Here is a 71,239-nt window from a genome sequence, read left to right as displayed (position 1 = left end):
CTGTCCTCAGCAACTAGCTCTGGACAAAATCTGGCCAATCTGTCAAACTCTGCATTATACTCAGTCACTGTCAGATTATTCTGTCGCAAACTCAGGAAATCCTGCCGACGAGCCATCTGATAAACTCGTGGAAAGAAACGGCCCTCAAAAGCCTCTCTGAATCTGGCCCAAGTGATGTTCTGCTCACCGATGATGGAACGCTGGGTAAGCCACCAAGTGTCGGCCACGTCTTGTAAGTGAAAAGCAGCCAACTCTGCTTTCTCCCACTCGGAGCAAGCAATATAAAAGAAAGTCCGCTCCATAGTCTCAATCCAAGACAAGGCCACACTCGGATCTCTGTCTCCTCGGAAGAGTGTGAATCGACTCTTCATCGATTCTGCCAACACTGGAATCCTAGCTCGTGCCGCGGCAAAGTCAGTGAGGTGTGTCGGAACGGCTGTCGGAACTGGCGGAACCACTGGAGCTGGGGCTACAGGTGGTACTGGTGCATAAACCGGAGGAGATACTCCCGGTGCTGCTGGGTAAACTGGATCATATGCCGTCGGTGGCACTGTAGGGTGAACATAAGTGGCCGCGGCTGGATGTACGGTAAGTAATGGTACCGAATGTGGAGCAGCCGGTATCCCTAATGCAGGTGCTGCTGGGTACACTGTATGTACTGGGGGCACAGGGGCTGCTGGTGTCGGATACATGGTGGGTCCAGGTGGTGGTGGTGCCGGATACACCGTAGGCTGCACTGGAGCAGGTGTCGAGTATGCCAATGGTACCCCTGGTGGTACGGGAAATACAGGAGGAGTAGATACTGTCGGTGCAGCTGAGGTAGGTACCTCTAAAGGAGCCATCGGGGTCTGAGAACCCGACGCACCCACAGTAGGCTGAGTCTGTCCCTGACTGACAGGCTCATCAACAGAAGGCATCTCTGGCATATCCAGAGATCCAGCGGTCCTCGTACGTGGTCGTCCAGCACCACGTCTCACATCAATACGCGTAGATCGCCTCATATCTGTTAAATTATATTACAGATATTACTACCAGTATAACCAACTACCAAAATGACATCATACCTAATTGCTGTCTGGAGATGTTCCGTCGCTGTCCAATCCCCAATTTGACCTCAAAATTCCGAACGAGAAAATCATCGGAAATCCATAATAAAATCCGAAACGAAAGTCCAAAACATATACGTAATGGAAAATCCGTACAACAAAAAATAACTACCCAATTTGACTCGCAAACTTGGGCTAGCACAATATATCCAGAATACTAAAAGCAGGTATCACACCCTGCTCTGATACCAAATAAATTGGTATCAGATAAATCTCAAAAATCCAACACACGGAAACCCAACAAGTATCGCCAAACTTTGGCGCTCTGATACCATATAAATTGGTATCAGGTTATCCAAAATATCCAAAATACGAAAACAACGATCGCAAAACCTGGCTCTGATACCAAATAAATTATACGAAGTGTGTACCACTGGAAGATGTATCAGATAGAAGGTACACAAATCAGATAGGGCATCAAATAAACCCTAGATCCAGAAGATAACATAGCATGTGGTTGGGTCACTACATAAAGCATATATGATCAGGTAAGTAATATGCAGTGCAGAATAAATAAACAAGCAACCATGTAACTATCATGTAGTGACCAACCGAAACAAAATGATTACACAATCACTGCTATATGTTAAACATATTATTATGCATATCAAAGACATAAGTCAAAGTACCCACCTCCAATAGGAAAATAAGATCGGTCTGATCCAACTCGGACGTCGAGATGCTCGTCTCGAATCAAAGTCCTCAATTCACAGTCAAAGCTGATTGCTACAGGATGAGGTAGCTGCTGGAAACCTAAGTAACGCTCTTCGATCACAGCTAGGGCACGGTAACAACATAGACAGCACAACCGTGAAGAGTAAAACTAGGGCACAGATGAAACTCAGTCGCCGGCGCTAGGGCACAGGCGACAGCGGCGCTGGTTCGGGTCGAGAGACGGCAACGACACCGAATACAAACTAGGGCAGAGGAGTTTGGCCGGCGCTATCAGACCAGTGGCCGGCGGAGGTGGATCAGCGTCGGCGACGTCTGTTGTCGCTAGGGCAGATAACAGGTGGCGCCGTGAGATGGGAGTCGCGGGCTGAGCACAGAAGAAAAGACCGGCAAATCGGCTAGCTTCGTGTAGAAGAAAACTCGACCGGCGGTGGATCTAGGGCACAGCCAAGTGGAGGCTCGGATGAAGCTTCGGCGCTAGGGCAGCGGCAAGGGACTGGCGGTGTCGCGCGGGCACAAGCACAGAGAGGAGAAGGCGTCGGCTTCTCCCTTGGTCCGGGGCTTATGCACGCGTGGGAGAGGAGGAGGGAATCGGCCTCGGAGAAGAGGAGGAGGCGGCTAGTGTCGGCGCAGAGGAGGTTAGGGCAAGGAGAGGGCGCGGGGAAAAAGAAAATAAATGAAAAAGAAAAGGAATAAAAAATTTATAAAAGAAACAATTCCTCGCTTAAATGGGTCGCCTAAACAGACTTTTTCCCAGCCCCGTTCTTGTCCCCGTTTACTCGTCCATACGAGCTCCGAAAAATTCCCGAAAAATTTCCAAAAAATTCTGGAAAATTCCCTTATTAATATTCGTATATTTTCGGTATTTTACAAATATTAATAAAATCTTATTTACACTTAACAATATCTTTAAAAAATTAAATAATTAAGTCATATTATCAATTAAAAATATATATTATCAGTATAAAAATTTCATTAGTAATTTTGCATTAAAAAGTCAAAACTTAAATTTTATATAAAAAATTATCTTTTAAAAATTAGTATTTAATTTTTTGAAAAAATTAAGGTCTTAAATATTGTTTCTGCATAGGACCTCAAAGATGATTAAAATATTGTTTCTCACCAAAGTACGCGTGTTTACCTAGATTTAAGACACCCAAGTGGTGTGCCTAATAGCTTTGGATTTCTAAAAGCTATAAACTCTCCGTGGGGTCCTAATAGGGCAGGAAGTAATTTACCATGCTTTATAAGGGCAACTTCAATGCAAGATATTTGGATAGATTTATAAAAGTAGTGAAACAAAAAAGTTTTAAAAAAAATTTTAAAAAAAAACTCTATCTCAAAATGCAGTAGTAGTTAACCACTTGATACAGTAGTAATTAATGATGTATTTTTATTTTTTACTTTTCTATTTTTTTAAAAAAATAATTATTGAATGTTTTGTGCAACCGTCAAAATGATTTTTATTTTTATTTACTAATGTATGTCTTTGGCTATTTTATAAAAAAATTAAAATAAAAAATATATATGAATATGACTTTGCATAGCAACAGTAAAAATGGCAAATTTCTTTGAAATCATAAATAAATATATTTATTTTTTTTTATTTTAAATTTCACTACAAATAGATGATGAATTTCTTTTTTGTTTTCTTATTCAAACTATAACTATCTATCTCTTGTTAATTCACAACTTACAATTACTTCAACAATTTTATTATATTTCTATTATCTACTCATTTTCATCCTATAATTCTAATTTTTATCTGAAATGATGAAAATTCTAGTGGATTTTTTTAGCATTTTTTTGAATTCGTGAAATCTCGAAGAAAATGCAATGCCTCAAAATAGTTGCACTGATCCTAATTCCAAATTTTCTCAACTTTGCTCTTCTTTATAACGTCCACCAAATTTTTAAAATCTTCCTTATGAAATACAATACCCTCCAAATTTTAAAAATTTTCATTATTATCAAGAATATCCTACTTATGTGTATATATCCTCCGTCACAACCATCGGTTGTTATCTCGGATGAATCAAGAAGAACTAGTTAGGAGCATCCGGAGTTGAGAAAGAACCCACAACACCATCTTCTCCTCTTGTGTCTTAGTTTCCACCACATTTCATACAAGTTGAGGTGGAAAAGATTGATTCCAATGTTGATAAGAGATGGGCAACAAACAGATATTTTGAAGAGCAACATCTTACAAAATCATATATCAATATTAGCACCGACTTGGCAATCAATAATTCCTATCTAGAAGAATAAAGTTTTTTAGAAACATATCAAAGATTACTAGAACGAGACTCGACCACACGGAACTAATAAGATAGACTTCATGATGCTAAAGTCACATTTAGTGGCTATTATTAGTTGGTGAACGAATTTTGTGCAATGCACAATAATTTATAGGAGAATAAAGCAATGAGAGTAACGAGGATATACTTGCAAAAATACATATGAAGTGGAAGGACAAGCGTAAGAACAAGCCTTTTAAGGATAAACATGTGTGAAGGATTTTGAAAGAGCAAGCAAAATTGGCTCCATAACTAGAGGGTCTTCATGTTAGAAAGAAAGTGAGAAAATCTGAATCAAGGACACACAATCCAACCCAAATATTAATGCTGATGTGGACGGCTGTGAAACCTACAATCATTCAATTAGGCAAAAGGCAAAAGGCAAAAGACAAAAAAGAGGATGGACATCCAATTGGTAGAAATAATGGAACAAAGAATCAACATGTGGACGGCAAAATTGGGAAGATAGATGAATACCATAATAGTGAGAAAGTTACAGAATCTAAAGCATTCGCACATGATTATGATATCCTTATGAAGGATAGTTCGGGAATGATAAAGAAACAAGAGGATATACATAAAAAAAAGCATGTGAAATAATATCTGAAAGATGGGAATACCTTATTAGATGGGTTTTCCTTTTTTTTTTCCATTTTTTTTAGATCGAAGTCTTAGATGTATTTTAGTTTACCTTATTGTTGTTTGTACTTTCTATCTTAAATGTTTTTCATTGTAGTACTTCATGGATCCTACTTAACAATTATTAATGTCATTTTTTTGTAACTAACCATTGCAAGATATCCATTAGAAACTAGCTATTAGAAATCAGTCGTTGGAAACTAGCCTTTGAAAACTAATCTATTGTTAGAAATGTGAACGACCTTATGGAAGTTTCATGGCCTTAGTGTTGGTTGATATTGTTGAATATGCATGATGATGTGAATAAATGCATAGGGAGAGACTCTCTCTTTCACGCGTGGATACTCAAGGGGTGCAAATCCAAGGCCAAGATTACACTAAACCAAGTTGACTAATATGCGAGCATGACCTGCAAGCGTCAAATGCTAGACTGGTAGGGCAACATTTACTCAAATAGAATAACTAACATTTTGGCAGAATGCAAATGAGAGATGATGCTCCTATTATAAGGAGACAATGAACTTGAGCAGGAGAGAAGATGCAGAAGCGAAAGCTATAACAAAGAAGAGAATCTCCATCAACCTTCATCCTCCAAATCTTCTCTTTGTCGTACATTTTTGTTCCGTGGTTTGTCCTAAATAGCAATCGACCACTTTCTCAATTTTTCATGAATAGCTAGTATTTAGTTGTGTACGTGGTTCTGTCATTGTATCCTATGAAACAGACATCCATCATAAACTCAAAGTACAACTAAAGGTGGACGAATCTATTTTAAGGAAACTTCTTAAAAGCAAACCTCAACATTTTCTTTCCTGCATTCAAACTCCGGAGTTTACACTCAAAGTTGGGAGTTGGAAGTCAAGAGTCGACACTCGGCAATCGGGAATCTACACTCAGGAGTCGAGAGTTTGCACTTAAACTTGACAGTCGGAAGTTTACACTTGGGAGTCGGGAGTCTGCACTAGGACTCGACAATCAAGAATCTGCACTCGGGCATACAAGGCGGCCCAATTGTCTAGCCAACTCAGCCATCCCAAGCAGCTCTTCCTTCCCTGCTTGGCAACCTGAGATTATCAGCTTAGCTCCACTTAATAAATAAGTCGGAATTTAGTTTTTGAAAATTCAGATATTTTCCCTCTATCTCCAGTACAAGATTGTCCAACATCTATATATACAAGTAGTGTAGATAAAATCCTTAAATTATCAACAAAGCAATAATCATCCATTATACAATCCTCCCAATGTTAGACGACAATAATCTAGTTAGAATTAACAAGATCCGTCAATTCTTGTGTAATGAATTGACAGATGATATTGATGAAAGATTCATGCTAATGCTTATGCAACAATACTAAATGTTGCTTGAAGTAGGTATGAGTTATTTAGAAAGTAGAACACATACGAGAATGTATTTGGATCGAGAGTGTATGAAGTCGAACACACTCATCTTTTTAATGATAACTTTTTTTTATCAGTGTCTAGTGTGAAGTAGAACACATACTAATGAATTGTTTTAGCGAAGAGTGTCTAGTGTGAAGTAGAACACATACTAATGAAATGTTTCAGCGAAGATTATTTCAAATGTGAAGAGAGTTATTCCTTAGCAATGTCAAAAAATTACAAAAATATTCAAAGTATTTTTAATGGATAATCGATGCAACGGGAAGAATAGGCTTGTCTCCTTTTCAAAAATACATGATGGCTCTCCATTGATTGGCATTTGGAGCCCTTGCCAACCAATCGGATGAGTATATAAGGCTTGCTGAAATAACTATCATCGACTATTTGATCAACTTCTAGCAAATGTGTGTATAAAGTATTTGGGGGCCAATACTAGAGAAGACCAACTCTAGCTGACCCCTAAAGTTTATTTGAATGCCTGAGTGAAGGCATGACTTTCCACATATTGGGTAGCCTTGATTATATGTATTGGAAATGGAAAAATTACTCCGTTACTTAGAGAGATCACTTTACTCGAGATGATCATGGGAACCCAACAATTGTGCTTGAAACAATCATTTCATTTGTTGACTTATGAATATGACATGCTTTTTGGGGGCTACATGATTATGTAATTATATAAATGTGATTTGCGAATCACCTCTATTCAACAATGTTTTGGAAGGAGATTCATCGGAGGTTTATTTCACAATAAACGACACAACATATACTAAAGAATATTATCTAACAGATGAGATATACCCAACTTAATTGGGCTATGTTCGTCAAGAGTTTCTCTTGCCCCAAGGACCCTAAAAGAAAGAAATTTACATAAAGACAAGATGTTGCAACAAGATGTCGAGTGGGCATTTGTAGTGCTCCAAGCTCGTTGGACAATAGTCAGAGGTCTAGGGTGATATTAGTCCAAGGATATATTGAGGGATATCATGTATACAATATGATTATTGAAGATGAGGGGAAAGCAGTATCCAATTAGACAGGAGATGAAGAAAATCATCCGACACTAGTAAGACAAAAAATTCACAAGGGTAAGATAGTGCTCCACACCTGAATTCAAAGAATACTTCTGGAGAAACCACTAGCTACATGATAGTCAAACACATCATCAACTTTAAGTCGACTTAGTTGAACACATATGGCTACTCAACGAAAGCAATTAATGAAAGATAAAGTTAATTTTACAAAGCATTTAATTATGTTATATTTTATTTCATGAATTGTTAGTAAAGATCACTCCTTTCTTTTATATAAATATAATTTTTTAATAAAATTATAATCAAATTATTATTTTTGAAAATAAATGCACCCAATAAGTTTAAAATATATAAATGGCTATTATTAAATTAAAGATCATAAGTTGATTAAATATTAAAAGAAAATTATAAATTAAATTAAATTAGAAATCAAAAGTATATAGTAAATTAAAAGTATAAATACATTACATTAAAGATCATAATTAATTAAAATATTAAATAAAAATTATACATAGAGATATTAAATGAAAAATAATAAATAAAAATATGTGATTTAATAGCACTGGCCCAATAAAAAAAGTTATAGGAAGATTTTTTGATAATGAATAAAGCAATAGATTTTATATTTTTGATGTAACATATTATGGACTATAAAAAAACTTATTTAGTGCTCTAACTACGACCAAAGATCTCTAATTGTCTATAACCAATGAGATAATGGGAGAGTGTTATAGCACTAAAATAGCAATAACAAATGGTGGTTGCCATGATTCAAAGATAATAATGAGAAGACCCAACACAGATAAACAAGGGTAATTATAATGCAAGGTTTTTGGAGAAATTTGTGAAACCAAAAAATTAAGCAAAAAAGTTTGAACCATTGTTGGTGTGAGCTAGGCTCAAGATTTTATTTTAAGAATAGTATTGAAATTTCAAAGCTATTTTTTTCTCTCAAAATTAAAAATATGGGTGGGGCACTTGATATAATAGTAATTAATGATGTGTGATTTAATAGTGTAGGACCCATAAAAAAGTTGTTAAGAGAGAATAGTGATATGAAGATGGTTCAGTGGCAGAGAAGAGATTAGAAGAGAAAGACAGGGGCATTTAGGTCTTTGCACAAGTTAGGGATTGAGGGGAGAAGGAGCATTGTTCATAAGAGAGAGGGAGTTCGTGTTTGCCAGGGGGAGCTGGGCCGCCACCACAGGGAAGCAGAAAATAAGCTCCCTCTTGGTCCCTCGTCGGGGCCACCACTGCTCTTCTCCCTCTCCTCCTCGCGACATTGGCGACGACCACCCCTCCTCTCCTTCAGCATCTCGCGTCGCAGCCACCTCGAGCAGAGGGAAGGGACAGCTCCCTTCCTCTTCACGGCGTCGCCCCCGAGCGGACTCGATGCCTCTCTCGCTCACGCACCTTGTCGTTGTGTCCAACAACCTTTGCCGTCGCCGAGTCCAGTGGCCACCACTACCGAGCCTAGCAGTCACCGCCGGCCACTCCTCTTCTCCTCCCCCTCCCTCCGGCGCTGACGCCGCTGGTGAGCCCCGTTGCTGCCACCTTTAGCGGCCATCACAACTGCCCTCAGCGGATACCGCTTCGCCGCCGCTGCTCTCGTCGATCCTCCTCGTATGTCGTGGCCTCTTCTCGCCATCGACACCGCTGACAGCGTGCCATAGCCCCTGGGCTAGCCACTTCCACGCGCCGCAGCAGCCTCCGCGTGCAGCAACCAGCGGGCTTTGCCGCCAGCGCGTGCCGCCGCCCCCTCCAACGGGCATCGACACCACCTCCAGCAGCGGGCGCCTCCTCTCGCAGTCGGCGCCGCTCGTCCTATTTGCCTACGCCGACCTTCGAGCCGAGATGATGTTCAGCCGACGAGCCGATGTAGTTCCGGCCATCGAGCCGTTATGATTGCGCTATTCACACTGTTATTATGTTTGTTAGTGGTATTATCCGGTCTGCGTGTCGCTACTGTATTCTGGCCTACGAGCCTCTCTAGACTGACCGTGCGTCGTCTTGCGAATACATATCGCCTCCGTCTTCGAGCCGCTTGAGCCAGCTCCTCAGCTGACCACTCTCGTCTACTCTTCACGATCGCAACGACTCGATCAGCATCGCGATCAGCTCACCGATCCATCCGAGGGCGCTCTCGGGGCCAGGGTACGTCACTGTACTTGTCTTGTATTTATTTAGTTGTTCTACTATTATTCGACTGCTTATACATTATTGGGATCCACCTCGAGCATCGGGGTACCAGAGACCGAGGCGACCCGGTCGCTGGCTATAGGTACTGTTGACCGGAGGACTTTGGACGATTTGGTCAACGTAGAAGACAGCTCGCCACCGGGTCATGGGGATGCGGTCAACCTTCCAGACACGACATACCGACAGGTCTGTTTTCTCAGCTTCCTGACAGGATCAAATTGGCACCGTCTGTGGGAACGCACTTGATCTGGAACGTGAAGATGGACGACGTTGGAAAATTCTACCATCCTCATGACCTCGGTCAGTTTTTGCGTTATCTTTTCTATTTCAGTTATATGATCTGCCCTAATTCCTCGATCGAGGACCCCCGTGTCGATCGGCCGGGCGTATATTATCCGAGCCACGGGCTCGATGTCGAAGGCCCCGTGCCGATCGGCCGGGCGTATATTATCCGAGCCACGGGCTCGAAGTCGAAGACCCCGCGCTGATCGGCCGGGCGTATATTATCCGAGCCACGGGCTCGATATCGAAGACCCCGTGCCGATCGGCCGGGCATATACTATCCGAGTCACGGGCTTGATGTCGAAGGCCCCGTTCCGATCGGTCGGGCGTATATTCGATGTTGAAGACCCCGTGCCGATCGGCCGGGCGTATATTATCCGAGCCACGGGCTCGATGTCGAAGGCCCCGCGCCGATCGGCCGGGCGTATATTATCCGAGTCACGGGCTCGATGTCGAAGACCCCATGCCGATCGACCGGGCGTATATTATCCGAGCCACGGGCTCGATGTCGAAGACCCCGTACCGATCGACCGGGCGTATATTATCCGATCCACGGGCTCGATGTCGAAGGCCTCTCACCGATCGACCGGCCGTATATTATCCGAGCCACGGGCTCGATGTCGAAGACACTGTGCCGATCGGCCGGGAGTATACTATCCGAGTCACGGGCATGATGTCGAAGGCCCCGCGCCGATCGGTCGGGCGTATATTATCCGAGCCACGGACTCGATGTCGAAGACCCCGTGCCGATCGGCCGGGCGTATATTATTCGAGCCACGGGCTCGATGTCGAAGACCCCGTGTCGATCGGCCGGATTTGAGTTATGCTAGAAGACGGTCGAGCGACGACCTTAAATCCTCAGGTCATCGGTGGTAGAGCGGCGACCTTAAACCCTCGTGTCATCGGCGGTCGAGCGGCGACCTTAAACCCTCGCGTCATCGGCAGTTGAGCGGCGACCTTAAACCCTCGCGTCATCGACGGTCGAGCGACAACCTTAAACCCTCGCGTCATCGGTGGTCGAGCGGCGACCTTAAACCCTCGCGTCATCGGCGGTCGAGTGGCGACCTTAAACCCTCGCGTCATCGGCGACCAGCTTATCAGAGCATCAGATGTTACATCTCCCCCGTTCAGGGTTGAGTGATCGTCACTGATCTCGGGCCAGTTTCGGGTATTTTATCTCCCCCATTCGGGGTCAAACAGTCTTCACGAGCGTCTATCTCCCCCGTTCGGGGTCGAGCTATCTCCGAGGGTCGCAGACAAGAGTATCTCCACTGGTTTTGGACCAGAATGTCTCATAGGTTACGCACCCGTGTGACTCACGACTTTCGTTTCCACGTGCCTTTGACTCACAGGTTACACTTCAGTTCAGTTCACATGCGATGCGCCCATTCGGCTCACGACTTTCATCTCCGTTTGCACTCGATTTCACGGGCTAAGTTCTCGTTCAGTTTTCAGGCTCCACGCCTGCCCAGCGCTGCTTTGGCTCTCGCTCGGTCTCCCGATCGCATTTTACGGCAATTCGATCGGTAGCTTATGATCGCCCGGTCGACATTCTCTGGGCTGCTCATTCAGTACTCTCATAGTCATCCGATCGGTATCGCTCAGCCGTCTGTACGATCACACGCTTGAACTAGGTCGCACGCACGACATCACCCGCTCATTCGCCCGATCGGTATTTTATGGACACCTAGTCATCTTTTTCAGGTCGCCCGATCACATTTTATGGCCCTCCGACCAGTATTTTTTGGTCGCCCGGTTGGCGCTTACCGCTCATTCGTCATTCTGCCTGGCACTCATCGTTCGCAACTCGCTTATTCGTCGCTCTACTCCGCACTCATCATTAGCGCTTTACTCAGCGTTGTTGCTCGGTCGGCACTCATCCCACACATCGCATTGCTTGACACTCGCATCTTACTCATTGCTCGGCTCAGAGGCTCTGCTCCTGTTCACCTTTGATTCTCACGAACTCCACACCCACTTCGTCTACAGGACTTGCTCCCACCCAACATTATTTCTATTACCCGATCGACCACTTAGCCACATGCTTGTTTCACTCGACATCCTGGTGATCGTCAAGTCGACATTTTACGGTCATCAGGCTGACATTTTCTCGGTCACCCGTTCGGCATCGCCCGCTCGGTCATCAGGTCGGCATCTTCGCGATGGTGAGCTCGACATCCCATGTGGCGCTCGGTCGACTATCATTTCACTTGCCTCTCGCTTGATGTTCTGCCGCCCGCTCGACATCGCGTTCTGTCACCCTCTTGGCATCGTGCTTGCTTCCGACTTAGCATTATTTCTCGTAGTTCGCTCGACATCGCTACCATCTTCGGCACGATGCTCTCTCGGTTACTCGGTTCGCATCGGCATCTTCTTGATCGCGTACTCGGCTCGATCGCCCATCTTTCTACCTGATCAGCATTATCTTCATTGTCTGAACCACATTATTTCTCGTTGCTCGCTCGATGCTACTTGAGTCACTTACTCGACATCGCCACAACTACTTGTTCGACGTGATAAGACGAGCCCAGTGGTCTGATTTCGCGTTCGGTAGTGATTTTGTTTTGGGCTTAGTCCAGTCAGTCGGACTCGCGCCTCCTTCGACTAGACTTGAAGGGGAGGCTTGTGATATGGAGATGGTTCAGTGGCAGAGAAGAGATTAGGAGAGAAAGGCAGGGACATTGAGGTCTTTGCACAAGTTAGGGCTTGAGGGGAGAAGGAGCATTGTTCATAAGAGAGAGGGGGTTCGTGTTTGCCAGGGGGGAGCTGGGCCGCCACCATAGGGAAGCAGAAAACAAGCTCCCTCTTGGTCCTCGTCGGGGCCACCACTGCTCTTCTCCCTCTCCTCCTCGCGATATCGGCGACGACCGCCCCTCCTCTCCTTCACCATCTCGCGTCGCAACCACCTCGAGAAGAGGGAAGGTAAAGCTCCCTTCCTCTTCGCGGCGCCGCCCCCGGGCGGACTCGATGCCTCTCTCGCTCATGCACCTCGTCGATGCGTCCAACGACCTTTGCCGTCGTCGAGTCCAGTGGCCACCGCTGCCATGTCCATCAGCCCCTGCCGCTGCCGTTGCTGAGCCTAGCAGTCACCGCCGGCCACTCCTCTTCTCCTCCCCCTCCCTCCGGCGCTGACGCCGCTGGTGAGCCCCGTCGCCGCCACCTTTAGCGGCCATCACAACTGCCCTCGGCGGATACTGCTTCGCCGCCTCCGGCGGCCATCGCCGCCGCTGCTCTCGTGGATCCTCCTCATATGTCGTGGTCTCTTCTCGCCATCGACACCGCTGACAGCGTGCCACAGCCCCTGGGCTAGCCACCTCCACGCGCCGCAGCAGCCTCCACGTGTCGCAGCTAGCGGGCTTTGCCGCCAGCGCGCGCCGCCGCCCCCTCCAACGGGCGTCGACACCACCTCCAGCAGTGGGCGCCTCCTCTCGCAGTCGGCGCCGCTCGTCCTATTTGCCTACATCGACCTTCGAGCCGAGATGATGTTCGGCCGGCGAGCCGATGTAGTTCTTGTTGGTTGCTACTCGGAAAGCCTAGAGGTTCCACTGTACAAAAATTTTGTACAAAGGTCTGAACCTTTTCCTAGCTACCATGTGTTCTTTTAAATTAAATTTTGGATCGCCTGCGGAACTTAACACGTTTGATCCAAAACTTAATCTATTCGTTCTTTTAGGTTTTGACTTGGGTCTCCTGCGGAACTTAACACGTTCGACCCAAATCCCCTTAAGTTATTAATTCCATTAAATATTAATTTCCATAATTGGTTCCCAGTACTGACGTGGCGAGGCACATGGCCTTCTTGGATATGGGAGCAACCACCACCGACTAGACAAAACCTTTTATGGAAAGCTAATATTTAATTTCCTAAAATAACTTTAGGTTAACCGAAAAAAACAATCAAATCACAAGGAAAAAGAAAACAAAAGAACACAACATCGAAAAACATATTCGAAATACTAGAATCGCATGCCTCTTGTATTTGGTATTATTTCCAAAAATAACTAGTATGATGCGGAAATAAAAATTACTAGTTATACCTTTTAGAAAGACCTCTTGATCTTCTACCGTATTCCTCTTCTAACCTCGGACGTTGTGTGGGCAACGATCTTCCGAGATGAGAAACCACCAAAGCACCTTCTTCTCCTTTCTTCAAGTTTCGGCCAAGCACTATGCTTCCAAGAGATGAAGATCTTTTTCCACCAATCAAGCTCCAAGGGATGTAAACTTTCTCTCCTTCTTCTCCAAGCTAAAATCCGGCCACCACTTGATCTTCAAGGAGGAAGAGAGGTCCGGCCACAAGATGGAGAGAAGAGAAAGGAAGGAGGTCGGCCACACCAAGGAAGAAAAGAGGGAGAAAATAATAGAGGTTGTTCCCCCATGAAGGCTCCTCTACCTCCTCTTTTATAATCCTTGGTCTTGGCAAATAAGGAAATTTTAATAAAAAACTTCCTTAATTCTTTTGCCATGAAAAGGAAAAATTTATTTTAATTAAAATAATTTTTCTTCTCACTAAAACATGGCCGGCCACTTATTTCCTCAAATCAAGGAGAGTTTTAATTAAACAAGAATTAAAACTTCCTAATTTGTTTCCGGAAATTTATAAAATTTCTCCAATAATTTTATCCCTTCATGATTGGTTTATAAAAAAGGAAATTTAATAAATTAAAATCTTTCTTTTAAACATGTGGATAAAAAGAAAGTTATCTCTAAAAATTAAAATCTCTTTCAATCTACAAATAAGGAAAGATATCAAATCTTTTCTTAATCTTTTGTAGAAACTTATAAAAGAGAATATTTAATTTTTAAACTCTCTTTTAAATCATGAACATGTTTAAAAGGAAAGTTTTCTTAAAATTTAAAATCCTCCTTTAATCAACAAATAAGGAAAGATTTCAAATTTTAAACTCTCTTTAATCATGTAGATGATTTACAAATAAGGAAAGTTTTACCAAAATTAAAACCATCCTTTTAAACTACAAATAAGGAAAGAGATTAATCTCTTCTCTTAATCTTTGTAGAAAGTTATAAAAGGAAATTTTAATTTTTTAACTCTCTTTAAAATCATGATATCCACATAAGAAATAATTTTAATAAAATCCTTTTAATATTCTAGTGGTCGGCCACCTAAGCTTGGGACCCAAGCTTTGGCCGACCACCTTCATGGCTCATCCACTTGGTCTTGGCGGCCCTAGCTTGGGTTCCAAGCTAGCTTGGCCGGCCCCATTGGATGGGTAAGATGGGTATCATGTGGGCATAAATCCCTATATACTAGAGGCTACGATAGGGACCGAGAGGAGGAATTGGTTTTGGTCTCCCGATAAAATTAAGCATCCCGTGTTCGCCCCGAACACACAACTTAATTTTATCAATAATAATTCATTCTACTAGAGAACTATTATTGAACTACCGCACCAATCCCAAATTACATTTTGGGCTCCTTCTCATTATGAGTGTGTTAGTCTCCCTGTGTTTAAGATAACAAATGTCCACTAATTAAGTAAGTTACTGACAACTCACTTAATTAATATCTAGCTCCAAAAGTAGTACCACTCAACTTCATCGTCATGTCGGACTAAGTCCACCTGCAGGGTTTAACATGACAATCCTTATGAGCTCCTCTTGGGGACATTCTCAACCTAGATCACTAGGACACAGTTTCCTTCTATAATCAACAACACACACTATAAGTGATATCATTTCCCAACTTATCGGGCTTATTGATTCATCGAACTAAATCTCACCCATTGATAAATTAAAGAAATAAATATCAAATATATGTGCTTGTTATTATATTAGGATTAAGAGCACACACTTCCATAATAACTGAGGTCTTTGTTTCTTTATAAAGTCAGTATAAAAGAAACGACCTCTAATGGTCCTACTCAATACACTCTAAGTGTACTAGTGTAATTATATAGTTAAGATAAACTAATACCTAATTACACTACGACCTTTCAATGGTTTGTTCCTTTCCATTATGGTCGTGAGCTACTGTTTATAATTTATAAGGTACTGATAACATGATCCTCTGTGTGTGACACCACACACCATGTTATCTACAATATAAATTAATTGAACAACTACATTTATCATAAATGTAGACATTTGACCAATGTGATTCTTATTTCTAGATAAATATTTATACCAAAAGCTAGGCTTTTAGTATACACTCTAACAGTTCTGGCCATCGAGCCGTTATGATTGCGCTATTCGCATCGTTATTATGTTTGTTACTGGTATTATCCGGCCTACGTGTCGCTACTGTATTCCAGCCTACGAGCCGCTCTAGACTAACCGCGCGCCGTCTTGCGGATACATATCGCCTCCGGCTTCGAACCGCCTGAGCCAGCTCCTCAGCTGACCACTCTCGTCTACTCTTCACGACCGCGACGACTCGATCAACACCGCGATCAGCTCACCGATCCATCCGAGGGCACCCTCCAGGGCCAGGGTACGCCACTGTACTTGTCTTGTATTTATTTAGTTGTTCTACTTATATATTATTGGGATCTGCCTCGAGCATCGGGGTACTAGAGACCGGGGCGACCCGGTCGTTGGCTACAGGTACTGTTGACCGGAGGATTTCAAACAACTTGATCAACGTAGAAGACAGCTCGCCACCGGGTCATGGAGATGCGGTCAACCTTCCAGACATGACACATCGACAGATCCATTTTCTCAGCTTCCTGACAGGATCAAATAGTAAGTTTTTATATTTTTTTACGTGGCACATTAATGAGGATTATAAAAAAAATTCATCTAGAACTCTATAAAATGCCCCAAAAAATATTATTTCATGAGGGCATTTTTTTCTTTTTAATTAACTCTCAAAGAACCACATAATATATTCCTCCTGACGAAGTTAGCAATAGAATTTAGCAAACTAAATGCTCTTGACGAAGTTCTCGATCAATCGATGGAATCTCTATCTTAGGAGCCACTGATACAGATTATGGTGAAGACAGTGGAAAAGGTTTCACGAAACATGTGATCCCAATATTGTCACCAACTAGGGCGTTGGATGCATGGCCGCAAGTTGAATCCTCAAGGAGGGCTATGACTCTAGATCCTTAGAAAGCCCTCAACGACCAAATTTACATAGATATCGATCAATACAACTAGCCTTTGAAGGGGAAAGGGGCATAGTATGCCCCCGAAAGTAATTCCTTTTCACAAGAAATATTGGCAGAGGAACTACCACACAATTTCCAATTGCCGCATGAGGAGAATGCAATGGCCCTTCGATCCTTTTTGTCATTTTGAGAATGCGGTACTTCTAACCCTACTACACAATTTTCAATTGTCACATGTAGAAGAATACAATGGCTCTTTGATCCCGAGAATCCTTTTTTGTCATTTTGAGAATGTGATACTTCTTTGTTAATTAGTATCCATACATACAGGTGAGTTCGGTTAAACAGCATAAATCGATCTAAAAGAATTAAAAAATTCAATTCAATTTTTTCAAAATTTTATTTTTTTAAACAAATCCATTAATTCAGTTAATTTGGTCCGGGTTTGATTTTAAAATTCCTTATTTGATTAAATTGAATAGACCGAATAAATCAAATTTTTAGACCAAATTAAATTTTTAGATCCTAATTAGAAAATTTTGGTTAATTCAGTTTTTTGACCAAATTAAATTGATATTTTATCGGTTCGATTTATTCGATTTTTATTAAAAATTCAATCAGTTCTATAGGATTGAATAAGCACAAGAGGAGATGAATAACATGTGCCACTTTTTCACGATTTTTGAAAAGTACATAGCGAAAATGAAATAAACACGAGCGCAATGCTAATACCAATTCTATTTACTTGGTTCACAACATATGCTACTAGTTTAAGGTCTGCGATCGTTAATCGCTTTCGTTAGAAAAATCACTAAGTATTCGTCAAGTATAAAAATCTAAATATGAAAACAAAATACAAATATTAATAATATTGACAATAAGAATGAAATGGAGACTTGATTGTAGTTGTTGGAGGAGCACTTCGGTGTTGTAGTAGAATTTCAAAGCAACACGAAGATCATTTGAGTGTAGATAATTGTTGTATTGAACTATTGGTCGAACACTGTATTTATAGTGCATTTGGACCACCTCGAATAACGTAGGTGCCTCTAGAATAAGTCTTATCTGATGCATCATATGTTATCCTCTTCAAGATAAAAATTCTGATCCAGGGCACCTTGGTGCCTTGGATGTTCTAGGGCACCTGGAACCTTTCAAGGTGCCTTGAATTGTTCCAGGGCACTTGGAACCTTTCGGGGTGCCCTGGATTATTCCAGGGCGCCTAGAATCTTCTAGCGCCCAAAAACTCCTCCAGGCATTTGGAACTTCATCCAGGCTATTTAATTCGGCTCCTTGCATCACAGAATTAACACACAAGCATAATAACAAAGCAGACATAAACTAATTTGACAGTGTTATGACTGTTTCATCCTAGCTTTTGGATTTCCAATGAAATCTTAGGTCAAACTGACGCCTACTGTTCCATTTAAGAAGGTTTACCTGACTTGCCAAACATCCGGTACTCCAGACCTATTTAGACTTTGTGCTTGACATCCAATCCTCTGACCCCTAAGGCTTTCTCTCGATGTCTGGTCCTCCAAACCTATCGAGCTATTGGACATCCGGTCTTCCAGAGTCCAGACCCATCTAGTCTTCTTGCCTAGTCTCACCGGGCAAGACTTCTTTGTCTAACCTCAACTAGGACTTCCACTTGCCTAGTCATAATAGGATTTTTTTTCTTTGCCTAGTCTCCACTAAGACTTTTGTCTTGCCTAATATCCATTCAACTGGACCTACTAGGATTTTCTGGTTGAGCTACCTGTATATTTAGTTAAATGATTAGATAGCTAACTTTGAACCTTTTACCATATCAAAACTCAAGTTTGATTATCTGATGCTCCTTGTACCAACAACTTCAATTGGTTAAAAAAAAGTCAATTTAGTTTGATTAATTCGGTTTAATTCGACTTAGTATTAACCAAATACTCACAATTGTCCATATGGTGTGAAGTATAGAGTATTTCTTACTAAAGTTGTCAAATGGGCCAACTCATAGCGGCTGGACCAACTTGTAGTGGAGTGAGCCAACCCATAGCAGGCGGTCGCCCATTTGGCGAGGCAGGGGTGGGAGGAGGGGGAGGGGGTGATCCGCCATCTTGGCGGATTGAAAAATCCTCAACCCAACTCAAGACGGGTTACAGGTGCAGGTCAACCCATGAGCCCATAAAATCCACGGAGTCCTTTCACCGTTGCATTGCTCTCCTTGTGCTTATGGTGTTATTCACAGGCCACTGTAAGCAATGTTATCAAAATCGTGAGTGAACTCGTGAAATCGTACAAAATCGCGAGTTTACTCATGAAAATCGAGTGAAATCATGATAAAATCATGTATTAAAGTAAAATCGGATCAAAATTCTAAATTCGAATCAAAATCGTAAAATCGCATTTAAACTTATAAAAACATGATTTTTGAGATAATTTTATCGATTTTGTGTTGTAAATAAAAGGGAACTATTTTGGATAAAATGATATCATTTTGGGACGATTTTAGATTTGCATTTGTCTATGAATGATTTATATTAATTTGTTATCTTGTGTTTTATTTATCTTTATATTTAAATTTAGACTTGAATTTATGTTTATGTTGTATTTTTTTTTAGTTGTTTAAAAGTTTAAATATGAGTATTTTATGATTATATGAATTAAAATATTCTATATGTAGTTTTACGTTATAATTTGGATTAAAATATTTAATGATCAATTAAAAAGAATATATAATTTCTTTTAAAATTGATTTAAATTATGATGTAAAATCTTACGATTTTACGATTCGATTTTACAATCCGATTTTATGACTGTTTTAACGATTTTATCTAAACTCTCGATTTTGACAAGACTGATTGTAAGACTTAGTCATCAGGTTCATCTACAGTTGATGCAAGATCGTTAGATACTCTCCATTAGGACTATGCTTACCATGTCGTTGTTCATCACCGCACTGAATTTGTATATGATGGCTCTGTCCCTTCTAATCTCATCGGTATTAGACTTGCAGCAATAAGGCTTAGAAGTGGGAGTTTGAGAAGGAGAGGAGTTGATAGCTGCAAGGAATTTGACATTGTTGTTCAACCTTATGTAAAAAGGTTGATTCTGATTTACCAGAATTTGGGCAACTCGTCTTCAATCTACTACCATCTTTCTAGTCATACCTACTTGACTCATGTGCTTGGTCTCCTTGCCTATGATGCCACAAATCTCTCTTCTACCAACTTGCATAAATTAAATTTACTGCTACAAGCTTACCCATATCTATTAATTTCTCAAATGTTCTTGTGCCTGTGCCTAGTGGTGTAGTTTCTAAATGTATGTGGTTTGGTCTAAATGGCTCACCATATTTCATAGATTTGGAATCAGGAAGTATATGCACCGTGTTCTGCCAAGGTCACTTCTCTATTATGGTCAATTTTAGTGAGATTGTTCTTCCTCTACACCAAGTGAAGATCTAGGGTTGTCTTTGAATCCAGGGTTGTTTCTTGTCAGATCTCAATTAATCTGAACTTCCTTCTGTCATATTTTAACCAATTTGAACTTTATGTCAGCTATCAATCTTCTTAGACTTCAGCCAGATATTTCCTCTAAACCCATCAAGTCTTGCACACTTGGTAAAATTGTTAGACAAACAATACATCTAACTTTAATCTATTTGTCATACATTAAAACTTGTTTATCAGTGCAACTTGCACCAACACGTTGGACCTGATATGCAATCATATCAGACCCAACTTATAATTGTAGCAACTATGATTTTATAAATGTAGATCCGCTACATTAATGACCCCTAGTGCTGGCCTCACGGATATGGAGGGAGGTACATGCAGGTACATAGTCGTCAGACGTATGATGAGGTAAATCCCATGTCGTCAATTCTTGAGAATCAACCCTTGACCATTACGCCAGAGATGTCATACGCTCACCGTCTGTACTACGTTCTGAGGGCAGCAGCTATGATTTTATAGCTCCTAAAACATGTTGATAAAGGCCAATAATAACATTGTTATTGACTTAAATTTTAAGAGACTATAACTTTTAATTGAGATTAAATCATAAGATACACAATATATTAAATAAAATACTTCCAAATGAACTTCGATATGATACATTTTGCATCCCATGATTTAATCTCAATCAAAAGTTATGGTCTTTTGAATATCAATAGGAAAAACATCAATGTGCTGTTGATTTTTTTAGCAACATAATACATTATGTTGTTGATTTTTTATAACAAAATTTTATTATTTATTTTTGAAATCACTAATATAGTAAAAAAAATGGTTCAAATTTTTTTTTTAATAAATAGTAAAAATAAAAAGAGATACGTAAAAATGAAGTGAGAAATAAAAAGGAAGAGAGACTATATCGAACAGAAAAAATGCATAATCATTGATCGTTGTTTAGTAAATTGTCAATCGTCATACCATAAAATTACAATAATAATAGTAATAATAATTTTATTGAGTTTTACAATAAGAATATCATATAGTATCATAATACGGTAGCGTCCCCTCGGATGGGTCTGGTGGCTAGCGCATGAGGTGTTGCCACTGATCCTATCCGAGCGCTGAGTCGACGGACGCTGGGGACGTGGCACGCTCTGCTATCTTCGACTGTTGGTGTAGATCTCCGGCGAACCTGCAAAGAAGTCGAGCCGGGAGGGGTTTCCCGGCGACGACCCTCCGACGCTCAAGTCAGGCAATGAGAAATGAGAGAGGCAGCGTAACTGTGGCTACAATAAGGGATCGCACATACCTTCGTCGACGTTTGGGGGTCCTTATATAGGACCCCGGGGAGGCGCGTGCACGCTTCTCGATGCATGCACGCTTCCCCAAACATACCTTAACGAGCCCATGGCAAAAAAGTACCTCTGATGTCATTCCGCAATCGTCCGAGCATATCCCGGATGTGACGGTGGAAGCTTCCACCGTATGATCCTGTGTAAGGCTCGATCGCCAACTGTGCTGCCTGTCAGCGGCAGACGTCTCGAGGATGATGTTATCCTCCGTCTCCTTTGTCCTCTTGCGCTTCCTGTCTGTTCCAGGGCTGAGCGGTTTTGCCGCTCGGCGGGCATATCACTTCTGCCTCGGTCGTATGCTCGGATTGGACTGCTCCTGCTTGTCTTTGTTGCCTTGTGCACCGGCCGAACGGACAGCCCGCTCGGCCATGAAATCTTTTTGCCTTGAGCATCGGAAACCCGACCCCTAGTCGGGTTGTCTTTCATTCGGGGGGGATTCACGGCCGGTCGGCCTGCTTCGTCTGGTCGGTCAGCCGGGTTTCAGGGTTGAATCTCTTGACCTTTGACCTCCACGTGCCGTTAACCTTCCGCCCATGAGGGTCCCCCGTCCTTATCACCGGATCAGCCACAATGAGGTCTGGGGTTCAAATCTCGATAAAGTCGAGGTAAATATCTCCCTTATGTGTTAGTCACTATTCCAAAAGCTAGTAGCCCCGTGATTTACCTATTCCGTGTTGACCATGGGACAGGTTGACAGGGTCACTGGAGACGAACGTATTCACCTTTTGTCACAATAATATGACAGCAACTGCAATTTAAGCATCCTTCAAATGGCCAACCAAGGCGATCAATATCATGTAGTACCAGAAGTTAAGACTGCAAATTTAAAAAAACATCAAGGCAAGTGAGAGATATATAACAAAGAATTTGCTTGATGTCGGGTTGTAGTTTCGAATTGATCTATTCATCTTCCATTATATATATATATGTTAATTACAAAGCATTATAGAGGATCCAATGAAGAACCACGTGAAGGAGCCTAGTTCGACGAAGGATGCCCAGCTAAAGTCGTTCCATGTGTTGGGGTAGTTCCTCATGGCAATGTACGCCAACTAGCCTCCCACCACGATCTACCAGGCCAAGTTGAGCGACACCGCCGCACCAAGAGGCCAAGGCCGAAGTGGCCAATGAGGAGCCAACTAAGGCTTAGCCTTAATCTCAAACTGTCGATGACTTATCGCATCTCTTTGTACTGCTAGACGAAGGCAAAAGGACGACGACGGACAACCACTGTCGATGCTCCAACAACGATGAGATAAAAAAGTAGAGATGGGGCAACATTTGATTTTGTTATTTTCTATTTTCATTATTTTTTGAGAAAAGAAAAAATATTTTTTATTTTTATTTTATGAGAAAAGGAAAACTTGTTGGTAATTTCTATATTTATTAAAAAAAAATAGATATCATCATTTTATGAGAAAATGAACGTCTGTCTTTTTTTGGAAATAAAATAAAATACAAAAGAAAGAGGAGTTTTATGAAAAATAAAATAAGAAAAACGCATCAATTTCAAAACGGATACGATTTTTGGATAATAAGTAAAACTAACTAGTTTGCTCGATAAACTGCCGAAATTTCAAAGGCCGGTTCTGTATTCAATGTTTTAATAATTTTGGATGTTTTTTTTTTATTTTATCATTTACTATGAAAATTAATACAAATAAATAAATAAAAATCAAAAATCAAAAGGCACTAGGAATTACATTGCCAAAGCTTCGTGCAAAGCTTCCAAAACACCACGGATCCCGTAACTGAACGGAGATCAAAGAGGGCGCTTCGACATGTAACTGCTTCACGTGATCGCGAGACGTCAGCTTTAACCATTGCAGTTTCTGGCAAATAATTCGAAGCTTGGGCGGAGCAGGTCGGAGGGACAATCTCAGAAGATTTGGGGCCGCTATCTCAATGGCATCGCACCAGAGAGCATATCTTGCCTTCAATGTCAGTTCTTCCAGATTAGGGCAGCTCGAGATCAGCCTCGCCAAGCTCTCCTTGCGAATTTCACTCGGGTCGAGCGAAAGGGAAAGCGTCTTTAGATTGCTCAGGACGATGCGATCGGGAAGCCTAAATACGCAGGGATTGTAGGGCACCAGCTGCAGTTCCAGCGACACCAGCGATGGCCAATCGAACAGGATGTCGAATGCGCGAGGGATGTGTTCCCAATCGCTGAACCGGAGGAGGGCGACGTCTCGGGCGCCGTGGGATTTGGCGTAGTCGAGCCAGTCGCAGAGGGGAGCTCCGTCTCGAAGAGCGAGTCGGGAGAGACGGAGGCGAGAAATGGAGCACGAGCCGCTGCGGGAGGCGACGAATCGGCCGATCTTCTTGGCGCTCGGCTCGGTGATGAAGAAGAAGTCGATGGCGGGGACGGAGGCCCACAGGTGGCGCCATCGGCGGGCGAGAAGGGAGGTGCGGACTGATTCGGAGGTGGGGAGGAAGGAGAGGATGTGTAGGAGAAGGGCATCGGGGAGACGGCTGAGGTAGTCTTCGCCGTCCGGCCAAGGGAGGCAGTAAAAGCGGTGGTGGAGGCGGACGCAGCCGTCGTCGAAGATCCAGACGAAGTCGTCCATGGAGAGAGCAAGGGGGGGGGGGGGGGGCCGTTCCATTGGGCTCCCTATTTATAGCAGAATAATTTAATAAAATTTATGAAAATAAAAATACTAATTCAAATATCTAATTTTCACTTTTAAATTAAATAATTATTTCTTTTATATATTTTTTAATTAAATAAATTTCGAAGATTAATTTCTATAGAAAATTTTACTAATTCAAATCTTAATTTCAGAATTTTATAAAACTTTTCTTATGTTACAGGAAGATCATATTATTATTTTCATCAAGAGTATTTTTAAAAAATATTAAAAAAAAAAACCGATTCCATGTCATCAAAATTTTTCAGTCCATTAAAAAAAATTTATAGTTAAATTTGCTTTTAATGCTCATCAATCATGATAAATAACAGATTTATATGAAATGTTGTGAATAAATAAATAAAAAATCATGTTATACTGTCAACGTCATTCACAATGATTTTTATTTATTTGTTTATTAATATTTTTATTTTATTTTTAAACTAATTTCGTCTGTGACGAATTAGTCATGATTGATCCCAAATTCGGATAAAGAAGGAGAGTTACATTAAGTTGTCAATCAACGTTAAAACTATGACAAATATTCAATGAATAGATTGATTAAACTATTGTGCTAATGCTAAGTTGTTCCCTGAAGGAACACGTTACAAGGTCCGACTGTAACGTTTCGGTAAAAACAGTTATATCTTCAGAACTCGAGTGTAGTGCTAAACATGTAAGAGTTTATATTGCAGAGTCCGATTGTAACGTACCGACAAAGACTGCTACATTTTTATGAGAACTTGAGTATAATGTTAAATAAGCAAGAGTTCTCACACCATAAGTTGGATAAAAATAAATATGATAGGAAAACTAATAATCTAAAATTTGAAACATGAAACATAGGAACCCTTACTGATAAATCAATAAAAGTAGTAGATATAATGATTAGGAGAAGAATTAGTATTTTATGTGTACAAGAAACAAAATGGGTAGGTGAGAAGATAAAACTGATAAAGAACTCAGATTTTAAGTTATGGTACACGGGAAAGAGTAAAGTAAGAAATGAAGTAAATATTGTTGTAGATAGTTCGTTAAAAAATGAAGTTGTAGGAGTAGTTAGAAAATATGATAGAATTATAACCCTTAAGATAATAGTTGCGAAAGAAACTATGAATATAATTAGCGTATATGCACTGTAAGTAGGATTAAATGCAGTTACCAAATCAAGATTTTAGGATGACTTAGATGAAATATACAAAATATTCCTCCAACTAAAATGATTTTAATAGAAGGTGATCTAAATGTGCATGTCAGAATGAAAAATGAGGAGTATGAGAAGATATAGGGAGGTTATACATTTGTAACGAGAAATAAGGAAGGAAAAACTATATTAGATTTTGTGATAGCATATGATCTTATATTAACTAATACACTTTTTAAGAAAAGAAATGAATGCTTAGTTACGTTCAAAAGTAGAAATAATAAATCGTAAATTGATTTTCTTATAGTTAGAAAGAAAGATAGAAAGATTTGTAAAGAATGTAAAGTCATCCTTGGAGAAAACTTAACTACCCAACATAGATTAGTAGTATTGGATATACGCCTCAAACACAATATCAATAGAAAGAAAATATACAATTTCTAGAATTAAGTGGTGAAAGTTAAAAGATGGGAAACAAAATATATTCAAGGAAAAAATAGAAATACAAGCATTAGATGAAATATACAGTGATTCTAATACACCATGGGATAAGATGATATCAAAGTTAAAAATAATAATTAAAAGTGTACTCAATGAGTCAAAGGGATATGCACCACTAAGTAATGAATTTTAGTGGTGGAATGAGAAAGTACAAGAGAAAGTGAAGGAAAAAACAAATAGCTTATAAGGAATTAAATATTTGTAAAAATAAGAAAAACTAAAAAAAATATACAATAGCTATTAAGGAAGCTAAAAGAATAGTGAATAAGACAAAGAATGAAACTTTTGAATGATTATACCAAAAATTAGATACAAAAGAAGGAAAAAGAGACATTTATAGAATACCTAAAGTGAGAAAAAATAAGACAAGAGATCTTATCCAAATGAAATATATTAAAGATAAATATAATAGGGTACTAGTAAACGAGGAAGAAATAAAAGAATGATGGAAGACGTATTTTCATCAACTTTTTAATGAAGGTTTAGGTGATCAACTTAGCTTAGGTAATTTAAATAGGTTAAATGAGTATAGAAATTTTAATTTTTATCGTAGAGTTCAAATTTCAGAAGTAGAACAAGCTTTAAATATGATGCATATTGAAAATATCATTGGACCAGATGATATTCCGATAAAAGTATAAAAGTGCTAATGACTTACAAAACTATTTAACATGATATTGAAAATGAAAAAAATATCTGAACAATGGAGGATAAGTACTCTAGTTCCCTTATATAAGAACAAGAGAGACATATAAAATTATACAAACTATAGAAATATTAAACTAATGAGTCATATCATGAAACTTAAAAAACAATAATAGAAAAAAGATTAAGGAGATCACAGTGACCAAAAATCAATTTGGGTTCATGCTTGAAAGGTCGACAATAGAAGCTATATATTTTCTTAGACAATTAATTAAAAAATATCAGAAGCAAAAAAACAAGATCTACATATAATATTCATTAACTTAGAAAAAGTTTATAACAGAGTCTTAAAAGAAATTATATGAAAAATTCTAGAAAAGAGAAGTGTTAACATAACATATATTGAGCTAATTAAGGATATGTATGAGGATGTAATGACTAGAGTAAAGACTTAGGCGGAATAATTGAAGTATTTCCAATAAAGATAGAGTTACATCAAAGATTAACTCTAAGTCACTATTTTTTTACACTAATTATGGACAAACTCACTGCATATATTTAAGACACAGTATCATAGAACATGTTTTTTTTTTTCATATGATATTATTTTAATAGATAAAATACATGAAAGAGTAAATACTAAACTAGAATCTTGACAGTAAACACTAGAAGGAAAAGATTTTAAGCTTAGTAGAATAAAAAAAGAATATATGAAATTTAAGTTTAGCAATATTAGATATAAGAAGATAATTGTTAAGATAGAAGACAACGACTTACCTAAAACTGAAAGATTTAGATATTTAGGATCATTTTTACAAAATAATGGATGAATTGAGAGAGATATCTTATATAGAATATAAGTAGGATGATTAAAATGGAGAAGAGAGTTGGATGTTTTATGTGACCGTAAAATACCTCTAAAACTTAAAAAGAAATTCTACAAAATCACAGTTAGACCAAGTATGTTATATAGAGCTAAATATTAAACTATGACTCGAGCATATAAACAGAAGATAATAATTACAAAAATAAGGATATTAAAGTTGATATATGGACAACAAGAATGAATAAAATAAGAAATAAAAATATTAGTGAAAAAGTCAAAATTACATCTATTGAAAGAAAACTTCAAGAAATAAATTTAAGATAATACAAATATATATTTAGACGATCAATAAATACTCCAATTAGACGATGCAAAATTATGACAAACACACATCAAACGAAAAAGATAAAAAAAAAAAAGACTTGATTAACAATGATAAAAAAAAATTTATTTAAATATAAATGATGATATAATTAAAGATAACCAACCCACCTAATGAAATAAGTCTTCATTATTGTAGTATTATTTATTTTTTTAAATTCCCCACTATACAAATAAGGTTTGAATTATAACAATAAAAACAACAACAATTCAAGTCTAAAAAATAATTAAATGCTCAAGAGACACACACACTAACTAAAATTAAGGGTTGAATTAATAAGTGAATAATAATATTCACCATTACAATAATATTATCAAATACAATTAGTTTCGTATAAAATACTAGATTTTTAAAAAAAGATGTTATATTTAGATCCGGCCTGAATCATATTAATCTATTAACCTAAACATTAATCATACAAATAACATATCATGTAAAACAACAGCAAAAGAAATGCCACCCAAGTGAGCAGACTCCTGCAAGAAATACTCACCTGCAACAAGCTTTCGCAGATACAAGGTTACGAGCAAGAGTAAGCACATAGGCATAGCCATCGTCTAACAAAGGCTTTTCCGATAATTCAAACTCTAACCGCTTCGCTAAATGATTTCCTAGGCCGCGGCCATCAGAACAACTGACAGCACAATGCAGATGGATGAACAAACAACTAGGGATGCTATCGATGAATACGACTAAGATGACGATGAGCATCCAACTTGCCTTCGGATCCCACTTCTCTTGAGGTTCTCACTTTGTTTCTTGGTTAGATTTACTTTCATAGACAGCTGCCTCTTGAGATGGTCTTTACTCAACAAAGCCATTCTACTTTGTTTTGGCGCATGTAAAACACCTTCTACACAATCACCCGCTTGTGCACAGCTCCAAAGTCTTGAAGGCCCTTCCTCTGGTGATTTTAGCTTTGGAATCCCATTTCTCATCCGGCAGACAGCCCGGCGATCAGATGTGTTCTCATCCGACTTTGAACAAAGTGGGCATGGTGGGTCGTGTTTGGATACCTTGGGGGTGGTTTGCTCTAGGCATTCAGAATGATACGCGTGCCGGCACGACAGGACACTTGCTGTTGGCAAATCTCCACTACAGACAATCCGACAGGAGCACCATGGTGATCTCTGGGACAACAGCCTCTCGCATAGTCCACATTTGGATAAGTCATGCAAAGAACTATTAGGTGGACGAGCTTTGGGTTCCAGCAGTTCGCATATGTCCATAAAGAAATTGTCGGTGTTATCCCAAAGCACTGGTTCCTTCTGGAGGATGGCACCAGGTACTGATAAACCAATAGAATGAAGTTCAGGAAGTGGTCTGACAAGTCTATGATTAGTCTGTAGACTGTTACAGGATCTTGTGAAAAAGAAAAAGAAAAAGAAAAAGATATTACTGCTTTGTTCTTCACCTCCTACAACGTGATCTGGAACTGATAGAGGATGAATGGCCTTTGGCATGAAAAATCGATGATTTGAGAAGCTGCAACCAGCAGAACCATGAGATTTTGATATAGCATCATACTCGCTGCCATCTGAACACGAGGAAAAGGAACCATTAAAGGATGGAAGCCCTAGATTCCCCTGTAGAACAAGTCAGTCCAGGTCACGACATAAGAATCCATGTTGCAGTATATTTTTGGTATTCAAGAGTGCAAATTCAAGAGTGCAACAGAGGTACCTCCACAAACTGTGGGATCACCAGTGGCCCAGACAATGGATCTGTAATATCAATGAAACAACTTTTGCTTGAGAATTCAAGAAGATATTTAGCTATGCACATTTGTTTTCCGTTGCAATATAGTGTAGAGAAATGCTTAACATGCTAAAACAACATGGTTCAATGTAATTGTCGACTCACCGAACATTTCAACTGAAAGTACATAGTGAAGCTCCTGGTCATGAGGCCATATCTTGCAGTTTTAGGATTACATCTAACTAAAAGATGTGCAGAACAAAATGGAGGGCTCTTGTGAAAGGGAAAGTTAGTTTAAATTTCCTTGATGACACCACATGAAACAAGAGAAAGGACAGATGTATATTTAATCTTCAATTAAAAGTACATAGCTAAGCTTCATGCGGTCATATCTTGCAATTCTAGGGCTGCACTTAACTAAAAGAGCCATACAAATGAAGTTTGAAATGTGAAAGCTCTTTTGGAAGGGCAAATCAATGTAAATTTCCTTGATGATAGGTGATAATACATATAACATGAGAAAGGCCAAATATATGTTTAGTCCATCTAGAAAGTATAACACAAGGAATAGAACTGAGAAATTAAGATGGTTCCATCAAATCCATGCTAGTCCCAACAGATGGGGTCAACCATGTGGATCTTATCCCTCCACTGAATCATGTGCATTGTTTAAAAGAGCACGAACACATGTTTTACATAGAATAGCCTAACAACGGAATATGTTTAAATTAGCACAGTGCCAAAATGCACATATCCTTTCAGTCCGCTAAATGCCAGTATTTGAGTTTTCTGCAATACCGGAGAGTAGACCAACTCAAAATCAAATCCAAAGAGAAGAACCAACAAAACCTAGCTCAATCATTTTCTTTCAATTTCTAGCAAAGAATTTATCTTTGGAATGGGAATGAAAGAACTCTCTATTTCATTCCAAAATAAAAGCGAATCCAATTTTCAGCTTACCTCTGGTGTATTCTTCAATGCTAGCTCCTTGTGTAACTGAGTGTCTCAATTGGTAGTTTTTGAAGCTATCAGAAGGGCTGTTGGTGAACGAGAGAGCACCATCAGATACAGAGAATTGATGATTGGCAAATGACTCACTCCTCCCCCAACTCGTGGAACTTTTATCATTCAATGAAACAGAAGATCCATAATGTGCAACTCTGTCATCACCTTGAGAGCCAAAAGAAAACCCTTCTGCATGAAATTGATAGTCCCGCCTTGTTGACAAGGGTGGCGAAAAGTTTGAGCTTGTTGGCCAAAATGGTTCGTTGCATCCCACTGACCACTCCCTACTCGTAGCACGAGAACCGTGTGGCCTTGCGGCCACACAACAAAGCGCCCCTATCTTAGCTACAACTTAAACCTCCTACACTCAGATTACAGCCGATCAAATCCAAACCTCACCATAACTCCAGAAGAACAACATATCGGCATAGCTCCTTATGCTTCTCAAAGTACCAACTCCAACCCTGAAGAAGCGGCTGCTGACCTTTTTGGTCCTCCAGAACATAAAAATCACGACGAGAAGGTCACAAACTGTTCAAATTAACCACCGAAAAATCCAACCTTTAGCAGAGAGAGGAACTCAAAAGGCCCAGAGGAAACAACCGGAGAAACAAGCAAACACAAGCAGATAAACTAAGAAGCATCAGCAGAAACTCTTACTCAGCATTTGAATCTTACAAGTCCAGAGAAAGAAAACTCAAAAATCGATTCTTTTTTCCACAGATTCCAGTGGAGAAACCTACAGAGATTCAGGTGCAGGAAATGGAGCGTGAACGGGGAGAAGGAAAGGGGCCGGACCGCCGGAGTCGCGGTCGCAAGAGGGAGGGATAAAAGCCCTAATCTGGCTTTTTTCGGTGGAGGACAGAGGAGTGTGTCGGACTTGGAGCAACGAGAGAGTGAAGTAAATAAGCTTTCATTAACGCCCTTCAGCGAATAGGAAATGACGGATTAACCTGCCATTTCCGTACACCGTGTATAATAATTATATAAAAAACATATTTAGAGATTTATTATGAGCAACAATATAAGGAATTTTATTTTTTTTTTTAAAAAAAACTAATAACTGAAACACTGAATACAATTTTTTTTTAGGACTGGATGATCTATTTATTATTTTTTTCATAAAAAGTAAAATCAAGAGAATTAACCTCCATTTGTTTTTCTGATAGTTCGATAATTAGGGTAACATTCATAATAATTAATCATCAGATTAGCACCTTTTCATTGAACAAAATCAAATATACATCCCTTCCGTGATTTTATACCGAAAATATGTATAGATTTTAATATTATTATAGAAACCGAGTAATCTCTACAATGTGTAAAAGTTAACAAGTAGTTGTTACATATTGTAAGTCCAATGGTACCTTCTACCCACTCAATCATTATTAGATTTTATTTATTTAAAATGTAATAAATATCATAGAATCTATATGTTTATTTTGCTCATTGAAATATTATTTTAATTAGATTATAAAAAAAATAAAAATAATATAAAGTCATAGTTATAGAAATGATCTACAAACTTCTATACGTTATAAAAACTACCTGCTAGCATCTACACAGTCAATCATGATCAAATAATATTCATTTAAAATGAATTTATTTTACTAGTTGAAATATTATTTTAACCAAATTATTACTTAGAGAGTAATATCAAAATTAATGTTACAGAAACTAGCAACTAACTTCTATAATTATAAAAACTAATTATTAGCTTCTACTCGTCCGAATGATAAAAGCATTTGGATAATTTGTGTTAAATAAGACATTCATTTGACTTTAATTAGAAATGACCATTCATCGAATGATTTTGCAAATGATAGGAGCCCTTTTAATTTTTACCCAAATTTGTTCTTACAATTTGAATACAAAACGGTCACAAATTAATGCAATCTCCAAGATAGTGACATCCTTAAAAGGTCAACCGGATGCACAAAGCTCCCGACAATGCGGGGTCTCAAAAAAAAGATCGGACCACATTGAGTCCTATGACCTTAAAGCGACATTGCAATAACTTACCATTAACTCCTCTTTTAAATGAACTTGCATAGCTTACAGTTGTGGCATCGCAAAAATAACTTATAAACAAAAGAATGTGGCGTATCCAACAAAGTGACCAGATCAGGAAATGATCTGCGATCATCCTGTGGAACAAGCTTGGTTTCACCAAGAGGGAGCTACAAAGTTGCGAGGTATCTGTTTTCATCTCGCCGAGCTTGAATTTCCCAATACCTTAAGGCACTCTTTGGCATTGGGTAGGCACTCTTGCGGGTTGGCATAGAAGTAGTCTTCCTCCTTGGGCTTGTCGGTAAGAACTTTTCGACAGGTCGGTTGTCCAAGGCTCTCATCAACAACGCGCTTAACAGAAGATGCAAAGTCATCCCATGGAAGTGTCTTGTTGTTATGCATATCGAGGAGCTCGACCAATTTCCTGCGGTTCAGCAACATGGTTTTCCGAAAATCAAGGTACCTGCTGAAGCCAAAATCAGGGCCGAGGCTAGTGACAATCAGAAAAGAAATGGCAAAGGGAAAGATGTACCTCCGATGTCCCTCGACGAGTTTAGCCATGTTCCCATTGTATGTTGGGATGAAAATGTCACTCTCCAAAGAAACCATATAATCGAGTGCAGCCATTTGGGATGAGTGATTCTGAAACTGATGCAGATCTTTTGGATGAAGCAACGTTTCCTTTTTAACCTGCATACCGAATGTATCACAGTGATTCAAGGATTGATAAAAGAAAATCTGAAGCAGAGTTGTAAATGGAAGATCCTACAAGGTTGGGAAATTCTGCACGCAATACCGATAGCCTCTCTTCCCCACCGTAAATCTCACCGGAGGCAATATATATTACAGTATCCTTGTCAAATCCCAATGCTTTGAGGATAAGGGTGGTCTCCTCGGGTGTAAGTGGGCACAAACCTTGCAGTCTCTTGGCCACGGAATCGATCTCTTTTTCTCTCCACCATGGATAGGCATACCTGAATAAGTACATAAGTTAGTTTCATGTATGTATAGCCGAGATGAGACTGTTTTCCAGAATAAAATGAAATGGCGGCACCTGATAAGAAACCTTATTATGCAATATCAGAATTTCCTAAAACCTTCTGTCCTTAAGAACCACAGTTATTGATTCCATTGTAGATAGAAATGGCTGTTTCATGTGCGATTGGAGACTATTTTAGGTGTAACAAAGATAAGAACACTAAGATCTAATGTGAAACTAGTTTAGGGTTATTTTGTCTTTTGACGACAAGATGAGCTCATAATGTATTGGATATGTCCTTGCGGTATATTCAATGTGAAACTATTCTCCATTCGGGACAGAAGCAACAAAGTTAAACTCCTCTCAAGTTATTATAGGAATTCAAATCTCCAATCTTTGGCTAAAAGCCCTCCAATTTAAATCACCTACTAAGAGACCAAACAACTATTGGATTAGGTATAACTTAAATTGAAAATTGAAATGCAAAAAAGATAAATTCTAAAAAGGACAACTTTAAAGCCAATCAAGAAATTCTATATTTAATAAATTGAAATGATTTTATTGAAAGTGTGAGGAAAACTTAAAAAATCAATCCAATTAATGTAATTGAAAGTGTTTTAAGAAACACAAATATGTATAATGATAAAGTTGTACATAATATTTGTTGGAAGGATAAGAATGATGGAAACTACCCAAAATAGAGATCAGCAAAGCTTGTTGATGTTGATACTAGCATGGTTTAAAGTATCGAGTTGTGTCGCTTGGCATGATTGATACTTTTCATTCCAGTGGAGGACCATGATATGATAATCGTTCCCTGTATCAAAACAATCTCGCCCATGTTGAGTACAGTTGAGTACATTTCTTTTGTTTTGGTCAACACGGACAAAGCCAATTGAATATGTCAACGTTAACATGTGAATATAGAAATTATTGTCAATTATAGGGAGAGAAAGCACAAAGGACAAGAGGGTCACACTGAGGGAAAGAGGAGCGAAGAATAGTCTATATAATGCATACCTGATCATCCAACAACTTGATTTGACAAAGGTGGGGAGTCATGGAGGTCCATACCAACGAAGAAGAACTAGATAAGGTGGCCAAAAATTGGTGTTGTAGTCGTGGGTGGAAGCTCAATTGTGACCAGTCTGCCACACTCTAATCAATTGGGTGGAAGCTAAAAAAAAAAAATGATAAACCCAGTTAGCCTCATTGACTAGCCCTGGGGTGACCGCCCTGCCCCACTGAATTTTTCCACCGGCCACTAGAGTAAATCTGGAAGCGCTCGCAGCGGGAGGCTAAGAAACCCAATATCCTTTGGTTGCGCACCCCATTTGCAGGAAAAATTCTTGCAAATTCACCATAACTGGGGGTTGAACCGCGGGTGCCTGGATGACAACTTGGAAGCTAAAAAAATGACAATCCCAGTTAGTCTCATTGACTATCTCTGGGAGTGACCGACAACCTAAAAGCTCAAGATTGCATTGTTGATGGGCCATGGGGCTTTATTAAGGAGGTTTTATGATTTCACGATTTTCTTAGCTCGTAATTTGACGATTGGGAGTTGACTTTTATAATACATATAACATATATCTATTATCTATTACATATTATATAGCATATATCTATTATAGATTGTTATTAAACATATAAAAATCCATATATCATATAACATTAATTAATTAATTAATTATTAATTAGATAGTCTAAAATATGGCTGGTATGATAGTTACATTAATGTATTTACTGGTGATGTTTTTTTTATTTTTCTTTAGTACTTTTTTAATGATCCATAGGTCCACAATTGAGACCAAATAACAATCTTATAATTCAGTTTAAAAACAAGTGAACGGGTTAGAGAATCAATTTCATTGATTATGTTTACATTGTGATATGATTCAACATGGAGGTGAAATCACATGTCACAAGAAACACCTTACTAGTGAATACTCGAATGTTTTAAAGTGTTCAAAGTCAATAAATTCGTCATGCAATGAAGAAGGAACTTAATGTCAAAAAATATCAAATACAACAATAACAATGTGAAGATTTTGATATACAAGCTTATGGAGAACTAGATTAAAGGTCATGACAATGATATTCCAAATGCCTAAAATTTCTAGCCATTGTTTGTGATTTCCAAGATAAATATGAATATGAGCAACAAAAATGATAACACAATTGGTGTTAATAGAAGTGTTCAATCACTGCACTAACATTGGGATGCGTGCAACTACTCCTGTTATCTCATCACAAGGTGGTGTTGGTCATTTCTTTCCTTCGATGTGAAGGATTAGCCCAATATAAAAATCTAAAAAAGATTGTATTATGAATTCTCTCACAAGCGACATTTTTCAATAATTACGAAAGAAATTGATCAACTTTCTTTCTCATTATTAAAAAAATGCAAAATTATCTCTTTTTTGATCATTTAAAGAAGATAGTCTATATAACTATATTCACTGCAATATGCGTTTTCAATTAAGGGTTATAATAGAAGAAAAGTAAGAAAATTATAATGATATAGATCCATTTATTATTGAATTCAATCAAAATAAGGATAATCTAATAATGTATTGGTGAAACGTTCTCGAGGTTAAGAATCCATTACTTAATAAAGCAAGAGATCCACCATAACCATCTCAGTTCATTACCCAACTTATTGAAAAATGCAAGCTAGAGGAGATGTTGAGGAAGGTAATAATAATTGAGCTTTGAACATGGATTTCTAATTGTCTATGATCTTGTCCGAAAGTCGATGAGATGGATGCTGGAGATGTGGCGCTCCCGTTGACCTCCTGTAGACTTCGCTCCCACATACAACACAAGTGGCGTTAGTGCAGAGCCAGGGAAGAGGTCCCCGGTGATGACCCTCCGATGCTCAAGTCAGTCTCCGGCGAAGAAAAAGAAGCAGTAAGCGGAGCAACAAGAAGACTAGCGCAACAATGAGATATCGCATGTAACGCATACCTCCGGCGATGTTTGAACCCCCTTTATATAGAGCTCTTGTAGCGCGCGTGCACACTTCCCAAGGCAGGCATGCACCCCCAAGTTTTCCCTGAAAAGACTTGTTAATAAAGTGTCCCTGACACAATACCTTAACAGCCGAGCATATCTCTGAAGTGATAGTGGAAGCTTCCGCCGTACGATCCTTTGTCTGACCATGCCGCCTGTCAGCGACACTAGCTCCCAAAAGGATGTCGAAAGATAGCCTGATGTGTTTGTTGCTTAGCCGAGCGGAATAGCCGCTCGACGGAATTCTGCCGTCTGAGTGTTATCTGCTGCTGGGCCGAGCGGGATAGCCGCTCGGCTTGAATTCCACTCCGCATGTTCTGTTGCGGGGTCGAGCGGATAACCGCTCGGCCGGAAATCCACTATCCGCGTGCTGTCTGTTGTCGGGCCGAGCAGGATAGCCGCTCGGCCGGAAGTCCACTGTCCGCATGCTCTGTTGCTGGGGCGAGCGGGATAGCCGCTCGGCCGAAGTTGACCTCTGTCTATGCCCGACCTCGCTATCTTGCCGAGTAGGGTAGCCGCTCGGCTCGGCTTCTGCACATCGTTTCCCTTGAGTGTCGAGTGTTTCAATGCTCCCCGTGTCGAGGGCGACGGTGGATCGGATCCTTCTCCCCGATCGAGACATGCTTCACTTGACCGGCCGATGCCCTATACGCGTTGACCGCCTTGACTTTGACCTCTATCGTGGCAGCAAGGTAGGGCCCCTCATCATCACCGCATCAGTCTAGATCTCGATTTAAATGTTCTCAAACATCTAAACCTTAAACACAACTAAAGACAACGAACAGAAAAATGCAAAGTTCTTCCATTTTTAGTAAAGAGAGAAATATTCTAAATATATTCATCAAAAACTAACAAAGGAAAGGGTTAATTGGTCAAAATCTATTTAATGCAATTGATGAGCAATTACACAATAAGATTAATGAAACATCATTATATTCTGACATTACGATCCAACGAGAAGTTTGAAATGAAGATAGCAATGTCAACAGTGTTGCAACTACTTATGGAAGCAACAATAGTGAAAGGTAGTTGTTAAAATAAAGCTCATGATTATCAAGATATACATGACAATTTAGTTGACATTGATTCTAGTTGAGGTTCATCGTATTGTTAGTGGTCTTATTATAACCCTAATATATCATACAATGGTGATCCATCATAGCTCAAGAACATATGCGTATCCTTGACTATGTGAGTTTTAGTTCCAATGATATTATTGCAAGTCCAACTTCTAATAGTGAATCAAGACATGTTAATAGACATATAGAGAAATTAATACGAGTACCCATAGTTTTGAAATAATTATTTAATTTGGGTATTGGAAAACTATGGGACTAATCTTACAAGGACAACTCAATACTCTCATCCAATATACAACACACCTTTTGGTATTAGCAGCATGCTCATTAGATACACAAAAGTCTTTTTGATATTAGTAAGGTGGTTGAGATTATTGTAATAATTTATAACTTATTACTCTCAAATATTAATGAAGTGATTTGTTAAAATTAGTATACACTTAATATTTGAAAGTAGATAAGTATCAAAATTATAACAACACAATACGATATGGTATACAAATCACATCATTCTAGTCATTGATTGAAACTCCAATTTGACTTGAGATTTTAAATCTTGTGTCTTGAATGCAAGTACACTTAATTTCCACCAAATAGAACACTACTTCAACAGTAGGTAAGTGATGATTGAATATAAATCATAGGAAAATGGCTTGACAAATAAAAATGGTATATCCACAAAATGTGATATTAATCATCTCAAGTTCTTCCATTGTAAGAAACGAACAATATACATCCTAAATTAGTACAAAAATCAAGATGACATATGTTTCTTTTTTATTTTACCCTTTTCCTTTTCTTATTCACTGTGAGAAGGAAGAAAAATGGATAAAGAGAAAATTTTCTTTTGCAATTTAACATCTATTCATTGAGTACCATAATTTGATTTCCAACACTGTGTTAATGTGTAATAAAAAGCCCTCAAATCCCATAGAAGACATGATAGCATAATTTATAGAAGCTAGAACTTCTGTGTTGATAAATCAAAACATGTGAATGAGTTATGAGAGGATCAAAGAAGTTTAATTGCTGTGTACCTTAAACTTTTAAGCTCTTCAACTTCTTTCTCAGAACAACCATGAGTGCAACCAGAGAAAGCCAGCATGTCCATTTCATATCTCAAATGTAAGGCAACAAAGGATCCCTTCCCTCGAAGAATATGAAGCAACTTGTTTCCTAATGTCATGATCTGAGGAGTAAATTTCAGTGAATGATAGTTTACACGGCATCTAAGCTTCTGGAGCTCAAAAGCTAGATTGTTTGCCAATCGTGCATCTGTTTTATTAAACTGAATCACATTGAACTTGTTGAACAGTGGCAAAATCTGCAGTATAAGAAAAGAGAGAGAGACAGAGATAACATGAGAATTACAAATTCGCACAAATCAGGGAGCAATTTGCAAGAACACAGACAACACTGCAGAAACCAAATAGCACTATTTTCTTACTCTTTGGCAAAAATGAGCAAGTCATTCCATAGTTAGCAATTCAAGTAAAAGAATAAGATGTCAAATATAATAAGCTAAAGATGATAAGTTCAAACCTTTTGTAAGTAGTATCTCTCATCTGACCAACTCACAGGACGCATCATAAGAAAATGGCTTGAAGTATTTCTACTAATGCTCTTCGGTAGCTTTTTAATTATGTGCACTTCATCTTTCAATGATGTGATGAAATGCCTCACATCAAAGATATCATCAAAATTACTGCAGTTAGAAGACAGGTATAAATAAAGAACAGAGTGATAAGAAACAACAGGATAAAATGAGTTAATACAAAGCAAAGGACTGTTGGTGCAACATCCCTCAGGTCAAGGTTGACCTGGTTGACCAAGCTGACTCTTGGTTTGAGTTTAGATGTTTGACAATAAGATGTTAATTGAAGAAGAGTCAAGTAGGTCAAGGTTGACCGAATACTTGACTGGGAAGTCCTAACTGGGATGTTAGGCAGAAGGAAAATCCTGGTGAGTGAAGCCAGGTGAAAGTCCTAGTGAGTGAAGCTAGGCAGATGGAAAACCCTAGTGAGTGAAGCTAGGTGAAAGTCCTGGTGAGTGAAGCCAGGCAAGGGAAAATCCAGATGGATCAAGGATGATCGGACAACTGGTGTTGGGAAGTCCAAGTAGGTCAAAGGATTGACTGGATACTTGGCACGAGGAAATACAGATAGGTCAAAGGGATTGACCAGACATCTGAATAGAAAAGTCCAAGTAGGTCAAGGGAGTGACCAGATACTTGGCATGACGAGAAAAGTCCAAGTGGGTCAAAGGAATTGACCGGACACTTGGTGGGAAGTCCTGGCAGGTCAAGGGAGTGACCAGATGTTAGGCATGATGTACCAACAGGTCAAGGATGACTGGATGTTGGTTTGGGAGTCTTGGAACTTGGTTTTGGGCAAAAACCAAGTGCTGGATCGATCAGGGGATCGATCCAGGAGATGGATCGATCAGTGGATCGATCCAGGCTTTTCCCAGCGAACAGAAAGCCTCTGGATCGATCCGTGGATCGATCCAGATGTCCCAATCGATCAGTGGATCGATTGGGACGCGGCTGCTTCGCGCGATAAGCGTTGGATCGATCCGTGGATCGATCCAGCGTTTCTCCAAGTAGCGCCTGGATCGATTCGTGGATCGATCCAAGCCTCCCGATCGATTAGGAACATTTGAATCGATCGGGTTCCGACCGTTAGCGTCGATTTAAGGCGCAGGTGGCTGCGAAAAGAACTTCACCGATTCACTCCGGATCGCTCGCCAACTTCTCCACCGCGCTCCAAAGATCGGATCGCCAGTTCTTGAAGGATCTTGGAAGCTTTCCAAGTCAAGAGGCGGATCAAGAAGAGAAGCTAGGGTTAGGGTTTCAGTTGTCAAGCATGTAAGCTTGTGTTTTGTTTCCTTTCCTTTCTTCTTGTCTTGAGAGTCTTGTAGGGCTTCTCCGCCCTCGGTAGTTACGAAAAGGAGTGTTTCATAGTGGAGGGTGCGTGCGTGGTGTGGATCCTTGGACTAGTCACCTCTTGTGAGGTGGATACCAAGTAAACCAACCTTGTTGGCGTTGTGTGATTTGTTTCGTATTTTCCATGCGTCTTAGAAGAAAGCGAAAGCAACGAGCACGCGACGAGCTATTCACCCCCTCTAGCTACTTTTGGTCCTACAAGTGGTATCGAGTCAGGTTGGAATCATCATCGGAAGGGTCAAGCATATCAAGAAAAGCTAGAGGGTGAAGAAGTTGAGCAAATTCTTCAAGTTCAAGGCTTTATCAAGCTCAACTTCAAGATGCAATTCAAGATGGGCTTGGATTTGACAAAGGTGGCTCCACCATACACTTTGAGTTTCGATTCTTGGAAATCAAGAATCGAAAATTTTCTTATGATGGAGATAGAGCAATGGTTTGCTAATGGAAGGCTTCAAGGCTCCAAGAAATTCAAAGGGCAAAGTTCTAAAGAAAAGCAAATGGAGCCGGGAGCAAGTCCAAAGGTGCGAGGCCAATGACAAAGTGCTTTTGGTCAATTTATTGCCAAGCACCATCCTTCGCAAAATGGAGTTTGAAGATGCAAAGGAGCTATGGAGCAAATTGGCCAAGCTTAATGAAGAGACCCTCCACAAGAGCAAGAAGAATCCAGAGGGTGACTCTTTGGAGCAAGACCAAGAGGAGGACTCCGAGGTTGAGAGATGCTCAACCTCGAAGAAGAGGAAATCCAAGAAGCTTCATCCTCAAGGGAGTATAAGCAACAAGGAGGAAGCATACTCCTTGTTTCGTGTTCAAGATGATGAAGCCTCCACCTCTGGGATCGAGGGGAGATCCTTGGTGACGCCGGATCGAGAAGAAGGAGAAGCTTCTACATCCGGTCAAGAGACGAAGAGGAGGAAGAAGATTCTACCTCCACAAGTCAAGAAAAATCAAATGGAGGAGAATCAAGGTCCGATCAAGAGGAAGCTTCTACCTCCGGATCCAAAGGAAAACGCCACCCTACAAGCAAAGGTATAAATATTTCAATTAATAATAAAAGTCATATTATATGCTTTGAGTGTAGGGAACATGGGCACTAAGAGCAAGTGCCTAAATTGGCCGAAGAAGGGCCAGTGGCACAGGTAAGGTGAAGCCAGGAGACCATCCCGAAAAGAAGGCGAGGAGCACATTGTGTGTTTCTCTTGCAATCAAAAGGGCATTATCGGAGTCAATGCCCTAAGGGAAGAAGATGGTCAAGGCTCAAGGAGGAAGCTCAAGTCAAGGGGGAGCCTCTAAGGTAAAGGAAGGTAACATTTATTGAGCCTACCCCTTTACATTATGGTAAAAAGCATGATAGTTCTAACTTTTATCATTTTAATGCGATTTACCATAAGAATAGGAAGCATGAGGGCTTTAAGGAAAAGCATGTGGCCCTACATGCTAAAACTACTACACTTAAGGCTAGGAGTGTAGGTAAAAGTCTAGGCAAGAACACTAAGGATAATAGATACAAGCCTAGAAACAAAAATGCTCATGAACTTAATGGAAAACGAAAAACTAAGGACTTAGTGATGGAAAATCAAGTCTTGAGGTCAAGACTTGATAAAATGGAAAAGACCCTAAAAAGGATGGAAAATATCCTATTAGGGCAAAATGAGCATAACCTAAGTTTAGGAACAAAAGCCATCAAATGGCCATGAGGTTTGGGATACAAACCAAAGGCTAAGAAGGATGTGCCCTCTTACCATAGAGTTCCATATAGTTATGGAACAAACCCTAGGTCTAGTGGTCAAGCCAAAAATACTAGGGAAGTCATCCCTAAGAGTATTTTTGCAATAAATGTGACTAAGACTTCTAAGAAGTCTAAGAAAGTCACAAACAAGGTCACAAGGGAGGCTATCCCTAGAGTTGACCTAGAAAGTGTGACCAAGGCCTCCAAGAAGCCAAACAAGGTCACTAGGAAGGTATCTAGGGAAGTTATCCCTAGTGAATACCTAGAGCATCCAAGGAGCACCAATAGGTGTTGGGTTCCTAGGAGCATCTTCTCTACCCCATAGATGGGTTAGAGAGTGTCAACTCCGATTAGAAGGGTAGTTAACCCAATTTTGAGGAAATTGACACTCAAGGAGCATTTTCAAGGTTTTTGTTAACCTTTGAAAATGAAATGGAATTATTATTTACTCCTTGAAAGAGTAAAATGTGCCTAATGGTGGAAAAATTGATTTTAATCTTAAATGACACATATTGGGAAATTCATAAGAACTACCAAGTTGGGATTTTGGTATGTTCTTAGTAAATTTAAGGCAATCCGGGCCTTAATTTAAAAGTGCTACTCTTGTGGAAAAATGAAATATGCCAACATTTGAGGTTATGCTTAATTTCGACTGGCATATATTAATCAAGGGAATTAGAAATGCCAATTTAGGTCTTGGCATTTTCTTGAAGCACTTTAGGGCAATCTAGGTTTAAGTTGTAAGTTTAGCTAAGGTTTTAAGGATACTTAGATAGTTAATCTAGGTATATTTTATTTATGCTAAATCTTGCCATGATTGTTTGCCCATCATATGTCATGACATCATGTCTATTTTTGCATTCAGGTTTTATTATGCAAAATCCAAAAATACCATGTCATGACATTCATACATCATGTAGTTATAGGAATCTTTCTTTTGAAAGTTATTTTATTTTGATGTATGCCATAACATTATCATGCATTAGGTTATTTCCTTGTAATTAAGGACAAATGACATTTAACAACAATTATTGACAAGTGACATCCTAGGTGGATGTCTAATATCTCTAGAATGCCTAGATAGATATGCATGATTCCTAGATTAGGGCAAAACCAAAATCTCACATCTCACAAGGACTATAAGGTGACTTGTACGTGTTTTAGTGTACATTAGATACAAGTGAGATGTTAGGAAGATGAACAAAACTCAAGATGTTGATTTAGTGCATTCTTTTGAGTTTTAGGTTCATCAAAACACATAGTTATGTGTTTTCCCATCATTGGGAAAGCTAATGTACAAGTCATGTGCATTATGCCCAAGGAACATGATGGGATATTGGTTTTGAAAATGTTTTTAAAATGTTTTTGGAAAACCTTGGTGAAGGCTATCTTTTGATAGTAATCACCATTGAATAGTTAGACACAAACTTGAAGAAAACACTAAAGTTTTTGCAAGTTTTCAAGTTTGTGTCAATCTTTGAAAATATGATGTATTTTCATAGAAAACTATTTTTCCATGATTAAGTATGCCCTAAATAATGTCTACACGAAATTTCATGATTTTTGGATTTTTGTAGAATTCTCTAGGGGTTTCTGAAGTTGACTGAAATGGAATTTCAGCAACTATCAGAGCTCCGATCGATCCATAGATCGATTGGAGTGCCTGAATCGATCCGTGGATCGATTTAGAAGGCAACTCTTGCGAACAGAAGCTCGCTGGATCGATCCATACATCCTGAATCGATCAGTGGATCGATTCAAATAGGTTGAATCGATTGGAACCCAACTCCAATCGATCCAGGATGCTGATTTTGGCTGGGAAGACCTGATTTCAGCAGTCTAAACCTATTTTAGTCTAGGTAACCATTCCAAACCCCTAAAAATACATTTGTATACATAAAACGGGTGTTTTCATGTGAAAACAAGGATGGATTGGTTAAGGAAGGCTAAGTTGAAGTTTAGGTTGAGGTTTGTTTCAAATTTTGAATATTTGAACCTCAAAACTTCTAAATTTGGGTTTCCTAAAGGTTTAGGGATTCCAAGTCATTGTTGGTGCAATGACAGAAGTTACCACCATGTCTTTAGGGGGAGGGACTCTTTAAAGACATGAAAAATTATCTTTTCATGAACCTAGGAAGGTGGTTAACCTTCTTTAAAGAAAATGCTCATGAATGAGCTTTTGAACTTGAAATGGGGAGTGGATATCCTCATTATTTCAAGTGGGAACTCACGTGGTTAGAAAATGCTCAAGGTTGAGTATTTGTCTACAATGAGGGAGAAGTTACGGATAAATGAAGGGTATGGGACCTTCTTTATCGTGTTGATCACAACGAGTGATGTTGTGAACAACGATGAGCAACTCTTCAGGGGGAGAGTCTTTCAACAATGGATTTGTTGAAGTATACCCGAAATTGAGGCATGGGTTGATGTGTGCCTAAAGATGGGTTGAGTGTGCCCTACAGGGGAGTTTGATGTGTGCCGATAGGGGAGAATGAAAAGACTAGTGAAAGGGAGTAAGTTAGGCTTTCATTATCTAAGAGGAGTTGCTCTGGGGAGAATGAAGAGCTTAACTTATGCTTTCATTACCTAGTGGCGTGAAGAATGAGGCTATGGGATTAGCTAACTTACGTGTGGTATTGTAAGTGTTATTGTGGTATTGTCGAAAAAAAAAGGGGAGATTGTTGATGATCCCTGTTGAAGGTTGACCTGGTTGACCAGTGACTCTTGGTTTGAGTTTAGATGTTTGACAATAAGATGTTAATTGAAGAAGAGTCAAGTAGGTCGAGGTTGACCGAATACTTGACTGGGATGTTAGGCAGAAGAATCCTGGTGAGTGAAGCCGGTGAAAGTCCTAGTGGTGAAGCTAGGCGGATGGAAAACCCTAGTGGTGAAGCTAGGTGAAAGTCCAGTGAGTGAAGCCAGGAAAATCCGGATGGATCGAGGATGATCGGACATACGGTGTTGGGAAGTCAGTAGGTGAAGGTTGTTGGATACTTGCACGAAATCTGAGATAGTCGAAGGATTGACGGACATCTGAATAGAAAAGTCCAAGTAGGTCGAGGGTGACGGATACTTGGCATGACGAGAAAAGTCCAGTGGGTCGAAGGAATTGACCGGACACGTGGGAAGTCTGGCGGTCGAGGAGTGACGGATGCTAGGCGTGATGTACCAGCAGTCGAGGATGACCGGATGTTGGTTTGGAAGTCTTGGAACTTGGTTTTGGGCAAAAACCAAGTCTGGATCGATCGAGGATCGATCCGGTGATCGATCGGTGGATCGATCCGGGAGTTTCAATGACGAAGCCTCGGATCGATCCGTGGATCGATCAGATGTCCCAATCGATCGGTGGATCGATTGGGGCTTTTCCAGCTACCGGATCGATCCGTGGATCGATCGAGCGCCACGGAATCAGGCGCTCGGATCGATCCGTGGATCGATCCAAAGCCTCGATCGATTGGGAACATTTGAATCGATCGGGTTCCGACCGTTGGCGTCGATTTAAGGCGTGCGATGGCTGCAAAAGAACTTCACCGATTCACTCGGATACTCTCCCGCTCTCAAAGATCGGATCGCCGGTTCTTGAAGGATCTTGGAAGCTTTCCAAATCAAGAGGCGGATCAAAGGCAAGAAGAGAAGCTAGGGTTAGGGTTTTCTGTACTCATTGTAAGCTTTGCGCTTGTGTTTTGTTTCCCTTTCCTTTCTTCTTGTACTGAGAGTCTTGTAGGGCTTCTCCGCCCTCGGTAGTTACCGAAAAGGAGTGTTTTCATAGTGGAGGGTGCGTGCGTGGTGTGGATCCTTGGACTAGTCACCTCTTGTGAGGTGGATACCAAGTAAACCAACCTTGTTAGCGTTGTGTGATTTGTTTCTGTATTTTCCGCTGCACATCTTAGAAGAAACGAGCAACGCCGAGCAACGAGCACGCGACGAGCTATTCACCCCCCCTCTAGCTACTTTTGGTCCTAACAAGGACTACTATAAATAAGTGTCAATGTCAGATGATATGAATATTTGATATACTGCTCAGCAATGGACTATACCAGTTTTATAATTTATTGACAATATAATACATGCTCATCGATGGGTTTTTGTAGTGTCGGATTAGAATGCACTTTGGATGTGATATACAAATGAAAGGTACCTTGGGTCAGCCCAGAATGAATTCTTGTCCAGTTCCGGGACCACTAATGTTAGGTTTAGTAAGCGAGCCACCATCACCATGTCACATATCTAGAAGCCAAATAACATAATCTCAATAGTTGCATTTGGTGGGATGTATCAGAAAGAATCTACCAACCGCTGCACGCATTTGGTTCAAGCCTCCATTGCATGATAGTTTCAGATAACCGTTGCTTGTATAATTGCCTGAAAATGGTTGGATTTGGAAGGCATTAGACACCAGAAGATAGTTAAATTAGAATTCCAATTTATTAATGTCTGTCCTAAAATGAATTGCTACACAATTAGTATTATACTTGTTGTGTTTCAACTCCAAATATAGTTTGTAAATATTAAAGATTGATCATTTGTGTTTGAAATTTGAATGGCTTGGAAAATCATGTTTGACCATCAGGAACTTATGTTTAAAATCTAAGTCTGTCTGATGCAGTTCATATTTAAGTGGAAAAAAACATCATCCAGAGGAATCATTAAACTATCATCTGTAGGCCAAGAACTATGATTAAATCATGAACACTAAAGCGCAAATTCAAGCCAATGAGTACAGAAGAAAAGAAAATCAACTGCATGTAAACTTATTGTTTGCCTTGGTATGAACACCTTCAAAATGCAAGCTGCTGAATATTTGCCTTGCCTAGCATGCGAAGCAGAAGATCAAAGGCCAAAGAATGAATACACCAAAGAATCTACGAATTCTATTTTATATATAGTAAATCACGTTTACTTGTTCTAGGTATTTACTCATTAAGCGCCTACTGTGCGCTTAGAAGTGCCTTGATCTGCAGTAAAATCGTTTCTTTACTAGCGAATCAAGACAGGTCAAAGTTTTACCCTCACTCAGGGGTCAAAGAGGATGGTGAAATCTATTGTGTTTTCTCATAAGACACCTCTAACACGCAACAGTCCAATAAAAAAAAAAGGATTTTTATGCCGTGCCATAATAACGTTGTGCAAAACAGATAGCTTGCATACTCGACCGTAGCACTGGAGACGGAGCCACGAGCGGCGGAGGAGCGAAACTCGATTCAACCGCAGGGACGCTGTCCCTGATGACAAGGAATAACCGCGCGGGATTCCAACCCCGCCAGACACGGCCATAGGTAAGGAGCTGGATCAGGCACGTCCAGAGTAGCACGCAACCGCACGCCGTCACGAACCACGCCTGCCGCCGCGCCCGCGCCGGCACCGCCGTTCTCACCTGAGGCAGCCCGCAGGCCTCGACTGCGACGACGCCCCCAGTCATCGCACCGTCACTTCATCGGAATCGGGAGGCACCACGAACCCTAAATCCCAATACCCACCTCCAAGTATCGATCTTTTCTGAACTCCTGCGCCAAATCAGGTTCCAGGATCGAGAGAGAAGGGAAGGCCGGAAGGGAAGAAATTCCCACGGACTCAATTTTTTCTATGGTAAAACGAAGAAGAAGGCAAATTTGAATATATTTTTTAAAATATTTTTTTAAAATAAAACACATAACCCAAAAATTAAAATATTGCATACACATGCCTCCTGAATTCTTAGAATAATAATTTAAGAAAAAAAAATAAATGATAATCCCAGTCTCATTACTATCTTTGGGTGATCGATTATCATCGGAGTAAAGTGCATGTGGTGGTTCAATCTAGAAGTCCAAACATCTTTTGATTACGTCTTTCATTTGAAAAAAAAATTTCATAGTTGAATTTGAACCGTGAGTGTCTGGGATATCCTACAAGGACACTATGGCCCGAGAGACTTAGAATAATAATTTAAGGCTATTAGCCCAAAGATAGGTATATGATATTTCTAATATAATAATCAAGGATCGATTATCATAAAAAAATTAATGATATGATGTTTATTATACCATATATCTGTATTTATCGGGTAAAAAAAATCTCTTCATAATTTTTTTTATTAAGATCGGGTATTAATCTTTTATTAAATTCGAAAAAAATTATTATCCCTAATCTCAATACACAAGAATTACCATAGTATTTTTTACCATCTTAAAAAGGCAGATCGGCCCATGATAGATTATGGGTTTGATGAGTCAGCTCATCAACTCATTAAAATATAAAAAATAAATAAAAATTATAAATTTGGATGGCAATTAGGAAGCTTGAGTTTTTTAAATTTTGAATTATATTTTATTTTCAATCCGCGAGTCAATTCGAACTGGTCACTAAATGGTCCGCTCGGACCTGTAACTTGCCTGAGCTAATTTGTTTAGATTCATTTTTTTAAATAAATTAATAAAATTACAATTCAATTCATTTAAATTGTTTGGTTTGGTGGGACGAATTAATACCCCAGGTCTAACCCAATCGACGGCTTTATCTTCAACGAGGTTTACGAGAGCCGGTCCATCCAAAAGAAGAGGCTCGCTACATAGAGGGCGAAAAGACGGCTGTTTGGCTCCTCGCACGCCTCCTCTCGCTCTATGCCTTCTGCTTCCCGGCCTTACTCGTCCCCCGCCGCTGTCATCGACTCCGACGCCATGGATTCAGCAGCTCCTGCTGTCACCGTTGAATCTATTAACCCGAAGGTCGGATCTTCCATCACTTTGTTTGTTATAAATGCCTTCGTTGCCACGCCTTCTAGCTTGGTAAAGAGGCCTTCTTGTTAAGCGCGAGACATATCGTTGCTATAAAACTCTCGACTTTCATTTTATCTGATCGATATTGTACTGTTTGATGATTCGTTCTCCACCACTCACAAGATTCATTTCTTTGCGTTTGGCGGCTAGAGTCACACTCACTCGATATCTTAGGTTGCTTATGTCTGTTCAGGAACCAATAGTATTTTCTATTGTGAAAATACAATAGACAAAATGTAATTGAGATCAACATGACCTGTTGATAAATGGTGCTATTTGTGAATGTAAAATGGGCCAAAATGTTTTTCCTTCCTTTCCTTTGTTAAATTATTATGTTGTTAGATTTTTGTGGGGTCAATCGAGCCCAATCCTTCCAATGCGCCTCCATCCTTGGCCTTCAGGCTGTTAGAAACTTGAATTAGTGGTAAAGGAGAAGAGGCAACATGAATGCTATTTATTTATTTTTTTTTGTCTTTTTTATGTTATTTATTTCCTTCTTTTTCTACTCCAGGTTTTGGGGTGTGAGTATGCGGTCCTAGGCGAAATTGTTAGCCATTCCCAGGTACTTCTATTCTGGTTAATCGTTAATCTGTAGTTTGTTCCCACTTTTGTAGAATGAGTAATATCATACCTAAGCTAGAGTTTTATATGCTTTATCCCATCTTAGATTTGTGTCAAGTAATTAACTTGGTTACTTGATGGTGAGGCGGCTTTTCCCTGTTCGCACTCTACCTATGGTTAGGCAACATGTGGCTTGAAGGCTGTCCATAGTAAGAGTCATGTTCGAACCACAAATAGTAATCTCTGCTCACTATGATGCAATACACAAAAACACCAGCACGCAACAAACTGACACAATTCTTAATATGGGTTATAATATGAGAGGTCGACAAACCACCTAGCTAATGGACATCAACAACATTAAAAATCATCATTTTGGCAATACTCTGTGAAAATAGGAAAGCACAATAACCTAACAACATTAATATAGGACATAAGATGAATGGTCAACTGATGTCCAACATGATGGACATCATGGTAGAAGTTGTTATCCCTAAGCCTCATGAATTCTACAAACTGAAAGAGAATTCTAAATAGAGAAACCAACCCTAAGCACAATGATCTAATAACATCGCAAGCATCACATAATAAACAAATACAAAAATAATGACAATGGAACCTGATTGCAGTGGAAGAGCCATTATCGTAAAACGCCGTCCACCTCGAGGTCTTGAGATCCTGTGGAAAGAGGAAAGGTTTTCCGAAGGAACTAGGGTGATGGCGCCAAAAAAAACTCTCGTCAATGGAAAACGAGGAGTTCTATCAAGAAGTCATAATCCGGGACCAATCCAATATATCAAAGATCCGCATCCATTATCAACCCGTCAATGATAACGGAGAGTTCTACACATCTAGCCCACATCTAATAACCGGAAACCCAATAAATCGGAGTTAGATAACTTAATGGGTTGCATAATCTGCATGACAAAACACATGTAAGTCCACCTAATAGAAGATTAAATTGAACAATCTCCCACTTAGGCTACATGTGATTTGTATACAACACACAAATTTAACTTTAGTTGACGTCAACAATAATGCTTGACTTTATGGGTACAAAATACCCTATAAACCATCTGATCCATTAACTTCATTGATATATAACTAAAGAAGTCATACTTACTATATATGACCATAATAAGCCCCAATAGTAATCATAATATCAATGTCATTAATAACATAGATTAAGATGTGGATGTGTAGTATGGAAATTACATAAAATTTGATCAATATATGTCGATTTCCAACTGGTCCAAAGGCGACCCAAAAGGGTTTTATCATATTTGCTAATTCTTTATACTAAACTACAACAACAAATCATGATATAAACTTTATTATTCCAAATGTAATCTATGTCATATTTACAAACATCATATGCTAAATAGCAGTAGTAAATCATGATGTCAAACAAACAAATAAAATCCCATGAATGTTTTGAGCTTTATATACGTACAATAATCAAAACAATATGTTTGTTTTTATAAATAATATAGAGAAATAAAATAAATATAGACTCCTACTAGATCAATACATCTTCCAAGGACTCTCATATCCACAACATGCGCATAAAACACCTTAGGCACCAAGCCCTTAGTGAGTAGATCTGCAAACATAGTGTTGGTCCCGTTAAGGCAGGCTAGAGGGTGGTGAATAGCCATGTAATTAAAATAAAAACTTCTATTGCTTCTGACTTAGCAATGAACACGTGTTAGTTAATTAGAAATAAAATCATAAAAAGAAAGTAAGAGACACAAGGAATTTACTTGATTTGCAACCAGGGAAGTTGTTAATCCAAGACGGTGGAAGCTTACCAAGATTCTCCTTCGATGTAGGCGGAGAAGACTCTTACAAGCGTTGAAAGCACAAACAACTAAAAACACGATTACGAAAATGAAGTACAAGTGTTGTTTTAAATTCTTAGGACTAGGGCTCCATTTATAGCCTACTGGTTGAATTTGTCCATTGACTGACGTGGCAACTCCGGACGCCTGGAGAAGATCCAGGTGCCCTAGCAGTGCACCTTATCTGCTTTGCAACGGCTTTTCAACAACTTGATGATAATATTTTATCCTTGCCCGGGCGCCTGGACCAGTCCGGGCACCTAGATTGGTGCTAACATGGACTCCGAACATCATCCTCGCAACAACATCTCGACGGGGCGCCTATGCTGGCCCAATGTGGTTCGGACACCCATATAGGTCAACGTCGTGTTGACTTGTCCAACTGTTCCCATCGCTTGGGTGATTCTTCGACTATCTAGAGTTGAGCTCACCCGAACCTAATTTCGGTCTTCTCCTAGAGCAGACTTCCTCCCAGCTTCTCGTCCCTTGGAAGCGCCGCACACGTCCTTATCGTCCATCGGTGTACTCTTCCACAGCTTCTCGTTCCTCGGATGTACCGAGCCCGTCGACACTCTTTCCGTATCATTCTTCTCGTCCGCCGCGTCTTCCGCTCGACTTATTGTGTTCTTAAGTCTCAACGCACTTAGACAAAGACATCAAATAACGCAGAGCCTAACTTGACTTGGTTGATCACATCAAAATCAACCCGAGGTACTTACACATAGAATTTTTATTGACGTGCTCTATTATTACCTGACGACTCTATTAGAAACTTGATGTCGATGTGTTTTCGCTTTGACTAACTGCGATTGTACTTTATTATCACAATTGATCCTCAATGGACTGTCAATGCCATCAACGATCTACAACACTACGACGAAGTTCTGCAGCCAAATCTCGTGATTGGTTGCTTTGTAGCATGCTATTAACTCTACCTCCACATTAGAAGTGACTACTAACATCTACTTGATGCTCTTTTAAGATATAACCCCTCCAATAAGCCTAAAAATATTGCCTAAAGTGGACCTCTTGCTATCCAAGCATCCAACAAAATCGAAGTGTGAATATTCAATCATCTCCAAATGATCTAACCTTCGGTACACGAGTATGTGTCCTTTAGTGCTTTGCAAATACCGCATCACTCTTTTCACAACTTTTCAGTGTGACGTTCCTAGGTTACTTACATATCTGCCTAACATCCCTACTATGAATACTATATCTAGACGCGTGCAAACTTGTGCATACATGAGACTTTCCATGGGTGACACATAAAGGAATTGTTCCATCTTCTTTATTTCAAGTTCAAGCCATAGACATTGTTGTAAACTGAATCTTTCACTTCTGGACACAAGTGTGTCACCAGGTGCAAAGTTTTGCATGTCATACTTTATAAACACCTTTTTAATATACGTCTTATGTGAAAGTCCAAGAATGCCTCTTGAACAATCACATTTGTATCCACCAAGATCTTTTATTTCAAAAATATCAGATAGAAATAACTTAGCTTCATACAGTATACCCTTATTATTGTTTGCAAGTAAAATATCATCTACATATAGGACAAGTATAAGAAACTTGCTCCTAACTTGATATAGATGACCATTTGATCAAATTTTTGGTACTATGGATGGGATGTCTGTTTCGAACCATAAATGGACTTCTTTAATTTACATATTAGGTGCTTTGACTCAAAATTCTCCGATTGCACCATATATATAGACTCCTCAATGTTACCATTGATGAATACAATCTTTACGTCTATCTAGTGTAGATATAAATCAAAATGAGTTACAAGTGTCATGATTACTCCAAGGGAATCTCTCGTCAACACAGGCGAGAAAGTCTTCTTGTAATCATTGTCTTCCTTCTGAGTGAATCCCTTGGCAACAAGATGAGCCTTAGATTTTTCGACATTACCCTTTGAATCCCCTTAGTTTTAAATATACATTTACAACCAACATGTTTCGTACCTTCAGGCAATTCGACAAGTTCTCAAACGTCATTATCTGTTATAGACTTCAACTCTTCTTGCATAGCGTTAATCCACCTTTTACGGTTAGAGCATGTTCGACTTCTTGAAAAGATGCAAGATCACTTTCCAACCCTATTGTCAAACTCATGCTCTTGGATATAAACACAATCATGAGAAATCGTGGATCTCCTATCCCTAGTGGATCGCCTTAAAGACACTTGTGCTTGAGGTGATTCAGGTATTTGCTCATCAATACAAGGCAATATCTCACTTTAAGTGGAAGGACCTCCAATTGTGCTGAGATGACACGGGAATATTTTGATTCACTACTCCTACTGGATATGCAATATCCATAATGTGCGGTATAGTAATCATACCGTTACTGATTGCACTAGCAGTGACCACAGGAGGATTGCTTACATTTTCCTCAAAAGATATGATCCTAACCTTAGTGCTCCCACTGTCCTCAATGAATTTGACATTTCTCGTTTCGAAGAAGAATCTATTAAAGGGATCATAAAAATTTATACCCCCTTGACTTCTCAGAGTAACCTATAAAATTACACCTAACAGTTCTTAAATTCAGTTTCTTTTCATTAGGCCTATAAGACCTAGATTAAGCTGGACAACCCTGGATATGTAAATGTCTAATGTTAGACTTTCTATCTGTTCACATCTCGTATGGAATTTTAGTTACTGTCGCGACTTAATAAGGTACAAATAGCCGAATCAAGAGTAATTGTCTATGAATCTAATAACATATGTGTCCATTCCATGATATTTTAGGGAATGATCCATAAATATGTGTATGTATTAACTCTAAAACATCACTACAATGTCTAATCTCCTGTTAGTGGTATTCCTTTAACACACTCTATGAAGATATCAAAGTTTGACATGTCAAAGGAATCGAGAATTCCATGTGACATTAATCTTTGTAGGTGTTGTTTGAATATATGTCCTAAACGTCTATGCCACAACATAGATGAATTTTCGTCGGTCAATTTGCATTTCGTACCTATACTATATATAATTACGTTTTTAACTGTAGGAGTTAAGGTGTTTAATTTATACGGCTTATCAACCAATACTGAATTAAAGAAAATATTGAAAATTTCATTTTTAACTGAACAAGAATAATTGATTTGTCCAAAGAATAAATTGAAATTAAATTCAATCTTAAAGACGATACAATAAATGTATTTTTTAAATCCAAAAATATATCAGTTCCTAAATAAAGCCTAAAAATTTCATAGACTCTACTTTAGCTTTCTTTCTATTCTCCGTATAGATATATCTAGGGGAAGACGACTAGACAATCCTGCACAGTGACACTTATGTGAGTAGTAGCATCGGAATCTATCCACCAAGTCTTAGTGGATACCATAGCTAAATTGACTTCCGAACTAACAAGATTGAGAATTTTACCTTTCTTTACACGCCAGTTGGCGTATTTGGGATCGTTTTTCTTCATATAACCTTTCTTCTTGCAAAAGAAACAAGTGGTCTCCTTATCTTATTTCTTATGCTCCTTATTGCCACAACCCCAGAATCCGCAGTTCATTTTCCCTTTCCTTTGTTGTTGATCCTTTTTCACTTTTTGCTTGAACCTTGAGAACTAGATGCTAGGTGAGCACTCTCTCACGTCTTAGTCTCACCTCCTCTTGCATGCGCTGAACTATAAGTTCATTCAATGTCCAATTTTGCTTTTGAGTATATACAAGATCTTAAAAGTATTAAACCATACAAGCAGAGACATCAACGAAATGCACTAATATACTCTCAGACATTTCGAGTTTTAGTGCATTTAGACTAATGATAATATTGGACATTTTCATTATGTACTCTTTGATATTTCCTTTGTCATTATACTGCATAGACACTAACTTCGAAAGAAGTGTAGTAGTCTCGACCTTTTTATTTATCACGAGATGGTGTGCAAGTTGGCTGAGAAAACTCCTAGCATCTTTCCCTTCAGTAATTGAGCCTTTAATTGGTGTCAGAATAGAGAGTCTCATGATACTTAGGCTCATGCGATTTGATCACTCCCACTTTTCAAATTCAACCCTATGCTCTATAGTACTAGCACTAGTCAAGGGTGCGGGGCGATCATATCTCAATGCATAGCCTAAGTCCATGCAACCCAAGACTACGATTACGTACTCTTTTCATTCAACAAAGTTCGATCCAGTTAATGTGGAGATGTTATTAATATTGACAGTTACTGATTGCACCAAATTAAAAAAGAGAAAACACTGCTCACAATTTAATTAAAGCCAAGAATAAATATAAGTAAGATAGTAAAACATAAGATTATGCAAATAAAAGCATATAAGTGGGTTTCTTATGAGATACCAAACACAATATTGTATTTTACTCTTTGGACTAAAATGCAATTTGTTAGTGGTACTTTCTAATATAACTCAAAGTTTAGTTGCCACATAATGTGTCTTCCTTTGGATCGACCAATTATGCACACTTTATATGAGTTATATATTGGTCCATATCTCACAACAACCTTAATCACCCACCCAATATTTCTTCCTTTGGACCAACATATTTTGTGTATGATCTAAATAAAAAAATTTTGTTCCTTAGTTGTATGTTACCTTGAACATATATCTAATATAAAAGTAATTCTCCTTCAGGCCAATTATTTTTAGCATAGATATACATTTATTTATACAAAATGTATTAAACCTACCTAAGGTGTCTTTCTTTAGACCGACATAATAGTTCAACTTAGTAGCACATGATATTTCATCATACTTAATTGCATAGAATTAGGCTTATAATCAATTAATACCATACAACAATCGATTGGAATCAACCAATCGGTTACCTCAATTGATTTGAAAGCCTATTGCATGCCACTTCTGCACCATCAATTGATTGATGGTGTGCGCCAATAGATTGGTATCACCAACCAATCCCGCTAGTCGATTATAGAAGGTTCTGTATTCGACAACACAAGTATCGATTGATTGTTATAGCATGACAATCAATTAATTGTCACTAATCGATTTGTCAATCGATCCCAGAACCTTTTGTGCTCAATTTCAGTATTAGCAATCAACTGGTTACTTTAATCGATCGATTTGATCGATTTTGTGCTCGATTTCAAAATTAGCAATCGATTGGTGTAAATCACCAATTGATTGGCAACTTTAATCGATTGGGTATATCGATTCAAATCCCTACTGTATCCAACCTCAAGACCATCAATCGATTGGTGAAAATCACCAATTGATTGGTGGCCGCGGTCGAACCAGGTAGTAAATTTAAATCGATCCCATGTTCGTCATGTCATACCAATCGATTGCAGAATGAAGCAATCGATTGATGTCAACTGATTAAACCAGCCAATCGATCCCCATCGATTATTTTCGCTAATTTAGGCTTGACAATCGATTGCCCTATCACGAGTTTGCCCTAAACAGATCAAATTGTGACGGTTCTTCCCGAAGACGGCGACAATTCACCACTGTTCTTCGTGTTCTTCACGAAAAGACTTGGAAAACAAACCTATCCTAGGATTTCATTTATAGGATTTTTGATGATCAAATGCTAGTAAAACTTAATCTAACATGAAAACAATAGATCAACGAAAAACCTTAACTTTATTGACATAGCATACAATGAAACAACGAGGCTCTGATACCACATGTTATAAATTGTTATTCCTAAGCCTCATGAATTTTACAAACTGAAAGAGAATTCTAAATTGAGAAAACAACTCTAAGCACAAAGATCTAGTAACATCGCAAGCATGACATAATAAACAAATTCAGAAATAACAACAATGGAACTTGATTGCAGCGGAAGAGCCATTTGTTGTAAAGCGTCATCCACCTCGAGATCTCAAGATCCTGTGGAAGGAGGAAAGGTCTTCCATGGGAAACGAGGAGTTCTGTCAAGAAGCTCTAATCCAACGAGGACCAATCCAATATATAGAGGACCTGCATCCGTTATCAAACCATCAATGATAACGAATCAGATTAAAGAGTTCTATACATCTAACCCATATTCAATAACTCAAAACCCAATAAACCAGAGTTATATCACTTAACGGGTCGGTATCTTAACAACATAATCCATATGACAAAATACATGTAAGCCCACCTAATAGAAGATTAAATCCAACACATACAACAACAAAAACCAAGCCTTATCCCATCAGGTGGCGTCGGCTAAATTAAATCCAACACATCAATGATGAAATTCTGCATATCCACTTGTTTCCTACCAGTGTCCAAATACTCTTCTATCCAAACAAACGAAAGAGGAAAAAAGGCCCCAAGGGAGAGCCTACCTTCCTCCAACATCCTTTGGATTTCAACAGTAAGACAGTAGTCTGCCTCCAACCCATTCGAGCAGGTCACTTTTGGTTGTTGTTGCATTTTGCTCAAATGAACGAGTAGATCACATATTGACATTCTGATAACCTTTGATCTGCCTGATGGACTTTTCTAATAGTCAGTGATTCCTAAATTTTGGTGAACTTGTATGCTGAGCCAATATTTACTGATTGAAGATTGTTGATAAAATGTACAACATCTAAGGATTATCCCCTTATAGGTCTGTAAATACCATCTAAGGTATATGATAGCATGTGAGTTGTTTTCCAGTATTGGCATATTTGTAGCAAAAATGCATGCCTTTTATATTTGAAAAAAAAATGAATTACCATAGTCCACATTCCTCTTGTGGTTAACCATGTTTTGGCGGTTTGAATATGTTTATGCTATGACATTTTTACTATTGCATTCAATGAACTTTTGTTTAATAGTGTGGAAGATAATTGACCTTCTGTTGATTTTCAGTAATCATATCACCTAAATACCATTTTTTTTTTCAAACTCAATACAGCGATTACAGCATGAGTTACAAAACAAGCCCGGGTTTCATCCATTCAATGAGGTTTGTTTTTTTGTTTTTTTTTGTTCTCTTTTGCAGATTTTAGGGCACAGCAAGTTTTACTTTTAATGTAATACGATAGCTGATGTTTATAGAGCATTTCTCATTTTGGTTTTCTTTTAGCTCAGATTAGCTTTTTCTCCCAAAAATTCATTGAAATTCTGGATTCTTATTGGCAGATACTTTACTTTAATGTTGGGAATCCCCAGTCTCTTGGTCAAAAGGCTATCACTTTTTTCCGCGAGGTGGGTATATAACTGTTTCTACTAGCGATATGCAATTTAGTTTCCCACTTATACTTAATGTCCTATTTAGGTTCTTGTCCTGTGTGATCATCCACCTCTTTTGGACAAAAGTGAAACTCGTGCTTTGTTCAGGTACAATTGAGCAGTGACTCTTTATGCACTTCTGTTGAATTAAATAATTTTAACAATACTGTGATGCACCAATTTCTTTTTTTTTTTTGTGATATTCCTATGGCAATATTAAAAAGTCATGTTCCATATTCTAAGGGTTTCTTATTAGTATTCGAACTGTTCATGCAATTAAGTTTTCATTAAACGGTATAGATGTTTGTCTTTGCCATTGCTCTTTGCTCTTTGGCATGGAATACATTTTTTTTTCTGAACCAATTTTATTAGTTGATGTGGCCAATAGCCATTAATATAAAAGTAACTGGACAGAGAATCTATCACCGCTGGAACAATTGTCTCAGTAGTCTCAGAATTTCATGAGATTTCAAACTTTTAGTTGACTTTTTCCTAGCCTTACTTGGCCAATGAATACTAAAGATGCTATATTTCTTCTTTTTCTAAGTAACCTTGATTGAACAACATATACTGGCAAATCCCTCGATTGCCAATACATGATTGATGCAATTTAAGAAGGGCTCTTTAAAATTTTGTGGTGCCTTTTCTTCTCACCTTACTGATGCAGTAATACATTATATGCAGTGGTGATGCAATAGCAAGAGCTCGGCATATTCTGGATGTGATTCCTGGAAGGACTACTGGAGCTTACAGTGATAGTTTGGCAAGAACATGCTTTTATTGATTGTGAAAATATTTCTCATCTCCATTTAATCCTAATAAAACTTAATTTCTGTGATTTTACAGGGTGTCAAAGGCTTACGAGATGCAGTTGCTGCTGGAATTGCTTCTCGTGATGGTTTTCCTGCCAATCCAGATGATATTTTCCTAACAGACGGAGCAACTCCTGCAGTATTTAGTTACTTTAGCTTTATTTATGAGACATATCAGACAAATTGCTGATCATGCTGATGAGTGATTGTTATCTTTTACTTCAGGTGCACATTATTATGCAGTTGCTAATAAGATCTGAGAAAGATGGCATACTCTGCCCCATTCCTCAATATCCGTTGTACTCTGCCTCCATTTTTCTTCATGGCGGCTCTCTTGTATATTCATTTATTCATATGTGTATTTAAGTTAGCTCTTCTTTCTTGTACCTTGGTAGGAACATTAAGCGTCGCAGTCTCTATATGATATTTCATACGACAGTTAAAGCGTAACAAGACATCTAGTTTATTGGCGTTAAGGAGCTAAATGGTACAACTCTGGTGGCTAGGTTCCATATTACCTGGATGAATCAACTGGATGGGGATTGGAGATTGCAGAGCTTAAGAAACAACTAGATGAAGCTCGATCGAAGGGCATCACAGTGAGGGCGTTAGTTGTGATCAATCCAGGCAACCCCACTGGGCAGGTTTGTCTTCTTTTTTGGTAGTATTTTTGTTTCGACCTTGCAATCAAGTTGTTGGATGGAAGATCTTTTTCTTTTCACCAGGTTCTTGCAAAAGAAAACCAGAAGCAAATAGTTGATTTTTGTAAGAGTGAGGGATTGGTTCTTCTGGCAGACGAGGTGAATGGCTATGTGATAAATTCTCTCCTTCACTGAATCCTTTTTTTTTTTTTTTTGGGTTATAAACTTAGACAAGATATACTCATTCCCTGTCCATATTGCATTAAATTGTTGTAGGTATACCAGGACAATGTATATGTGGATGATAAGAAATTCAACTCTTTCAAGAAGATTGCAAGGTCTATGGGGTACGAAGATGCAGATCTTCTTTTAGTATCGATTCAGTCGGTTTCTAAAGGTTTGCTGATTTCCTTTCCTGATGAAAATTTTCAACTCCTAGATGCTATTTCTTTCCTCTTCATCAGGTTACTACGGAGAATGCGGTAAGAGAGGAGGGTACATGGAAGTAACTGGCTTCAGCGACGAGGTGAAAGAACAAATCCGCAAGGTGGCAACCGTAAACCTTTGCTTCTCTAACATCTCTGGCCAAATTCTCGTGAGTCTCGTCATGAATCCACCAAAGGTGAATATTAATGTCTAATTATCAGCCAGCTATCTGGTTACCATTCTAACGATAACTTGGGTGGGTGAACCACCTTCAGATCGGGGACGAATCATATGAATCGTTCAATGCAGAGAAACAAGGGATTCTTTCATCTTTAGCAAGACGAGCAAAGGTATATCACCATAGCATAATCATCACGTCTTTGCTTTCGAGATTTTGTGTCCGTCTTTGTTGGTTTATAATACAGGCTCTGGAAGATGCATTCAACGGGCTAGAAGGCGTAACATGCAACAAGGCTGAGGGTGCAATGTACCTCTTCCCTCGCCTACATTTACCTCAAAAGGCAATTGAAGCCGCCAAGGTTATCAATTCAGCCCCCGACGTGTTCTATGCTCGACGCCTTCTCGACGCCACAGGCATTGTAGTCGTTCCCGGATCAGGCTTCGGGCAGGTGCGAGCAAATGCTTAGTGTGTGTGAAAGTTTGCAAGGGGCCCTAGTTAACTTAATACTAAGTTTGTAATACTAAGTTTGTTATTGATTTCGACGGTGGAAATTAAGGTACCTGGAACGTGGCACATCAGATGCACCATCCTGCCCCAAGAGGAGAAGATCCCAGGCATCATCTCCAGGCTCCACGCATTCCATGAAGCTTTTATGCAACAATTCCGTGACTAGAGAAGATTAATCGTTTGTGTTACAGTTTTCAGATTTTATCATCATTGAAATAAAGCAGCAGAAGATGTAGTCCAGTCTAGATTTCATTGTTTTGGATGGATCGAGTTAATCCTGTTTACTAGATTGTGAAATTTGACATCCAATTATTAAATTGGTGTTTATCAGTGAGCTGTTCAGTTCGATGCATCGACAAGTCATTAGAGAGCTGAGATTTTTTATGCCTTATTTAAATTGCTGCTGTTATCATCCATTCTGGAACGAACAAAGTTTCTTTTTCCCCTTAAAAATAAGGAATATAAGAACAACAGTTGCATAGAATCAACTCTACAATAGATCCGTTCGGAACCAATGATTTGATAGATGGAAATTACTGGTTCGACGGGATCTATTTTAGTTATGGGTCACTATCGCAATTTGATATGTTCTTATCATGTTAATAATATGCTTGGCTTCTTAGCAACTCGATAAGCTCGACCTTGTGCATTACACTACCGATAGCAGAATCAATCAGAAGTTTAACAAGAATGTCTAGTGCAGCAAGTTATTTGGATAGCTTCATGCCAGTTCCATTTGGTCTCCCTTCTCAAACAGAAAGAAGGCACAATAAATGTTGCTTGAAAAATAATTTATTTTATCACAGAAAACAACATAAAATGTCTACAAAATTTGACATGCTGATCAGAACAAGATAGCCTAAAAGTAAAATAAATGTGCTTCGATGTACTCACGAAATCGATCCAATAACATGAGCAGGCCCAAGACTTGACTAAGAAGAGAGGATTGCCATGACATCAGATGCTCTCAGAACGATGAATTCTGCGCCATCGCTGCTCTTGAACTCGCTTCCGGCGTACTTTGAGTACATGATGGTGCTCCCGACTGCAAGTTTCACTGGGGACCAATTGCCATCAGGATCCCTATTGCCAGGGCCAACTGCGATCACCTGTTCAATGAGGATCACTTGAGACTTCGACATTCTGGCTAAATCAGTCGATAATCAATGTAAAAAACTTGAGCATCAAGTTCTGTTTCCTAAGATTGGATATCGCACCGTCCCCACTGAAGGCTTCTCCTTTGTAGCCTGAGTCAGCAGTAACCCACCAGCAGTCTTCTCCTCTGCTTCTGCCACCTACAGAAAGGAAATAGATCAACGCTGTAGTTTGATTGTAGCAGGTCATTCTTTTTAGGAAACATTGAAAATTTCGTAAGCTTTAGCAAAGAAAATAACAGTGAAATTATTACACATGAATGAAATCTATCAAATTATAACAAGACCAAGGCATGTTATTAATTAGAACCTACATACATAATTAATAAAATGCTAAAAGCGCCAAGATAAATATTAGCAACAACAATCGAGAAACAAAAAATGACAGCCCGGTGAACGAAACTCCCGCCATGCGGAGTCCCGGGGAGGATTCATTGTACACAACCTTACCCTACTTTTTGCAAGAGGATGCTATCGAACCAAGGTAAATATTGTTAACTAGAACTTAGAACCAAGATCTAGAATTAATCATATTATTTAGCCATAGACATCAAATTGAGGACATCCATGATGTGCGTAGATTATATATGTTATTTTGTATTATTTGTCGCACATCTACTTATATTTCATGTATATGATCTATGTGTTTTGCACCATTTTCTATCGTAGTTCACTAAAATTATTACTTTGCGTCCAAAGATCTATTCGGTGTTTATTTTCATTTTAAGGAGCATTTTGGAGCGGCAAAGGATTCAAAGCACGCAAAAGAAGATTATTTGAAAAAGACTAAGACCTAACCATGCCCTAGGGCATGGCCATGTCTCCCTCATGGATGGACTTTGGGATGAAAAGGATGCCTTTCGGAGCGAAAACAAATGAAGAATACACTTTAGAGCAACTCCGGAAGAGAAAACAAGCAATCATGTCCAGCAACGTTGCCGTGTTCCTTGGAGCAAATAGGAGTCTAAACAAAGTTAAAATGTGCTCAAATTTTACCCACATAACCATGACTTGATGAGGAACATGGCCATGGGGAGTTTCAGGGCAAAATCACATGGCCAAAAGGCACGGTTGTGCCTTCAAGCACTAGCATGCCAGATTTCAGACTGCTGCGCGGACGCAAAGTAAAACGGCCATAACTTTTCGTTCGGTTGGAGTTATGGGTCGTTCCAAGTATCAAAGTGAATATAACTTCGACCTCTACAACTTTGCTTCAGACTTGACCGTGAGATTTTATACGGATGTGCCCCTAACCGTGCCTCAAAGGCACAGCCGTGTCTCAGGGGTTGCATCCAAGTAGCAGCAAACAAAGGGTGGTCGTGCCTAGAGGCACGACCGTGCCTCTTGTTCCAACCAATTTTTGAAGGGGTCATGCCAAATAGCACGGCCAGGAGACTGTCCATGCCTTTTTCCATAGCAGACTTAGCTCGGGTTGTGCCTTGAGGCACGACCATGCGTCTAGAATCGCATGTTTAAAGATCTGGCTGTGCCAAATGGCACGATCCAGAAGGCAAAACAGAGCAGCTCATGTTCTGGCCGTGCCAAATGGCACGGCCAAGTTATGTAGATAGAACCAACTTCACTCTGGCCGTGCCATAAGGCACGACCAAGAAGCCAGACACAGCTTAGGCCGTGCCAAATGCCATGGCCAAGCCATTTTGCCAGAGACAAGTTGGCTCTAGCCGTGCCAAATGGCACGGCTAGGAAGCTAGGGTGATTTGGCCGTATTCCAAGGTACAGCCACCCCGTGCCCTTACTTCTATTAAAGGCATCCTCTTGCTAGGGAGGAGGATCCAATGCGAGAAGGGACCATCTAGGTCAAATGGGCAATCCAAGGCCGCCCTACTGCTCCATTCTCATCGACACTCCAAGATCTTGGATACACTCTAAGATCTGCATCCAAGGGCTTCACTTGACATCAAGGATAACTTTTTTCCTTCCCTTCCTTAGGGTTCTTGAAATTCTTATATATTTGAATTCTTGGATTGTAGTTCTTCTAATTATGGAGTAGATTTCTATTATTCTAGGACGTAGGAAGTAATTGTAATGTGTGGATGTTGTAAACTCTATTGAATTGTCAATTTTCTTGTTTGATGAAGCTTGTATGACACTTGTTTTGTTTGATGAAATACTAACAAGCAGGCTTTCCTTATGAACATGAATTTATCTTTCTGTATGCGTAGATTTAATTTCTGAGTTAGATACATTGTTGTGTGTCTATGTCGGGGTGTGAACCTAAATTTTCATTAAATTGATGCATAAATTGTTGTCTCTTTTAAGTGTACGCTCCGATATAGCTCGACATGACCTTAGGATACTTGTTTAACGTTGAATATTTAAGGTAACTACCCTTTTATATGAAACATAACCTCCCAAAGGAGAATAATTTTATGTATGGATAAGTCTATCATTTGATCTAATGGGCTTTTCCTAACCATATGCTACGTAAGTGACCTATGTAATCTAGAGACGTACACCCGGGGAGGCCTTGTGATAGGAGGTTCTCTACTGAAAACCCGGACTCTCTAAGTTACTTCTTCACTTGATGGCATACTTGGTTACTAGCAGGGAAGTACTCTGATACACCATTGCAAGGTGATATTTGGTAGTAATTTAGACTGTCCTACAAACATACAAGTGGAGAACTAGGAATGAGCGAATTCATTGCACAACATTCACCATTACAATGAAACCAACCACCTAGAATATTTTCTAAACTAAGGACTTCCTTAGTTATCTTTCTTTTATTTTTTTCACGTCTTCATTGAAAACCCAATACAAACAATTATCGATTTTGTCTAGTTAAATTCAAAGTGCAAAATTGATTAGCATTTGATCTTCAGTGCTCGTGGGATCGACTTATAAAAATTGTATTACTTGACGACGACCATATGCTTGCGATAACACATCAATCCATTGTGATGAATTTCAACATTTTCCTAAGATAAAAAATTTAATTCTATATGTTATGTGTCAGTAAAAGGTAGGGTTGTAAATGAACTGATGTTAACATTCGTGAACAACGTTCGTGAACAATATTCGACAAACCATATTCATTAATAAAACTTTTATCAACATACTAAATAAACAAAAAAAACTTTTAAAATGAACAAACTAGTTTGAATTATCAAGTTTAATAATCAATCAAACAAGTAAAAGTTTCAAGCAATCAAACAAGTTCGAATTGAGAGTTCGATAACATCTAAACAAACCAAGTTCAAGCCAAGCCAGAACCAAGTTCAAACTCAAAAAAAAAAAAAGCCAAACCAAACTTGGACAATCATCTCAATGGCTTAATTCATTTTAAGCTCGGCTTGCCTCGGTTACCTTATCACATAAGCTTAAACACCCAAAGCTTAGCTCAGCTTGGCTTGTTTGCAGCAAGTAAAAGGTACACGATTCGAAAACCCTACCTTAAAGTTTGGTTGCTCTTCCCCTAGTGATGTAAAAGGTAGGCTATATATCAATCCCTCCATGAAGGTATATGTAAATTTTAACAGGGAATGTTTTATGAAATTTAGATTCAGAATTAAAACGTAAAATGGCATGATTGTTAAGCAAACAATCTTCATGCATCATGCTTTCCTTATTTTTAAATCACTATTTAAGCAAAGAATCTTCATGCATGTTTTTAATTAATATTAAGTTGCTTGATCAGCTATTTGAATCATACAAATTAGCAAAGAAACCGGAAAAAATAGACAACTAAATGAACAACACGCCTCAAACATACCTTGATTAGAACTCGATCATTGAGCGGTTCTAGGCCCTTGATATCATCCGTTTCAAGAATACCAATGAGGTCATCTTCTTTCAGCAAAAGATGATTAGATCCATTGAATTCAAGTTCTGTTCCAGCATACTTTGAGTAGACAACTTGTTTACCAACCTACAACCAGATAATCCATATTGTCAAATAAGGAACAAAACTGGTAGGATCAAGACACAATAGCCAGTCCAAAAACAATAAAGCACATTCATTTCTCAAAAAACTAGGTAATAGAAACATCGAATTAAAGTTCTATTCTAGCATGTGGAGTTGAAGAGCTGCTTACCATTCTACAACCAGATACTGCATATAATCAAACTTGAGCAACCGATGATGTCTCAAGATAAATTTTTGGTGGACACTGTTTAACGAGTAGAACAGCTAGGTCACAGGCTCAGGTCTAAGAATTAAACTACCTTAAACTATTATTGCCCCAACAATGGAACGGCTCTAAGCAAGAAATGAATATTTGGATAACGCAGTTACATAGTTTCATCTTCTCCAATCAACAATCCTTTGTTTCTCTAATTAAACATGGGATCTAGAATCATCCAAAATGGAAATTATTGGTAAAGTGAAAATATAAAAGATTAAGTTGAACTTAAGATTGATACTAAAATCATTCCCCAGTTAAGGATTCATAATTTCCTTCATTAAACATCCGGTTTAAAATTGTACAAAGGGTAGATATTGATTAACTGAAAACATCAAAGCTAAAGAAATTGAAGCATCACTCATTCAAATTGATGACAGAAATCTCAATGAAGTACCAAATTTCCAGTAGAATGTAAAGACAATGCTTAGAATAAATTACTTTTCTTATAGATGGAGTGGGTATTATTGTCGATAGTTTGTTAAAGGATAAAGTTGTAGGAGTAGTTAGAAAAGAAGATAGAATTATAACCCTTAGATGAAATATTACAAAATATTCCACCAAATGAAATGATTTTAATAGGAGGTGATCTAAATAAACATGTCGGAGTGAAAAATGAAGAATATGAGAGAGTACATGGAAGTTATGGGTTTGGAACGAGGAATGAGGAAGGGAAAACTATATTAGATTTTGCGATAACATATGACCTTATATTAACTAATACGTTTTTTAAGAAAAGAGAAGAACACTTAATCGCATTCAAAAGTGGGAATAATAAATCGCAAATTGATTTTCTTATGATTAGGAAGAATGATAGAAAGATTTGTAAAGATTGCAAAGTCATCCCTGGATAAAGCTTTACCCAATATAGGGTAGTAGTGTTGGATATACGTCTCAAACATAGTATTAATAGAAAGAAAATATATACAATTCCTATAATTAAGTGGTGGAAGTTAAATGATGGGAAGCAAAATATATTTAAGGAGAAGGTAGAAGTACAAGCATTAGGTGAAATATACGATGACTCTGATACAACATGAGATAAGATGGTATCAAGGTTGAAAATAATAGCTAAGAGTGTACTCGGTGAGTCAAAAGGACATGCACCACTAAGTAAAGAATCTTGATGGTGGAATGAGAAAGTACAAGAGAAAGTGAAGGAAAAACGAATAGCTTATAAAGTATTATATATTTGTAAGAATGTGGAAAACTTAAAAAAATATACAATAGCCAAGAAAGAAGTTAAGAAAGTAGTGAGTGAAGCAAAAAATGAAACTTTTGAACGATTATATTAAAAATTAGATACAAAAGAAGGGGAAAAAGACATTTATAGAATAGCTAAAGTGAGAAAAAGGAAAACAAGAGATCTTAGCCAAATAAAATGTATTAAAAATGAATGTAATAGGGTATTAGTAAACGATGAAGAAATAAAAGAGCGGTGGAAGAGGTATTTTCATCAATTTTTTAATGAAGGTTTAGGTGACCAACTTAACTTAGGTAATTTAAGTAGGTCAAATGAGCATAGAAATTTTAATTTTTATCGTACAATTCAAACTTCAGAAGTAAAATAAACTTTAAATGAGATACACAATGAAAAAACCGTTGGACCAGATGATATTCCGATAGAGATATGGAAGTGCTTAGGGAAATAAGGTATCGAATAACTTACAAAATTATTTAACATGATATTGAAAACGAAAAAATGTCTGATCAATGGAGGATAAATACTCTAGTTCTCTTATATAAAAACAAGGGAGACATACAAAATTGTGCAAACTATAGGGATATTAAACTAATGAGTTATACTATAAAACTTTGGAAAAAAGTAATAGAAAAAAAATTAAGAAAGGAGACCACAGTGACAGAAAATCAATTTAGGTTCATGCCTGTAAGGTCAACAATAGAAGTTATACATTTTATTAGACAATTAATTGAAAAATATGGGGAGCAAAAACAAGATCTATACATGGTATTCATTGACTTAGAAAAATCTTATGATAGAGTCCCAAGAAAAATTATATGAAGAATTTTAAAAAAGAGAGGTGTTAGCGTAACATATATTGAACTAATTAAGGATATGTATGAGGATATAACGAATAGAGTAAAGACTTCAAACGGAGTAACTGAAGCATTTCCAATAAAGATAGGGTTGCATCAAGGATCAGCTCTAAGTCCCTATCTTTTTACACTAATTATGGACGAACTCACTGCGCATATTCAAGACACAACACCGTGGTGCATGTTGTTTGCAGATGATATTATTTTGGTAGATGAGACACGTGAAGGAGTAAATGCTAAACTCTAATCTTGGAAGGAAACATTAGAACAAAAAGGTTTTAAGCTTAGTAGATTAAAGACAGAAAATATGGAATTTAAATTTAGCAATATTAAAAGTAATGAAACAATTGTTAAGATAGGAGAGGATCAGTTGCCCGGAACCGAGAGATTTAAATATTTAGGATCATTTTTGCAAAATGATGGAGGGATTGAAAGAGATGTCTTACATAGAATACAAGCAAGATGAGTAAAATGGAGGGGAGCGTCGAGTGTTTTATGTGACTGTAAAGTATCTCTTAAACTTAAAGGTAAATTCGATAAAACTACAGTTAAACCTGCTATGTTATATGGAGCTGAATGTTGGGCTATGACTCGAGCACATGAGCAGAAGATGAGAGTTGCAGAGATGAGGATATTAAGGTGGATGTGTGGACATACGAGGATGGACAAAATAAGAAATAAGAGCATTAGAGAGAAAGCCAAAGTTGCATCTATTGAGGAAAAACTCTAAGAGACACGTTTAAGATGGTACGGACATGTACTTAGACGACCAATAAATGTGCCAATTAGGCGATGCAAAACTATGATAAACATACATATCAAACGAGAAAGACCAAAAAAGACTTGGTTAGTAACAATAAAACAAGATAAAATTTATTTAAATATAGATGATATAATAGGAGATAGAGCTCAATGGCGTAAAAGGATTCATACAACCGATCCACCGGGAAAAAGCTTAGTTGTTATTGTTGTTGTTGTATATATTGTTCAGAAGCCACAATAGTCTACCACTGGTCCAAATTAAATTACCATAAAAAAAATCAAGAGAAGGAATACCTCAACTCCAATTTTTATTTCAATTTTCCCAATTGTTCTACCTTCTCCAACAGCAACAACCTCACCACTTTGAGGTTTTGTCTGAGCAGTAGTAGGCAGCAGTATTCCTCCACTGGTTTGCTCTTCTGAAGACTTGATCTTAACTAGGACTCTATCACCCACAGGCTTGATAGATGAGTACTGCAAAAACCATAATGAGAATCAAATAAAATTTTTCACAGTAGAGTGCCTCTAGATACATTTTGATAACAATTTAAAAGGCATAAATCAGCAAGGACCAAGCAATACACAGGCCAAAAATTGTTATCCAGAATGGACCATGAGAAGCATATCATGCCTTATCAAGAATCATAAATACAAGTTGAATAAGATGGAAGTCAAATTTAAAGTATCCAGAGAATGACGAAGGCATTGATAATTTAAGTTAAAACTATCAGGAGAATGACAAAGGAATTAATACAATTTATTTCCATTGTAAACGACTATATGGTGTTGAACTATATGGAAGCTAATCTGTAATCTACATAATTAACACAACATCTAAAAGTCATATACCCATTAATGGATCATGAGAGGCAAATGAAATATTGGGTATCTAACCAAAAGGTAGAATAACGCACAACTCAAGCTGAAGTAAATAAGAGCATGATAAAGGTATTAACACAATTTAACTCTCAAATATGTGGATAATCTGTAACAGAATAATCCCATAATAAAATGCAATGCATGCAAAAAAAAAAAAAAAAACACCAATAAAGAAATCTGGAACACAAATATCCATCTATGAAGGAGATACTCAAATTTTATCTGAAGCAGCCCTGTCCAAGCACACTAATTAAGCATATTAATCCCAGAAGCAGAAACAGTACATCTGGTATTCTTAAGCTGTCCAGCCAGACCACCCGAATAGCATTTTTTTAGCAAACCTTTTAAAGGAGCCAGATGACTATTAGATCTCACAATGTTGGGGTCTGTGAGTAGGCAAACAAAAGGAAAAGTCGATCACAATCCAACGTACAGGTTTTCTTTCCATCTGCCACCCATGACCCAATAATATGTCCTAGTTTCCACAGAAAAATATAAACACAAGCTAGTAAGCTCGACAACTATCCTAGCAAAGCATGCTTTTAGTTTCTTATACCTTCGGAGAGATAACTGTAGCTGACTTGACGACAAGCCCAGAAAATCTCCTACTTTTTAGCACCAACCCTGGTGTTCCAATGCATGAAGAGGCGTAGCCGTCGGTTGGGGCAACACGGAGACCTTCGAACAGAGGCAAACTACGCACTCCGACCACTCCGTATTTAAATGGCTGCAAAGCTGCCATCAGTCCGAGGACAGAAAGACCTTACCTGTGATCGAATGGAATCTTCTAAGCAATATTAAGAGCGGAAATTTGAATGAGAATCATACAAAAACAAAAGTAAATCCTTGAATCGTCTGGGAACATAAAGAAGAGAATTGAAGGAGATTAAGGATCGTGAACGCGCAGTATACCAATCAAGAGGAGCAGAGATGAAACCCTAGCGACAGTGAAGTGGCACTTCCTCTTGCTTGCAGTTGAGAGCAGACGGCGTTAGACATTATCTAAGACGATTATGTTGTCTCGCGGGACTCGCTTAATAAACCGGTACCGTTAGGAAAATGTTCACGTTGCCACACACGCGAATCTTCTAGCAATTAGGAAAATGTTTTTTTTTCTAAATAAATAAAAGTGGTCAATTGGAGTCTCATTGTCCTATCCATAGTTTGTAGAATCGTGATCTTACGTAAAATCGATCAGGATCATAGAATCGTACGATCCCACCAAAAACTCTTAAAATCTTATCATACATGATTAATAATTAGAAAAAATACATAAAAAAACTCATTTA

At 38.7% G+C, this 71,239-nt stretch overlaps 5 protein-coding genes across 8 annotated transcripts; 1 reads left to right on the top strand and 4 right to left on the bottom strand.

The window, feature by feature from the left end:
• Positions 1 to 12,716: 12,716 nt before the first annotated feature.
• Positions 12,717 to 24,059, bottom strand: LOC121978316 (putative FBD-associated F-box protein At5g53640). Its single transcript, XM_042530675.1, has 4 exons — positions 23,196 to 24,059; positions 22,157 to 22,214; positions 19,620 to 19,744; positions 12,717 to 13,079 (listed from the first exon to the last, which is right to left on the bottom strand). The coding sequence occupies exons 1-4, from the start codon at positions 24,057 to 24,059 to the stop codon at positions 12,717 to 12,719; spliced, it is 1,410 nt and encodes a 469-aa protein (XP_042386609.1).
• A 3,809-nt stretch (positions 24,060 to 27,868) lies between these two features.
• LOC121978314 lies at positions 27,869 to 31,280 on the bottom strand. Its single transcript, XM_042530674.1, has 6 exons — positions 31,274 to 31,280; positions 30,774 to 30,851; positions 30,276 to 30,671; positions 29,301 to 29,341; positions 29,017 to 29,203; positions 27,869 to 28,905 (listed from the first exon to the last, which is right to left on the bottom strand). Exons 1-6 carry the CDS (start codon positions 31,278 to 31,280, stop codon positions 28,310 to 28,312), a joined length of 1,305 nt encoding a protein of 434 aa, XP_042386608.1. The 3' UTR covers positions 27,869 to 28,309.
• Positions 31,281 to 32,128: 848 nt separating this feature from the next.
• On the bottom strand, positions 32,129 to 47,655 carry LOC121975186 (rhamnogalacturonan I rhamnosyltransferase 4-like). Of its 3 annotated transcripts, none has more exons than XM_042526651.1 (8): positions 47,222 to 47,655; positions 46,368 to 46,435; positions 46,212 to 46,300; positions 38,946 to 39,108; positions 38,441 to 38,727; positions 33,100 to 33,304; positions 32,863 to 33,020; positions 32,129 to 32,796 (listed from the first exon to the last, which is right to left on the bottom strand). In XM_042526651.1, exons 1-8 carry the CDS (start codon positions 47,490 to 47,492, stop codon positions 32,526 to 32,528), a joined length of 1,512 nt encoding a protein of 503 aa, XP_042382585.1. In that variant the 5' UTR covers positions 47,493 to 47,655; the 3' UTR covers positions 32,129 to 32,525. The 3 variants fall into 3 exon arrangements, with proteins under 3 accessions (XP_042382585.1, XP_042382586.1, XP_042382587.1); XM_042526652.1 differs by having other exon boundaries at positions 32,129 to 32,793; XM_042526653.1 differs by having other exon boundaries at positions 32,129 to 32,754.
• A 913-nt stretch (positions 47,656 to 48,568) lies between these two features.
• Positions 48,569 to 61,285, top strand: LOC121975185 (alanine aminotransferase 2-like). Of its 2 annotated transcripts, XM_042526650.1 has the most exons (15): positions 48,570 to 48,777; positions 49,340 to 49,390; positions 58,072 to 58,122; positions 58,299 to 58,364; positions 58,435 to 58,496; positions 59,073 to 59,151; positions 59,235 to 59,339; positions 59,426 to 59,536; positions 59,707 to 59,844; positions 59,926 to 60,000; positions 60,118 to 60,238; positions 60,306 to 60,463; positions 60,543 to 60,617; positions 60,693 to 60,896; positions 61,005 to 61,285. In XM_042526650.1, the coding sequence occupies exons 1-15, from the start codon at positions 48,673 to 48,675 to the stop codon at positions 61,119 to 61,121; spliced, it is 1,518 nt and encodes a 505-aa protein (XP_042382584.1). In that variant the 5' UTR covers positions 48,570 to 48,672; the 3' UTR covers positions 61,122 to 61,285. The 2 variants fall into 2 exon arrangements, with proteins under 2 accessions (XP_042382583.1, XP_042382584.1); XM_042526649.1 differs by having other exon boundaries at positions 48,569 to 48,777; positions 60,543 to 60,896.
• A 350-nt stretch (positions 61,286 to 61,635) lies between these two features.
• Positions 61,636 to 70,959, bottom strand: LOC121975184 (20 kDa chaperonin, chloroplastic-like). The gene is made up of 6 exons (XM_042526648.1): positions 70,863 to 70,959; positions 70,507 to 70,717; positions 69,366 to 69,545; positions 65,843 to 65,998; positions 62,173 to 62,250; positions 61,636 to 62,064 (listed from the first exon to the last, which is right to left on the bottom strand). Exons 2-6 carry the CDS (start codon positions 70,690 to 70,692, stop codon positions 61,888 to 61,890), a joined length of 777 nt encoding a protein of 258 aa, XP_042382582.1. The 5' UTR covers positions 70,693 to 70,717; positions 70,863 to 70,959; the 3' UTR covers positions 61,636 to 61,887.
• Positions 70,960 to 71,239: the final 280 nt, after the last annotated feature.

Source organism: Zingiber officinale, chromosome 4B (assembly GCF_018446385.1).
Source record: "Zingiber officinale cultivar Zhangliang chromosome 4B, Zo_v1.1, whole genome shotgun sequence".
Taxonomy (NCBI): domain Eukaryota; kingdom Viridiplantae; phylum Streptophyta; class Magnoliopsida; order Zingiberales; family Zingiberaceae; genus Zingiber; species Zingiber officinale.
Note: the sequence above shows the minus strand (reverse complement) of the source record. Positions and strands in the feature narration are given on the sequence as shown.

What these genes read in the sequence shown, in the direction of transcription:
- LOC121975186 (XM_042526651.1), bottom strand. Translation starts at nt 47,492, where the DNA reads ATGACTGGGGGCGTCGTCGCAGTCGAGGCCTGCGGGCTGCCTCAGGTG. An exon ending in GAAGAGCTTAAAAGTTTAAG is followed by an intron (nt 33,305 to 38,440) that starts GTACACAGCAAT and finishes GTACTTATTCAG; the next exon opens with GTATGCCTATCCATGGTGGA. An exon ending in GTGCAGAATTTCCCAACCTT is followed by an intron (nt 33,021 to 33,099) that starts GTAGGATCTTCC and finishes TTCGGTATGCAG; the next exon opens with GTTAAAAAGGAAACGTTGCT.
- LOC121975185 (XM_042526649.1), top strand. Translation starts at nt 48,673, where the DNA reads ATGCCTTCTGCTTCCCGGCCTTACTCGTCCCCCGCCGCTGTCATCGAC. An exon ending in TTGAATCTATTAACCCGAAG is followed by an intron (nt 48,778 to 49,339) that starts GTCGGATCTTCC and finishes TTTCTACTCCAG; the next exon opens with GTTTTGGGGTGTGAGTATGC. An exon ending in GAAACTCGTGCTTTGTTCAG is followed by an intron (nt 58,497 to 59,072) that starts GTACAATTGAGC and finishes CATTATATGCAG; the next exon opens with TGGTGATGCAATAGCAAGAG.
- LOC121975184 (XM_042526648.1), bottom strand. Translation starts at nt 70,692, where the DNA reads ATGGCAGCTTTGCAGCCATTTAAATACGGAGTGGTCGGAGTGCGTAGT. An exon ending in AAATAAAAATTGGAGTTGAG is followed by an intron (nt 65,999 to 69,365) that starts GTATTCCTTCTC and finishes ATCTGGTTGTAG; the next exon opens with GTTGGTAAACAAGTTGTCTA. An exon ending in ATGATCGAGTTCTAATCAAG is followed by an intron (nt 62,251 to 65,842) that starts GTATGTTTGAGG and finishes TCCTTTCTGTAG; the next exon opens with GTGGCAGAAGCAGAGGAGAA.
- LOC121978314 (XM_042530674.1), bottom strand. An exon ending in CTTCTTCAGGGTTGGAGTTG is followed by an intron (nt 30,672 to 30,773) that starts GTACTTTGAGAA and finishes AGGAGGTTTAAG; the next exon opens with TTGTAGCTAAGATAGGGGCG. An exon ending in CATTGAAGAATACACCAGAG is followed by an intron (nt 29,342 to 30,275) that starts GTAAGCTGAAAA and finishes TTGATATTACAG; the next exon opens with ATCCATTGTCTGGGCCACTG.
- LOC121978316 (XM_042530675.1), bottom strand. Translation starts at nt 24,059, where the DNA reads ATGGACGACTTCGTCTGGATCTTCGACGACGGCTGCGTCCGCCTCCAC. An exon ending in TTGCACGAAGCTTTGGCAAT is followed by an intron (nt 22,215 to 23,195) that starts GTAATTCCTAGT and finishes TTGTGACAAAAG; the next exon opens with GTGAATACGTTCGTCTCCAG. An exon ending in CGGTGATGAACAACGACATG is followed by an intron (nt 13,080 to 19,619) that starts GTAAGCATAGTC and finishes GTAGGCAAATAG; the next exon opens with GACGAGCGGCGCCGACTGCG.